This window comes from Carya illinoinensis, chromosome 7, assembly GCF_018687715.1.
Source record: "Carya illinoinensis cultivar Pawnee chromosome 7, C.illinoinensisPawnee_v1, whole genome shotgun sequence".
Classification (NCBI taxonomy): domain Eukaryota; kingdom Viridiplantae; phylum Streptophyta; class Magnoliopsida; order Fagales; family Juglandaceae; genus Carya; species Carya illinoinensis.
This window is the reverse complement of record NC_056758.1, coordinates 8,154,032-8,226,120: the sequence shown is the minus strand read 5'-3', so window position 1 is coordinate 8,226,120 and position 72,089 is coordinate 8,154,032. Positions and strand designations below refer to the sequence as shown.

At 35.2% G+C, this 72,089-nt stretch overlaps 4 protein-coding genes across 7 annotated transcripts; 1 reads left to right on the top strand and 3 right to left on the bottom strand.

The window, feature by feature from the left end:
- Positions 1–17,536: 17,536 nt before the first annotated feature.
- LOC122317284 (ankyrin repeat-containing protein At5g02620-like) lies at positions 17,537–19,575 on the bottom strand. Its single transcript, XM_043134277.1, has 3 exons — positions 19,444–19,575; positions 18,598–19,130; positions 17,537–18,395 (listed from the first exon to the last, which is right to left on the bottom strand). Exons 1-3 carry the CDS (start codon positions 19,559–19,561, stop codon positions 17,781–17,783), a joined length of 1,266 nt encoding a protein of 421 aa, XP_042990211.1. The 5' UTR covers positions 19,562–19,575; the 3' UTR covers positions 17,537–17,780.
- Positions 19,576–34,076: 14,501 nt separating this feature from the next.
- Positions 34,077–40,964, bottom strand: LOC122317271 (3-epi-6-deoxocathasterone 23-monooxygenase CYP90C1). Its single transcript, XM_043134260.1, has 9 exons — positions 40,367–40,964; positions 38,745–39,069; positions 38,507–38,656; positions 38,109–38,381; positions 35,803–35,892; positions 35,596–35,674; positions 35,393–35,499; positions 35,169–35,296; positions 34,077–34,771 (listed from the first exon to the last, which is right to left on the bottom strand). Exons 1-9 carry the CDS (start codon positions 40,564–40,566, stop codon positions 34,681–34,683), a joined length of 1,443 nt encoding a protein of 480 aa, XP_042990194.1. The 5' UTR covers positions 40,567–40,964; the 3' UTR covers positions 34,077–34,680.
- A 5,583-nt stretch (positions 40,965–46,547) lies between these two features.
- Positions 46,548–51,230, bottom strand: LOC122317123 (CDK5RAP1-like protein). Its single transcript, XM_043134053.1, has 3 exons — positions 50,839–51,230; positions 48,383–49,440; positions 46,548–47,447 (listed from the first exon to the last, which is right to left on the bottom strand). The coding sequence occupies exons 1-3, from the start codon at positions 51,135–51,137 to the stop codon at positions 46,936–46,938; spliced, it is 1,869 nt and encodes a 622-aa protein (XP_042989987.1). The 5' UTR covers positions 51,138–51,230; the 3' UTR covers positions 46,548–46,935.
- Positions 51,231–52,685: 1,455 nt separating this feature from the next.
- On the top strand, positions 52,686–60,340 carry LOC122316626 (D-2-hydroxyglutarate dehydrogenase, mitochondrial). Of its 4 annotated transcripts, XM_043133302.1 has the most exons (16): positions 52,686–52,864; positions 52,960–53,276; positions 53,682–53,783; positions 54,241–54,288; positions 54,689–54,759; positions 55,002–55,120; positions 55,338–55,433; positions 55,537–55,646; positions 56,529–56,609; positions 57,376–57,476; positions 58,352–58,460; positions 58,615–58,720; positions 59,087–59,172; positions 59,250–59,375; positions 59,484–59,577; positions 60,009–60,340. In XM_043133302.1, the coding sequence occupies exons 1-15, from the start codon at positions 52,750–52,752 to the stop codon at positions 59,574–59,576; spliced, it is 1,680 nt and encodes a 559-aa protein (XP_042989236.1). In that variant the 5' UTR covers positions 52,686–52,749; the 3' UTR covers position 59,577; positions 60,009–60,340. The 4 variants fall into 4 exon arrangements, with proteins under 4 accessions (XP_042989236.1, XP_042989237.1, XP_042989238.1 ...); XM_043133304.1 differs by lacking the exon at positions 52,686–52,864 and having other exon boundaries at positions 53,033–53,241; XM_043133303.1 differs by lacking the exons at positions 59,484–59,577; positions 60,009–60,340 and having other exon boundaries at positions 59,236–59,331.
- The last annotated feature ends 11,749 nt before the right edge of the window (positions 60,341–72,089 follow it).

Sequence of the window (72,089 nt, the reverse complement as noted above, 5' to 3'; positions counted from 1 at the left end):
GGTGGAAAGCAAATAGTCTTAAGTTTCAAACTTTGTCTAAATTGACTTGAGATATATTGGCTACACCAATTACCACAGTTAGCTCAGAATCAACATTTAATATAGGAGGCTGAGTCATTAATCCTCATCAAGTTTCATTGTCAACTAAAACTGTCCAGATGTCGTTATGTGAGTCTGATTGGGTTAGAGCATTATATACATCAACTCATTCTGTAAGTGTTACATTTATTTGAATTTTAAATTGCTATTTTACTATTTCATAGACCAATTATTTACATAAATACTAACTAATCTTTTTTCTTGGCAATGAAGGATGTTCCATCAGAAACTTAGATTCTCTTTACATAGTCATAGGCCCATAGAGACTAAAATTCAAGTGAAACTAATATTTCCATAGTTTGTATTGTTTAATCTATCTAATATTTGGATAGTTTAATTGTTTTATCTGGTTTGTATTGTTCAATCTATCTGATTTCCTATCTAATATTTGGATAGTTTAGTTGTTCTATCTGATTTTATTTGGGATGATATGAGTCATGACACTTTAGGTAGTCTAAGTTTTAACTCCTCACCATCTAGATTTCCTAAATTTTGTAGATGACAAATTAAATTTTGCATTGCTACCTAACATGTAACGCCCCAATCCTATAGGGGTCGAAGAGTTACTTTCGGTAACTTAAAACTCACATTTCATCAAAATATTTACAGACTCCAAAATTTAAAATCATCAGAATACTGAAAAATCTCTTAATAAAATCTACCAATTCTCAGAAATCTTCTATGAGTAATCCATTATACTTAAACAATCATTTCACCCATACTCCATAATCCTGATCCTTAGCTGAACTATTCCAGAATTATCTGAAAAATATTATGGAGATATGGGGTGAGTTATCAACAACTCAGTAAGCAGAAAAAATATACTAGTGTGCAAACATGAGTATTTACAGAGTTCAGAATGCAGAACAAAATATTTTTTACTTTTAATTTTCAGAGTGCAGAAGCAAAAACATGTTATCAAAAAAATGTCAGAGCGAAAGTTGAAAAATATTCTTATTCAAAATTCTTTTGGCATAGCATAACTGACCACCATCATTCCAGAACATCATATCACATCAGAGGCCATATTTAACCCCCGTGGTAGGGTTGTGCAAACCTAGTAGCTAACTGAGCAGAAACAAAATGTGAATTTCCTCTTATTATTCTCGGAGCCCTAAGTGTGTGCACAGGAAAGACCACTAGAAAAACCATTTTGTGTTCCAAAGTGAGTGCACAAGAAACAGAACAATTGGTACCAACCTAAACAGAAGCCACTATTAACACCTGTGGTAGGTCAAATAGATCACTATCCACAAACTACATCCTAGTTTAGAATGTCATGCCAAAAGTTTTCAGAAATCACATCATATCATATTAGAGTACAGAACATCTTCGAAACATAACAGAACAGATCACAGAAATATAATTTATGCACAAAATTTCATATTCGCTCTCTTTTGCACAATTTAAAAATTAAATGCTAGAAAAATAAGCTCACGTCTACATCAATTATGACAAAAATGCTTCCTCTTCCATCAGAGTTCATGAATGATGTCGAACAAATAATTAAGGTTTTTTTTCATAATTCTTTTCATAACATATAATGCATATTTTCATAAATCAACCTCAGTTCATTTTATTTTTACGCAAAATCTAGTATATGAACCCTGCTTATCTAAACTTCTTAGTTTTTCAAATATTCCTCACAATAGCGCTCAACGAATAATGAATCATCACCTATAGAAAATCATATAACTTAAATAAATCTTCAATTGAATACGTAACTTGTAATCGCACTTGAAATACTCAAATTGCCTATTTTAATTCCTCAAAACTTAAATTTCTCTTAACCAAAAAATATTATCATTTCCCAAATTCCTCAATATCCAACTTAATCTCTAACTAAAGTATTAATGTCTAACTCATTTATTATTGAGGTCTAAAAATAAGATATCAAAATCATTATAAGTAGAGAATTATAAAATCATAATTTTGGTTAAATCAAAACTATTCTTTTACAAGGATTCAAAATAAAATTTTGTTCTTTATGTTCACTTCAAAAAAATTCATATTTAATAATATTATTCAACTATATATTTATTTGCTTTTTAAGCTATATATTTAAAAAAATAAAAGTTTAAAACTCTTATAAATTGAGCCTTGGACTTATAAAAATAAAACTCACCTAAAGGGATGTTTTAGGAAATAAATTGGAAAGTTAAACTCATCTGAAATAGAAAAGAACCCATTACCTACATAAAACTAAGCTCATCGAGAGAGAGCTGGATCAACTGCGACAAGTGCTTGGAGCTGGACGTTGACGGAGATGAATAGCTGAGATGAAATCGCCGACGAGCTAGGAGGCAGAGCACTGAGAGGGAGACAGCGAGATGAGAAATGGGGAGAGTGTTGTATAATGGGTGGCAGAGGTTACCAAGGAAGGTGGGGTCTAGGTGGCGAGGGGTATTCGGTAGCTCATCTGCGCGGATGGTGATGACGGCATTAAGCCGTGCTCGACGTGAGGAGCTGCTGGGACACAGTTGCTCTATTTTGAGTGACTAAAACAGGGGAGTAAAATATAGGGTCTTTCGAGAGGTTGAGATGTCTGAGCAGAGGTTTAAACTGCTGCGTGATGGAGGCTTCGTGGTTGTCGTGGCCTTGGATACGGGAAGGTTGAGTTGCAGTTATGTGGTTCTCCATGGGAGTGGGTGGATTTGCAGTGGCTCATGTGAAGAAACTCTGTGGTTGCTGGGCATTTCCTGGACATGGAGACATGAGGGGGTGATGTGCAGATCACTAAGGTGGTGGGTTGGCTTCTGTGTGCTGGGGTGTTGCTGCGTACGGGAGGGAGTCAAGGTGATAGGGAGGTGAATACGATAGGGAGCGGCAACCCTAATATTTGAGGAAGATGAACCTACGTGAGTGATCTATGCATATATATATATATATATAGGCGTTTGAAAACCAAAAAACCCTAGAGAGGAGGGAGAGGAGAGACATACGTGCATGGGAGTGGGAAGAGATTCGTGTGTGGTTGATTTCTAAATTTATAAAAAGCAATCCGTACGAGGGGTTTTATTATGAAAAAAAAGATAGGATGCTAAAAGAGTTTGAAGTCTTAACACTCACGGGCTTCGGCTTTTTCTCTGAAATTTTAAATCTCGACTCAATCTAAAAAATACTTTAATTTATAAAAAAAAAAAAAAAATTATCTCAACCCATAAAAGATTTTTAACTTTTCTGAAATAACAAAACCGAAGGAAATCTTAGTTCACCAAAAGATAGACTTTAAGCCCGCAGTCTATTTAAAATAAATATATACTTAAAAACTCAAATGAGCTTTTCACACTTAAATCTTAAAAAAAATTTTAAAAATAGTTTGGCACTAGACCCGGGTGTTATATAACATCCCTTGATAATATTACTAAGTTAAAATAACTTGAGTAATGATGCAAGGAATTAAAAATACTAACTAATATTTTTTAGTCTATTAGTGTATGCAGGTTGTGTCAACTTGTCATGGTGATTTTGTGAAGAGTTTGGGAACTTGCTGACTTTTGTTGTGGTGATTTCAGATTTTGTATAAATTTAGTAACTTTTTGTCATTGTGATTTTGTTGAAGTTTGATACCTTTTGTGAACTTGTCTACATTTATTTTGTTTTGATTTGATAACTTACTAAGTTGCTAGTGTCAGCCTGTCATGGTGATTTTGGCCAAGATTGATAACTTCTTGTGTCATGGTGATTTTTGAAGAGTATGGAAACTTGCCGATTTTGTTTTCATTTTAGCCAAAATTGGTAACTTGTGTCATGCTAATTTCTGTAAGAGAATCTAGTTTAGTAACTTGTCTATGTTTATTATCTTATCTGGCTGACATTGATTCTTCAGGCAAATTAAGTTTTGCATTCCGGTAAAACATCTATTGACAGTTTACTAAATTAAAAGTACTTGAGTAATTATGCAATGGATTAAAAATAAGCTTAATTTTTGACTCCATTCATGAAGATTGAGAACTTTACTAAGTTTACTCCACATTTTTTGTTTTTTTTTTTTTTTTTTTTTTGTTTTGAAGTTTAATGTACTTAGTTTCATAATTTTTTGTTGTAATTTGTAAAGTATTTGTTGATTCACTTGTTCCATTAGGATGTCAATATCATTTAATATACCACAGCCATAATAGACTATTGAAGGATTCATGAAGTAAATTTATATTTATTTTGTTATTATACTGGTGAACATATTTTAATCTTTTATTATTTATATTGGAAAAAAAATTGAAATCTCAAGTTGAGCTGAACTCGAGCTTAGCTAGTTAACAAACTGAGATTTGAGCTTAGCTCGAGTTTGCTTTGCACGTAAACAAGCTGTGTTTGAGCTTTCGCATTAACCTGACTTATAAATGATCTGAACCCAAGCTCGCTCGTCTAGTGAACCAGCCGAGTTCGCACATCCCATACTCGTCGAGCTCGGCTCGTTTACAGTTTGCTTACCCATGTGGACACGTATTCTATCGCAGTTCTGTGTTTTGCGTTCGTGCCCAGTGAAAACGACTTCTTAGCTAAAGGTCAAACACTTTATACGCTGCATCTTGACGTGGATATCTTGGGACCCTTCCATGTACGAAATCAGAGATGATCCCCACCGTTGATATAAAATCCAAGTCAAAAGAAAACAATCAAAGTATCTTCGTTCGTACCATTAGCTTTTCTAGAGCGACGGGGCAATCACTGAGAAATTTGACAGCTAGTGTCATAGCCGTCGGCATAGTTTCCTTTCCACGGACCATCAATTCTATAATTATAATATTCCCAGCGATGAAGTCAGGTGGTAGGCGTTGGATCTCGCTTGATTCTTCGATATCCCGCAGTAACACGTCCACAAAATCAATTATTGCATAGAAGAAGAGAGAGCTTTGGCCATACGTGTGTCATGTGTTTATGTGTGTACTTGAATTCACTTCAGACATTATATTATTGTCCAGTCTGGCTCCAGGAAATCAGTCATTTACGGAATTATAAGTTTATTTGATTGGTAATCAGCCACCTCTTAAAAATATTGGATGCATGTAACAGGTAACTAGAAATGTAGAATGATCATATCCTTATTATATATATCTACGATAAATAACATATTTTTTTATAAAAATATTATGCATGTATGCCATTTATTGGAAACCTTTTTTTATATATCAAGTCATGATAAAATTATGAAAATGATTTTATATAAAGAATTATTTATCAAAATATTTATAAAAAGTTGTGATTTTATGTAAAGAGTAGTGCATCAAAAGATTTATGAAAAATTATAATTTTATGTGAAGAAACATGTATCACAATATTTTATAAAATATGCAATTTCCTTTGAAATCTATGATACGATAAGACATGATTTCATTGATATGACAAATATGATTATGATGAAGTATAAATAATAAGATACGTACATAACAACATATGTTATGATATGAAGACAGTACTAAATGTTATGGGTATATTGCATTGCTAGGTTGTACATGTTAGTAGTGCACCCATTATTTCTTCCTTATGTATAGATTCCACAACACATGACCACGGGTAGAAACGGAATCTAGTTAGATTCGCTAACCTTAACTCACGGGGGTTAACAGTGGGTATTGGCCTATGACAAGTGAAAGACAAATTCATATTCATGTTATTTACATATGTATTTATGAGTATGCATATTTTTCAAGAAATTCTATGTTTATTATGTTTATTGTTGATGTGTTGTTTATTGAGTATTCAATTAATTTTTTTATGTTTTTATGTCTTAACCATCCCAGGTGATATTATTTATAAGAATGGGGCTGCAAGACAGGACTTAGTCAGGGAGGTGAGGCAGAGGCCTAGATTGTATATGTTATGCTCGGTTTTATGATTCTAGTTTAATAAGTTGTTTTGATAAGCATATAAGACTTTATTGATTTTAAATAAGTGCTTTTGTAGACTATCTTTTGGATTTTAAGTAATTAATAAAGATTGAATTTATTTATTTATGGAATCTTTCTATTTAGCGCTTCATTAGAATAAAAGTTTTTAAATTCAAGTTTAGTAGCACACTGGTTCCCGAAAGCTCAAAAAAAGACTTTATTAAGAAGCGGGGCATTACAAGTACCAAGGTTAATTATGTTGCATAGAGATGCTCTATTCACATCTCAATTCTAGCAAAGTTTGCAAAACCTAATGGGCATGAAGCTAACGTTTAATAGTACTTATCATCCTCACACGGGCAGACAAATAGAACGAACAATACTGATGCTCAAGGACTTGGTTAGAGCCTATGTCTTAGAGAATAAAGGTGATTGGTTGGGATAGATACCTTTGATAGAGTTTGCTTATTGTAAGGGGATTTTTCCCCTCGGGCCAAGACCCAGAAGATAGGCCCAAATACGAGGAGCCCAGGCCTGCTGGATGGCCCCTCGGCCTGTTAAGGGCCCCTGGCCACAAAGCTGAAGTCGACCTATGGCCCTAATTGCATGGGAAGTCCCAAATTGTAAGGAAGGGAAGGGATACGTCACTCTGACATCCCCCTACAACACCTAGTCTCAGAGAAGCTGTGCAGGTGGGAAACGCAGGGGGCCCTTAATCTTCTAATAGCAAGTGAGGAGAAGTCTGATGGAGTGCACCTGCAGGGTAAAAGGGACAGGAACTCACGTCGCATTTATTACACCACCTCAAGAAACCACACCACATTAAAGGATTCTGATCAAGAGAATAATTGAGGGGACATGTGCCCTTGACATGGGGTATGGGCAGTTGACCTCCAAAAACTTAGTATAAAGGTCAATCCCTAGGTACGAAGAACTCTCTCTTATCCCTCTACTCTCTCGCACAAACTACTAAAGTGATACTGACTTAAGTATTGGAGACTCCCCTACCTCCACCTAGGTCCTTGACTCTCCATCTTTTCTTGAAGTGTGCAGATCTAAGATCGAAGACTCGAGTCGCTAGAGCTTAACCCAAAGGCGTACGAAATACAACGTTAATAGTAGTGTCGTCTATGGGATAAGTATAAAATTCCCGTGTCCATCGTATACCTACGAAAACCTGTTCTTAGAGGCAAGACTCGTGGCGATGGAATAACTGGTAAGAAAGGAGAACAAGGAGCTCGGAGGGCCCACCAATGAGCCAAAAAATGATGTAGAGCCAAACAATAGCGAATGCGAAGGCTCCAGGAATGTTGGAAGGGGAGGTGACACCAAGGAAGAAAGGAAGAACATGCAGAACATCCTCCGACCTCCATCACAGAGCATCTTGGTAGATAGCGAGATTTGGGGCAAGCAAGCACTTAGGAAGGTAGAGCCAAACGAGCTGCTAGAGTTGGTCCTTTTGAACCCAAGCTACCCGGAAGCCACCTTCAGGATTGGCACCGGAATGACTCTTGAAATGAGGGGCACTATGCAACAGTTCCTCATGGAGCACCGAGATGTTTTTGCCTAGGGCCACGAGGACATGCCTGAAATCAACCCGGAGGTCATGCAGCACCACCTAAGTGTGGACCCCAAGGCTATAGTGTAAGGCAGAAACACCAAAACTTCAACGCTGAGAAGAACACCGCCATCGCCACAGAAGTCGACCAGTTACTCCCAGAGGATTCATACAAGAGGCCCATTACCCAGACTGGCTGTCTAACATGGTGTTGGTGTAAAAGCAAAATGGCAAATGAAGGATGTGTGTAGACTTCACCGACCTAAAAAAGGCTTGCCCGAAGAATAGCTTCCCACTTACCCACATCAACTTGATCGTTGACTTCACGGTGGGTTATCGTATGTTAAGGTTCATGGATGCCTACTATGACTACGACCAAATCCACATAAACCCATATGACAAGGAAAATATGTCGTTCATCACCAATCGAGGGCTATATTGCTACTCAACCATGCCATTTGGGTTGAAGGACGCAAAGGCCACCTACCAGCAACTGGTTAACTACATGTTCAAAAATCAGACCGAGAGAAACATAGAGGCCTATGTAGATGATCCACTGGTCAAGAGTGAAGCTCTTGGGCAACACCTAGACGACCTCTGTGAAGCCTTTGTTGTGTAGAGGCAGTACCAGATGAAGTTGAACTTAGCGAAGTGTGCTTTTGGTGTAGGCTCCAGGAAATTCTTAGGCTTCATGGTGTCAAAACGAGGGATTGAAGCCAACCCGAAGAAAGAGGAAGCTATACTCGACATGCCCTCCGCTCGGAGTATAAACAAAGTATAAAAACTAGCAAGTCAAGTAGTAGCCCTTAACCATTTCGTATCGAGATCCACCGACAAGTGCCTTCCATTCTTCAAAGTGCTGTGAAACGCTCAAACATGGGATGGCGAGTGCGACCAAGCATTCGATGCTCTCAAGAAGTACCTCACCAGCCCTCCGTGGAGGGCTACTCAGCCAGACTAGATGTATAGAAGTTCTGGTCTTGTATCTATTAGTCTCCCCACAGGCAGCCTCCTCAGCCTTGGTACGAGACAAAAGTAGGGTCTAAAGACCTTTGTACTACACCAGTCGAGCTTATCAGGGAGCGGAGGCCAAATACTCGTGCATAGAGTAGCTCCCATTCGCCTTGGTGGTAACCATTCGGAAGCTATACCTGTACTTTCAAGCTCACCCAGTAAAGGTCCTCAACGAGACCCCCATGAAAACGATCCTACAAAGACCAGAAGCCTCAAGCTGCCTCACGAATTGGGTCATGGAGTTGAGCAAATTCGACATTGAGCATGAACCACGAACTTCAGTGAAAGGGCAAGTGTTAGTTGATTTTGTAGCAAAATTCACTGGCTTCCCAGAGAAGGTGAACATGCACCTCCCAGCTTCCTGGCAAGTCTTTGTTGACAACTTGTTTTGCTAGGATGGAGCGGGAGTGGGGTGTACATTATTACAGATAAGTGTAAAGAACATAATTACGCCATTAAGCTGGTGTTCAAAACTATGAAAAATGAGGTAGAGTACGAGGCTTTGTTCTTTGACCTAACGATCGCCAAGTCTTTGGGTACGAGCCAACTACTAGCTAGTGAGTACGGGGGGAATTCGTGGCAAAACGTAAAAATTTGAGAAATTATTTAACATTGATAGAGGCCGAGTGCACCCACTTCAGATACTTCTAGATTTAGCAAGTCCCAAAGGCTGAGAATCAAAAGGAAAACAAGTTAGTGAAAGCAGTGTCTGGGCAAGAAAATTCTCCCCTCCCTAATCGAAAGATGATCAGGATCATCGAGATACCTACCATAGGAATTGAGGTAATGGTAGTCAAACCGGGAGCCTCGGAGTGGGCACTGGATATTATCAAACACATAGATGCCAATGAGGTACTCGACGACAGGTGGGAATCCAGGAAGATCAGGAACAGAGTAGCGCATTCACTATAGTCGATTGCGTCTTGTATCCAAGGGGTTCTCCACACCCCTCATGAGGAGCATCTCATTCGAAGAAGCCCTATACGTGCTAGAAGAGGTGTAAGAGGGAATCTGTGACAACCATTCAGGAGGTAAGGTGTTGGCAGGCAAAGTGATTAGGGTAGGGTATTACTGGCTGCACGCCCTTCAAGATGCCGAGGAGTACGTGTGGAAGTGCAAGAAATGCCAAGAGTATTCCAGAGTGCCTAATCGCCCGCGGGAAGAACTGACATCGATCACTTCGCTCTTGCCCTCCACCCAGTGGGGAGTTGACTTGGTCCTCAACTTCCCAACAACTTACCTTCCTTGTAGGCGTCAACATGTGGGAGCGGGTTTAGTCCCAAACTGTTCAAACAACCTACCTCCAGCGATGGATCAACAGGCTGGTCTAGCCCCTGCAGCTGCCTAACCTCCCCCACGAAGGAGAGTGGATCTAACCTCATAGCTGCCCGAACAACTTGCTCCGACCTTCGCCACGACAAAGAGGGGGATCAACATTAGCCTGACCCTCACTTACCTTTCCTGTAATGTCAACAACCTACCTCCTCACGAAGCAGGTCCAGCCCTTATGGCGGCCCGACCTCCTCCATGAAGGAGAGCAGGTCTAGCCTCTCGACTGCCCGAACAACTTACTCCGCCCCCATCACGACAAAGTGTGGATCGGTTGCTCAGCTGTCCAACATTTACCTTTCTCCCGAGGCACCAAAGGGATAAGTGTAATGCCTAAGATTACGTTATCCCTCTTATGGCGAAGTGCAGGCCAGTTCTCGACTACCCAACAACTTACCTTCCTTGTGAGTGTCAATAGGTGGGAGCGAGTCTAGTCCTAAACTGCTCAAACAACTTACTTCCTCGTGAGGATCAATAGGTAGGACCAGTCCCGTGGTGACCTAATCTCCCCATGGAGTAGAGTAGGTCCAAACTCTTGGCCACTCTAACAACTTACCCCGATCTTTGCCACAATGAAATGTGGGATCAATGCCACCCTGACCCTCACTTAACTTCCTTGTGATGTTAACAGGAGGTAGCAGGTCCAGTCCCAAATAGCCCGAACAACCTACCTCCCCCAAGGAGGAGAGTGGGTCCAGCCTCTCCGCTACCTGAACAACTTATCACGTAGTCATCACGGTGAAATGTGGACTGGTTTCTCAACTGTCCAACAGATTACCTCCTCGAGGAGACCAAAGCAGAGGGCTTAGCCTAAGGCATCCCTAACCCTTCCCCAGCAGAGTAAGGGTTTAGTCCTTCGACTGCCCGACACTGCTTTAGAACGCCATCTCTTGCAATGGAACGCCAAAGACCTTCGCTGCACTTTAGCAAGAAAAATCAAGTTTGCGAATTTCAGAGATTGTTTATACTAACTGGTTTGACTTTTGCTGTATGAGAAAATATCTCCTACTTACCTTCCCATTGAGGACCAATGAGTCGGTTCAGCCTAAAGATGGCTTGACCTGCCTCATAGTGAAGTACAAGTTCAGTCTCTCGACTGCCCAATGTTGCTCGAGGCGAGTCCAGTCTTAACGTGCTGCTTAGCCCCCTTGCCATGCGCAAGGGTCAACAAGGCGAGTCCAGCCTAAACGCGCTACTCAACCTCCTCTGAAGACCTAGGGCTAGCCCAGTCTTATGAATTGCTTGACCTCCGTCACTCTAAAGAAGTAGGAAAGGTAAAGGATTTCCTGATCTCCCAAGCAAGAAAGGTCAAGGACCGCCCGACCTCCTAGACTACCCGACTACTCAGCTTGTCGCTAGTCCCGTAACAAGTTAACAGGTGGGAAAGTCAAGGACCGTTTGACCTCCCATGTGCCCGAATGGGCAGGCAAATGTTGCATGCCAGCCCAACCACATTCGTACACATGCTCTATGTGGTTGAGACCACCTCCTGCGTAACTCTAACCATGTGTTAAACTTCCCAACTACGTGACAACTTTCCCTTTGGGGAGACTAAAGAGGATGGGTTAGCCCAAGGCTTCCCAGCCTCCCTCCCCATGGAATGGGGGCCTGGTCTTTCCACGACAAGGCTCAAATCCCTAAGAGTTCCACCAGATCGAGGTAACTCGACTACGTAAAGAGGGCAAATTCTGTTTATGAATTGCTTGTAGTACAGATGACACCAGCCCTCACCCAATATGCTCCCCCAAAGCACTCAAAATGTATAAACAAACTATGAACAAATGGAAGCGAAGGAGATGAACTCAAAAGGGGCCGACGAGAAGATCGGGGAGTCAAGTATCGTGTCTCCACGGACTTGCCTCAACCCTTATCTCGATGGACTAGTCCAACTAGGAGATTGAGACCCCATTAGACTCATTAGGCCGACCAGTGAAAAAGCAAAGGAAGAAACAAGTTAATGAGCACAACAAGACAATGAAGAAGAATGCACGTTTATTTACGATTGAAATCTTTACAGAAAGAAAAGGAAATTTATTACATTGTTACAAAGAACTTTGCAATGAAGGAAAGCAAATTTATACATCAGAAAAAGGAAAATGTTCAGCTGGCAAGTTTGGAGTTGGCAGGGTTGTTTGAGACTATGCACGGGATTAGCTCATTCCCTATCGAAGCACCTCGCTTTAGGGTAGTCAGATCAGGAAGGAGATCTCATAGTTCAATGACCTCAGATTACTTCGGGGGTCCAAGAGCATGTGATCCCTAATCCTCTCCAAGCCCTCCAGATAGTCGTAATTCTAGGCGTAGTCACGAATCAAACAGACATGAGACAACTCTTGGCGTAGTTAGGGAAAGGTGGCTTTGGCACTGTTGAGGCGAGAATGCAGGTCCCGAATGGTCACCTTATGAGAAACTATCGCCCGACCACCTCGGTCTTCTTGAAATCCAAAGCCTTCACTCTCTTGGACCGCTCCTTGAGAGAGTCTTGATTCTCTTGGAGAGATTCCATGGCACCCTCGAACTTCCACTCGATCCACTTATAGGATCAAGCATTGGAGTCGTGCTGCTCGTTTCCTGCACCACCTCAACTTGAAGCTTTTTCAGCTCCTCTTGCTAGTGATCGAAGAACTTCTGAAGGTTGTCCCTCTCCTTTTCGAGAGGACATCTTCCGGGTGGGCCTTCACCGAAGCCCAAAAAAGTTCGATAAGGTTGACTTCTTTGGGAGTCGTTGTGGGCCTAGTACTTTTGTTGTCCTTCATGACCCCCCAGATGGCTTGAACAGAGTATCCGTGCCGGTTGGCCTGCCTGACGTGGAACTACCACCCCTTGCCGGACACGAAGAAGAAGCACTGGCTCCATCCCTTCACCCTATTGTATTGCAACTCTAGATGAGCCAGTGTGTGGATAGAGTGGAAACTGCAGGTGCACCAAATCCTATCGCCACAACAAATAATATTTCTTGTAGTGCATATAACCAGAGAAAAATTATCTTATAGATAACAAATCCGATTAATGCTAGTTGGTGTTGTCAACTGGCTGCTATGGTCATCCTGTGATAGCAAAAAGAGATGAAAGTTGGCAAATGTTTAGAATGTAAAAGCCAGAACAGAGTTACCTTGGTTGTGCATGGGGGAGTTAAATGAGATTATTGCTCAAGTTAAGAAGGTTGGAGCAGCTAAAACACCATATAGTCAGATGGAAATATTTAGAGAGGCAATTGAAGACAGTGGACTAAGTGAATTGGGTTACAAAGGATCCAAATTCACAACGTGTAACAACAGGGAAGGAAAGGAGTTCACTAAAGAAAGATTGGACACAACATTGGGGAATAATGAATGGCACTCCTTATTTTTAAGTATTGCGGTGAATACTCTGGGTGCAGAAAATTCTAACCGTAGTCCGCTCTTTATAATCTGTAACAATCAAGAAAGAGAAACCAAGCCTCAAAAGAAGGTTTTCATATATGAGGTTTCTGGGAAAAAGGGGATGACTGTCAAGATGTGATTAAGAATGCATAGGGTACCTCATTCCATCAAAACGGTAAAAGGGAGATTGTAAAGGTAGGATTGATTAGATGCAAAAGAAGCTGGGTTAATTGGAGCAAATCTGTCAATGAAAATTAAAGAAGATCAATGCGTCAGAAGAGAGAGGATTAAAGAATTGCAAAACTCTAATTCAGGAGACTCAAATAGGATTATCAAATACCTTCAAAATGAAGTAGAAGCTTTGCTTGAGGAAGGGGATATTAAATGGTGCCAAAGAGCTAAACAAAGGTGGCAGAAAGATCGAGATCGAAAAACTAAATACTTTTATATGTGTGCAAGTCAAAGAAAGCAAGCAAATGCTATTAGTAAGATTACAAATGATGAAGGTCAAGTTGTAACAAGACAAGAGATTAATGGGCAGTTTCAAAGTTTCTTTAAAGATCTTTTCACCACATCTTAGCCCACTGGAATTACATAAACATAAGTGCTTTCTTCCCTTTATAATGTTATTGTGACTAATGAAATGAATTAAACATTGATGATAAACTTTTCAGTAAAGGAGGTTGAAAATGTTATATTTGAGATGAATCCATTGAGTTCACCAGGTCCAAATAGGTTTCCAGTAGCTTTCTTTTAGAAGCATTGGAGTGTAGTGGGGAAAGACATCACCGCAGGAATTCTAGAAATTCTTAACTAAAGAAGAGGATTAGAAAGACTAAACGAGACATTTATTGTTCTGATTCCTAAGAGAAAAGACCCAAGAGTATATGATTATTTGCCCATGAGTTTATGCAATGTCCTTTACAAAATAATTACCAAAGTGTTGGCCAACAGATTGAAGCTTATCCTTCTAGAATTTATCTCTCTCACTCAAAGTGCATTTGTGCAAGGAAGATTAATATCTGATAATGTTATAGTTAACTATGAAGCCATGTACACAATGAAGCATTGAATGAGAAGTAGGAACAAGTTACATGGCCCTTAAACTGGACATGAGTAAAGCCTATAATAGAGTTGAATGGCCTTTCTTGGAAGTTTTCATGATTAAAATGGGATTCAATAGTAGATGGACAGACCTGATTATGAATTGTGTGATAACTGTCTCTTACTCTATTTTCATCAATGGAGTCCCACAAAGAGGTTCAAACCTCTCGAGTTATAAGATAGGGATCCACCATCCCCCTACCTATTCATCCTATGTTCGGAAGTCCTTGGCTTCTAAATCATGCAGAGGAAAAAGGCTATATCACAAGAATTCCCCTAGCTCAAGATTCTTTATTATTAATATCTCTTTTTTGCAGATGATAACCTTCTCTTTTGTAAGGCCAATTCATTGGAGTGGAGCAAACTTTATAGCCTCATTGACTTATATGAGAAAGCATCAGGTTAAAGGATAAACCTGGACAAAACCTCCATCTTTTTTAGTAGCAACACCAAAGAAAAAGTTAAAGAAATCATGCTGGCCATAACAGGGATTAAATCCTCTGTCTCAGAGGAAAAATATCTAGGTCTTCCAACCTTTGTAGGTAGACCTTTATCTAAGGCATTCGACTCTATTTTAGACAAGATTAGAAGCAGAATGAGTAACTGGAAGGTGAAGTTATTATCCCAAGCAGGAAAGGAAGTTCTATTAAAGCCCGTTATTCAAGCTATTCCTACATACAACATGGGGCTATTCAAAATACTAATAACTCTTTTGAAGGAAATAAACATGATCATGCAATAATTTTGGTGGGGGCACAAGGAAAACAGATCCAAGATTCACTTGATCAATTGGCAGCAACTGGGAAAAGCAAAACATGAAGTTGGAAAGGGCTTTAGAGAATTTGAAAATTTTAACTTAGCTCTACTTGCTAAGCAAGTTTGGAGACTCATTCAAAACCCAAGCTCCTTGGCAGTAAAGGTTCTAAAGGCAAAATATTTCCCCCAGGCATATTTATTTAACTGAAGTTTGCAACAAAGCGTCCTATATATGGAGAAGTATTTTGGAAGCTAGAGAACTCCTGGAAGAATGATTGATGTGGAAAATGGGCAATGGGAACTGAGTGAAGATTTGGAAAGACAAATGGCTCTCAAGACCAATTATTTTTATATTTCCAAACTCTACAATAGGGTTATAAGATGAAACAAAGGTTAAAGATTTGATTGATATTGGCACAAACCAATGGAACATCTCTTTGCTAAATGAAATGTTCTCTGAATATGAGATTGAAGACATTAGAAGAATCCTTATCAGCCCATGCAATTGTTCAGATAAACTAGCTTGGAGGTATACTGGAGATGGTAAGTTATCTGTAGAGAGTGCTTACCACTTACAATGTGCTATAGTGGAGAGACAAAAGGGGCAGACATCGAGCAATATTAATCACTCTGTGATTTGGAAAAATGTTTGGAAGCTTAGAGTGGCCAATGTTGTTAAAGTCTTTCTTTGGAGAGCTTGTCATGAGGACCTCTTAAAGTCTTTCTTAATGCATGTGCCACATCTGCCCAGATAACATAAAGACAGTGGCACATGCTATTTGGAGTTGCAGATCAACACAGGATGTATGGGGGCAATGTTCCAAAAGAATAAAAAAAATGTGCCATTGTTGATACGCCTTTCAAGGAAGTTCTTTCCTTTTTCTCCTTAAACTTGAATGTTGATGAAATTGAAGAATTTGCTATCACTACTCATCAGATTTGGAAGAGAAGAAATAGATTTGTATTTGAAGAAAAATTTTATCCCCTAGCTCTTTGGTGAACCACTAAAAATAGGCCTTAAGTGATTGCGGGAGCATGGAGCAGAAAGCTACAAAAGATACAGCAACTACCTCCACAACAGATCAGCAATGGATTGCAGCTCCTTGCAACACCTATAAGATTAATTGGGATGCTGCAGATGATAAAATTCATTATAAAATAGGGAATGGAGTGATAGTGAGGAGTTGGGATGGAAGAGTTATAGCAACAGTACTAAGATCAACTCGAGATCTTTACCCTGATGCACTTTTGGCTGAATCCATTGCAGCATTATTAAAAGCTTCCATCTTGTGCACTGACTTGGAGCTGAGACATGTTATATTTGAAGGGGATGCTTTGACAGTGGTAAATGCTATAGAAAGCTTTGAGGAGCAGTGTTGAAATGATTGTTAAAGACATCAAGATTAAGGGAGACAGAGAGGCAAGAGAACTTATATACTGCCTTAATTAGAAGGGTAGCCGCTTATGAGAGAAACCAGATTTTCTCTTCTCTTCCTAATGCTAGTACTCGGCTCCCTGCCTCCCAAATTCTACCACCAACCAAGAAAGATTACAATGTACCAGGTAATTTCATCAGCGTGTTGTAGGGTATTGTTTTTTATTAATTTCTTGATAAAAGGACAGTGTTTGAGAGTGTTGGTGGCACATTGTTGTTACACAAAGGACAAATTAATTTAAATCGAACTATCTACACTATTAAATAAAAGGGCTATTCATTGTCTATCACATTTTTTCTCTTCTGTAAATCAAGATCCATAGTTATTCTTCGTGTTAATTTGTTCTTTTAATTATCTCCAATATAGAAAGGCTGTCGTATTGTTTTTATACCATATTAATTATCATTACACATAAAAGAAAAAATCTATACAACCTCCTACAATTCACACAATCTCTACACACTACACTTTTTTTAATTTTTATTATTTTTTTCTTTTATCAAATATTTAATATATAAATAATGAATAGAAGAATTGAATTAATTTAAGAAGAATAAATTCAAAAAATATTAAAAATTTGAAAAAAAAAAAAAGTATGGAGGTTGGAAAGTTGTACAGCATTTCTCTTCATAAAATAAGGCATTTAATATACAAGATAAAAGAAAATATATATTAGTTGTCATGTCATGAGTCTTATCTCTCGGTGTTTCTAACTATTTTATATTTTAGTCCTTTGATAGCATAAAAAACACAATGTGATCAGTTTGATGTAATTCCGTTGACACCCCTTTGTTTTCTACGATGCCTGTGTGATCAGTTAATTGGCGACTTACTTGCATATGATGAGAGAAAATTAGAAACAAAAGTGGTAAGATGTATTGAATTCCATTAATGAGTCCCCTAAGATCTGTAGCCACGACTAATGTACTTTATATAGTTGTTAACCAATAATTAGTACCTAATAAACGTAATTTCAATACATAAAATAATATCACAGGATAAAAAATATATATATGAATAACTTTTGACCATAAATAATATCAAGATTGCATAAATAAGACATAAATATTCCAACAGTTCCCAACCCTTATATGTCAAGGAAGGAAGATGACGTTACATACCATTTCGAAAACATAAAAATAGTTATTGGTACATCGATCCATAGTGGCAGTCTCACAGGATGAACAAGTGGTATCCCATTGTATGACAAGATACCATGCCATTAAACATTTATTAGAATTTATGTAACTATTTTTAATAGCATGAAATTTTGTAATAAAATATGCGTGCCATATCATTTCGATGCCCACCATACAAGTCTAATGAAGGCGAAGAGAGGGCCAATAAAAAAGATTAAACCAAATCCGAAGGCCAAAGAAGCAATTTTCGGAGAGTAATGAGCCAAGACTCCATAGGAGCCTGTAGAATAAGCTACCACCAATGCATAAACAGCCGATGGAACGAGTTGCCCGGAGTAAGTTAGGAATCCTGAGAATGCATCGGGGGCTTCGCCTTTCCTTCCAAAAGCCAAGAAATGGAGAAACATTGAGGCAGCTGACAAAACAAATGAGATGGAATTCGCTATTGCAAATGCGCCGAAAGCCAAATTCTGACCAGAAGTTGCACCATCCTGTTTGTAAGGCATGGTGAAAATAGCTGCAAAGGTGACAGTGGCAACGAAGGTTGCAACAAGTAAGTTGACATTAGCCTTCTCCTTAATAAAAGAACCATCTGCCCCTTGTTCTGTTTTTCCATTAATAGATGAGTCATTTTCTTCTTGCTTTGATGTTTTTCTACTCTCGATTTGTGGTTCGCTGGTCCCAGTAGTTTGTACTTTGATAGTTCTTCCGGGAAATGCAGCTTGCAAACTTGGTAGAAAGCCAAGGCCCTCTAATGAAAAGATGACGTCCTGTAAGTTTTTGAAACAGGCATTGATTAGTAATAGTCTGTTTTCTAAAGACAAAAAATTCTCATCTTACTATCCAAACCTATCCAAGTTGCTATTCATTTAAGTACGGAATATTAATGGAAATTACTGATCACACGTTAATTATTTATAAACACTACACGGCTTTGTTAAATGAATTTATAGTAGGATATATGGGTCATACCTCACTAGACGGTACCGTCATAATTCTTGGTTTAAGAATTTCCAAGCAACTTAGTCCTTCCTTGTTAATAGCCCCTCTGTCCACTCTTCTATCCGATGCCAGTCCAGCTAGTGTCCAGAATCGTGCATTGACAGCAGCCAGATGCAACAGCGTGTTGCCCCTGTTATCTCGCTTGTTTATGAGATCATCAGGCGCATTCGAAAATAGATACAAGAGCATCGGTAAGCTTTTCCCACTTTCCGCAGCCACATGGAGGGGCGTACGGCCTCTATTGTCCAATAGTTCGTACGTACTAGGAAACTTTGAAACCACCTTCTTCACTATCTTGAGGTGGCCTCGCTCGGCTGCAATGTGAAGAGCAGACATTCCTTCCTTGTCCTTTTTGTGAAATTCCGAAGAACCTGCATATTGTAATAACAGTTCCATGACTTGCTCTCTGCCGTAGTATGCAGCATAGTGCAGAGGAGTCCACCCAAAAGCATCGGCTTCCGAGGCTAAATTTGGTTTTTTTTGTATCACCTCCAACAGAAAATCTACAAGAGAACAAAAGGAAATGTTAACAAATGAAGAGAGATAATAAGGCCTCCTTCTCAAGAAAATTCTTCACAGCCTCCGCCTGATATTCTTCATTGGCAAATCTCAACTGAATGTGTCCTCAAAAAATCAGATCAGATTTTCAAGTGCTATTCTCATACAATGAGTAGCCTATTACTTAAAAGATCAAATAGTTGGATTTTACTGAATTTATGTCCTTTATGGAACAACATCGTGCCACCAGCTCTCAAACCCAGGACCGGAAACTTGAGAAATAAGAAACAATAACCTACTACAATCTGATGAAATTACCTGCTACATTGTAATCTTTCATGGTTATTGGTAGAATTCGGGAGGCAGGGGGCGAACTGCTAGCATCAGGAAGAGAGAATGAAATCCAGTTTCTAAGCCAGGCCGCCAACCTTCTCATAAAGGCAGTACGTAAGTTCTCTTTCCTCTCTGGGATAGCGAGGGGATCGAGAAAAAAACAACAGAAACATGAATTTAGCAATAATAATACTTTATACTACAGACAAGAGACAGATTAAGATGATGGATTTGTAACATATCAAAATATTTTCTCACCGTACTTAATAAGATAGGATCTCTTGTTTTCTTTCTATCTGAATACAACCAACTATTATGAACGTTCAAAATAAATCCGCCATTCTGGAGTGCTTTGATTTCCTTGAGCAATTTATTAATGCTTATGGGATGCTCATTCCATAACTAAAAGAAGTAATAATGTTACGTTAGATTAACCATTAAGCTTTGAGATTGAGATGCGATAATGTGTAAGGATAGAGTTTCCTAACATAGTTTCGCTGTCTAAGTTTATTATATGATGCCTCGTAAATCTGCTAAAATTTAAGCTTGGTAAATAAATATATTCAATCTTCCCATATTATTGTAAGTCATGACTGAAGATTTGAATTCGTGCCATGTAAATGATCATGTGCTCGGTCACAGAAGATCAGGGATCAAATGGGAGTGTATTTAATCTGAAGGCTTGGTGGTAGATTGTCAGAGAATTGGTAATTGACATGTTCCCCTTGAAGTTATATATGATCCTTTAGCTTGGTAAACCGATAAGTTCTACAAATGAACTAAATTTTTCTACATTGTTATATACGGTATACTCTAGCTAGGAAATCCAGTTGTTAAATATTGTGATTATTTTTTCTTCCTCTAACTTCCTTTCACAAAGCACAACTAGTACTTAAAAAGTATGAAATGAATCATGAGTCCCAAACGAGGCCTTATTATTTATTTATTTATTTATTTTGCTTATGTTGCTAAGTTATGGTGACACTCTAGTTGAGTTACTGGCTTGGTTTTGCTTTCTCTCCCAGGGTATAAGGGGAGGAAATTTATGGTTGAGTCTATGTACGTGGTATTCTAATCATGAACCTTAGGTATAAATTTCTTCGAGCAGGTCAAGTTTGTGTCTACCACGTTTTCACAGTGACTAATATGTTTAGTAATAACTGCTTATGCTTCCTCCAATTCCAGATATACAAGTTCTAATTAGAAGATGCAAGTACTGCATGTGGTAAAACCTCAAATTGCTTCTGCATGCAGCTCATGATAATCAGATACTTTGGTTTGTTTCTCAATTGGCTAATAATTAGGTTCCTAATTGGATCCTGTATCACTACAACAGAAATGGTTTTTTGTGGCCAATTTCTTTTGTGTCAACATAATGTTGGATGCAAAAGGCTGATTTTGTACATTTTCGTCATTTCATGAGATCAACTCTAATTAATTTCAATGTTCCTTCTCATTTTCCTCCTTTCTTTTTTTTTTTTTTTTCATCGGGCAAAAGTAGATTGGTTTAAGCAGTTAAACATGCATTGCAATCATCAACAAATTCATATGAACATATAATTGAAATAAAGAACATTGGTTTCTGCACTTACTCCCAAGAAGATTGGGGCATCAGAGGTTAATGATTACTAGCTTATTATCCTTGTGAATGGGGTCTATAAGATCATTTCCAAAATACTTGCAAATCAATTAGGAGGAGTTTTGGGTCACATCCTTACGAAACCCCAAAATGCATTTGTACGCAGAAGACAGATTCTGAATTCAATTCTTATTTCCAATGAATGCATTAATAGTAGATTGAAATCAGGAATTGTGAGCTTCTTGTGCAAGTTGGATATGGAGAAGGCTTATGATCATGTCAACTTTGATTTTTTATTGTATTTGCTGGGAAGATGTGGTTTTAGGGAGAGGTGGCGCATATGGATTAGGGGGTGCAAACCGACGGCGAGTTTTCAGTTTTGGTGAATGTCTATCTAGTTTGTGGAATAATGGAACCGAACCATCTAGTCTAGTTTGGCTCGGGCAGGTTTTCCAGTTTAAACTTTATCCCTAGTGTTTGGGTTGACAGTGAACTTATCCAAATCAGAATTGGTTCCAGTTGGCAACGTTCATAATATCCAGTTATTGGCTAACACCCTTGGCTTTAGGATCTCTTCTTTCTCTATGAATTACCTTGGGCTTCCTTTGGGGGCCAACTCCAGAGCTACAACTATTTGGGATGCAGTAATTGAGAAGCACTATTTTCAATCTACCTACCTTTTTTTCTTTTTTTTCTTTTTTTCCAATTCCCACGAGTGTGGCGGCACATACTGAGAAACTGAATCGTGACTTCTTTTGGTTAAGTGGGAAAAGATATGCTCCCTAATCTATTCTGGTGGCTTGGGAGTTAGAAACTTGAGGGTGTTCAACCACGCTTTACTTGGAAAATGGTTACGGCACTATAATATGGAACCCAAAACTTTATGGAAGTTGGTGATCGATTATAGATATGGTGGCTTATGGGAGGATGATGCTCTAAGGAGGTAAGCAAGGTTTATGGCGTGGGTCTATGGAAGTGTATTAGACAAGTGTGGGGAGTCTTTGCTTGTCATACTAGAATTGTGATGGGGGATGGCACAATAACAAAATTCTAACATGACATATGGTGTGGAGATAGAGCTCTTAAGGACTTATTCCCTACAGTGTTCATACTTGCATGTGAGAAAGAAGTTTTAGTGGCAGAGCTCATGGAGAGGGATAGTGATTTACTTTAGTGGAACATGAGCTTCACTAGGGCAATCTAAAATTAGTAAGTCATCAACTTTGAACATTTCTTCCAGGTCATATACTCCATAAGATTCCGCATTCAAAGAGTTGATACTTTGTGGTAAACAATTACTATAAATGTACATTTTCAGGTCGCTCTTTCTATAATGCCCTCAGATAACCATAGAAAATCACTTTCCATGGAAAAAGAATTTGGAGAAAGAAGGCCCCTCCCAAGATGGCATTTTTTGCCTAGACAATGTCTTTGGGGAAGATTTTGACAATGGATAACTTACGGAAATGGGAGGTGGTAGTGGTAGTGGTAGAATGGTGTTGCATGTGTAAACAAAGTGGAGAGATTGTGGATCGACCATCTTCTACTACATTGTGAGATTAGTAAAGCATTATGGGTAGAGCTAACATGGGTTATGCATGCTATAGTGGTCGAGCTTTTGGCATGTTGGGTGAACCTTGTTGACATCCCACAAATTTTAGCCGTGTGAAAGATGATTCTCATATGTCTTCTATGGTGCATTTGGAAGGAATGAAATGATAGGACATTCGAAGACAGGGAATGTTCATTGGAGGAGATTATTAGTTGTTAGAATCCTTTTTCTTTGGGCCAAAGATGTAGATTCAATGACCTCAATTTTCATGATTTTCTTATTTCTATATCTTTCTTCTAAATAGGTGTTTTCTCTTGTTTCCCTTATGTATTTGGACTATGCCTATTCATATTAATACAATTTAACCAATTACTTTATTAAAAAAAAAGTAGTTTTGACCAAGATAGGGAGAGGATCAGTGAACTTACTTGCCCCCATTCGAATGATGGCTACGTGCAACACATTCATGTGGTTCCTTCCTCCACAGTTTATTGATTCTGGAACAACATCTAAGATGTACTTAGCAGTATGGTAATTGTTTCTTTCTACAGCAAGAAAGAGTGCGGATTCTCCAACCTCATTCACCATCTTAGCTAGTCCTTGGTTGTGCTGAATTAGTAACTCCACAACCGAGTGTTGATCATTTCTCACAGCAACATGCAATGCCGTATCCTTGTCTATGTTCACTGTCTCCAAAATACTTGAACTTGAACGATCTATTAGGATTTTTGTGATGCCCCAACACCCTATACTTGCTGCAACATGTAGTGGAGTGTCACCTTTCTTATTTTTCTTATTAATAAGAAATTCGTTCAAGTTTATGAGTATTTTAGCAAAGTCTTCCCGTTTGAATTTTGTTGCAACATGTAGAATGGAGTCCTCGTTGTCTGTTATTGGCTTGAGAATATCCTCAGGACTTTGTAGGTTGGACATGATCTGGTTAAAGAATGTGGTGTCATTTTTAGCTGTAGCTTTATAGATCATTGTTGGATCCATCTCCTTGAGTTGCAAAACTATATCAAATAAACTAATATTGCTGATGATGAAGCTAATTCAGCGGGCTTTCTCAGATCCTACGTAAAAGCCTTCCTTACAAATAAGCAATATAAGAATTAGATTTAGGAAGTACACTTAGGCATATACCAATAGTAAATGAATTCTATAGTCATATGGTGTACAAACTCTAAGCATCTTTTGTAACACACGTCCTTGTGGTAGGACTTTAAGAAGCAGTTTCAGAACATGACACTAGAATTACTAAACTTTTTAAGACTTTTCATTTTCTCCCCAAAATATAAAAGACTATAATTAAAAATTGAAACTTGCTTTGTAAATTTAAAAGAGAGTTTACAATGGAATTCACTAAATTAAATTAGAAAATTCATTATACAAAATATGATTTCATAAGTTACGTATAACATGCATAGGTTTCCTTTTCTTTTACATAAGAACATTAAACACAAAACTTGCATAAAACTACCATTGACTTAAACTTCCTTCACTTAGACCAATTCAATTATCTAATTAACCTTCTTCAACTATTTACTTGCATGTTTCCTCATAATATTCTTAATTGTGCAAATTTAAACCTCTAAGTATTCATAACTTCCATTTCATTTCAATTGTTCAAACCATCATTTAATCTTTGAAACATAGCCATTTGCATAAATCTTAAACCTAAGCTATGGACCTAAAGATCCAACTTCATTTCTAACTAATGATCTCACCATCTTTGAGTCCTAACTCCACCTCACCTTAGTTTCATTTTCTTAAATTCCAAGACCATGACTTAGAACCCATTAAGGTCATACCTCTCCAATACTTAGCATTCAACTTCATGGCTTATCACAGCATTTGCATTCATTCAAATCGACTACAAAATGCCCAATACCCTTCCTCCATAAATACAACATACCAAATCTATCCAATGCATACAACCAACCCAAAGAACTCATACTCAATTCATCTATCTTTCAAGTTTATGTCCATCACACAACCATATAGTCCCACAAACTTCACACATACACACAGCAAGCCATAGCCTAGGACCAACTTGAGGTCACCTTTCAACTTCTTTCATCGACCTTCATGGCCTTATAGTTTAAAGTGAATCCCTATGCTTCACTTCAAAGTCCCAAGGCACCAATCCTATCATTTCCATCAATCTCTTTCAAACCACTATTCAATCCTTTAAGCATAGACAATTTCATTTAATCTTAAGCCTATCTATGAGCCTAAAAGCCCAACTTCATTTCTAACTCATTCCATACTTCACTTTTAACATTGAAAGCATCACTCAACAAGCCTTACAAATTAATCCCACTTCACCATGAGATATAAACTACAATTACAATAGCCTTCCTTCATACATACATAAACCAATCCAATACCAACTCAAGTTCTCATTTACTTCCTCACATATAAACATATAACACAATCCAAACCACATATACATACACAACTAACCAAAAACACACATTGACATGGTTTCCCAAGTTTTGTCCATACACAATATATTCACTATACATAAAATCGTTCCACCATAAAAGTTCAACTAATTACACCCTATCTTAGTCCATATGCCAAATCATCTGAAACTAACTAAATTAAGCAAGGATAGAAGGACTCACTAATGAAAGTTGCTATTCAACATTTAGAAAACCAATACAGCCATCATACTTTTCAAACTTTACTACAATTCCATCATTTAAAATCTCAACACTTCAAGACAATCCATCTCAATTCAAACTTCATCCATTTATATCCTGTTGAACCCAAGGTTTCAAGTTTCATGTGATTATAAATCTACACATGGATTTTGATGATAACAAATGAATTCAAAGAATAAAGGAGTTTCAAGCTCAAGTTATCTACACAATGGAGTCAAGCACATCAAAGAACCAAGCATGAGCAAGAAGGAAACAAGTTCACATTAAAGTCATAGAGTAATGTTGTAAATCTCTTAAAATTCGAAATTAGGATTAATGCTCAAAATTAATATTTTATCATAAAGCATTAAAATATATTTTTCACATGTGCATGAATATTTTTGAAAATTAAATTTGAAAATTGTGAAAGATGATTGATTGTCATCTTTTACATGTGCATGCCTTGATTAAAGGGTTGAATTTTGAAAATATTAAAGATGATTGATTGTCATCTTTTACATGTGCATGCCTTGATTAAAGGGTTGAACTTTGAAAATATTAAAGATGATTGATTGTCATCTTTCACATGTGCATGTTTTATTTGAATATTTTCAAAAGTGATTGATACTTTTTTAGACTTATACAAAAGGTAGATGGTTTTATTTGAAAATTTTGAAAAGTAAAGTGTGCTCCTTTTGTCATATAAAAAAAGTAAAAGATTAGGTTTGAATTTTTTGAAAAGGAAAGTGTGCTCTTTTTGTCATATGCAAAAAGTAAAATATTAGGTTTGAATTTTTTGAAAAGGAAAGTATACTCCTTTTGTCATATGCCAAAAGTAAAATATTAGGTTTGATTTTTTTGAAAAAGTGAATGATGTTATCTTTGACAATTGAAAAAAAAAACCTTCTATTTGATTTTTTTGAAAAAGTGAATGATGTTGTTTTTAACATGTGAATTTTTTTTAATTTGAATATGAAGTCTCATATGCCTATAAATAGATTATTTGAGAGCTTCACATTTATAACACCAAGAGCATACAACATTCATTCAAAACTTTTATTCTCTCTTCTCTAAGCATTGGGCCTTAATCCTTATTCATTTTGAGGGATATAGTTTGCGCTGTATTGTTCTTATTTCACTCATTGATGAGTGTTTTCTGATAACCTACCCACTATCAGCTCTTGTATCAGAAAAATGGTGTGTATAACCCTTGTACGTGTAGAAAGTATTCTACACAGGGAATAGTTGAATCACCACGTGTAAGGTGATTGCAAGTGTAGAGGGTGTTCTACACGGATCCTTTGTAGCGGTGTTGTTCAAAGGTGTAATAGGTTTCTATCTCCACCTGAAGGAGGTTGAATAGTAAATTTGGGAATCCTCAAGGGGTAGCTTGAGGAGAGGACGTAGGCAGTGGGGACGAACCTCGTTAACATACTGAGTTTGCTTCTCTCTTACCCTTACTCTTTATATTTATTGTTATTTCATATTTTGTTTATATTTTGTATTATATATTTGATTTATAATTGTTATTTTTTTTAATACAACTCAATTCACCTCCCCTCTTATGTTAGTCATCTGGGCAACATATCCATCTCAATATAATTCAATTATGTAGCATAGTCCAAAATCAAGCGTAATCATGCAATTACAAACCATTTCCATGCTCAAACATCCAATAAGGGAAGCCAAAGATTAAATATTAATTTGTCCAATACATGAGCCAAGCAAAATTACACTTGTACTCTACCCATTTATCACTAAAGATTAACATACAATCCATTCAAAGCACTCACTCTGATTAGAAACTTCATCCATGCACAATATACACTATACATACAATTCTGTACAAATTTATACAACCAACACCAAGATACACATACTCCATCCATCAATCACTTGAGTCCAACGCAAATACATCACACAACCATTGTTCATGCATGACACACCCAACATGTTCAAATCACACAACATATTCAAATCTATCCAATCAACCCTTACGAACACTTTACACAAATCCATAAGCCTCTTGACAATACATACAAACATACATCTGCAATCCATAGTCCACTTAACTCTACAAAGAACAGACCAATGCAATCCCATACTTCACAATCCTTAAGCTTCACTTACAACTCCATTTCAATCCCAAGCACAAATCAATTCTTTTGAGTTTATCACAATCAGCACATTCAATATATTATAATATGTCCATATATTCAAACACAACACCATTTAATCACATAAATAGAATATTCCTTTAGATAAATAGAGGGGTTTATACCAAAGTTTAGGGCCTAAGAAGGTTTCGAATGGTTTCTAGTGGTGAAACCCATTAGGCCACAACTTCCTCTCCAACTGGCTATGGCACCACTTAGTCTCATCAAGTTGTGCAAATAGGAGCTCAAAGCTTCATAGCAACAAAAGCATCTCTCATTCTTTTATCTATTTCCTTTTCAAACACTACTAAGATGAGATATGTGTGGAAGCACACAATTCACCAATGCCCTTCATTTTAAAATCATGATATTTGGTGTAGACTTAATCAAAGGATGGTTAGTTATGACAATTTTGTTCAATTCCTTGGCTTGGACAACAAGAGCCACGACTTGGTCACCTCTCTACTTTGATTTAGCTATGCTATCCAAGCATTCAAGATTTCTTTTTTATCTTTCCATTTTTGCTTTTGACCTTTGTCAATGAGCATGCTTTCGATTTTATTTGAATTTCTTCAAAAAAGTAAATTTAGAAAATTGGAATCTCTAATCTAATTTAGAAAATTTATTACCTGAATAAATTTAATCAAAGTTGACGACAATAACAATCATTGGTTACAAAAACTCATGTAACGCCATGGTCCCACATGGGTCGAAAAATTACTTTTTATCACTTAATATCATATTTCAACCATACAGTCATAGACTTCAAATTCTCAATGACGCATACAACTCTTTATTTCAAATCAGTTACTGCAATATAATTATTATTAACACCATAAAATCTCAAAATAAATATCAACCTTTCAAAATACCAAGTCGACAAACTAAAACAAAATTATGGAATAAAATTATTTAATAACCAAAGTACCATTTTTGTACTTAATCCACTAAGCTCACGTAGCTTTATACATGATTTCGATTTTTTATTCTCAACTAAAACATTCAAACATCTGAAAATATTGTAGAGATAAAGGTTGAGTTATCAACAATTTAGTACGCAAAGAACATATAATAGCATGTATACATGAGCCTTTTCAGAGAGTTCAGTATGTAAGAATAAAACATTTCATTTTCAAAATGGATATCCCAAAAACATGTTATCAAAACATCATAACAACATTTTAAACTGTTCATATTCAAAGACCCTTTGGCATACTATGACTGAACATCTTCATTTCATCATATCATTCTATATCATATCGCATCATATCATATCATATACCATATTTAATCCCTATTGTAGGGTTGTGCTATCCTCGATGGCCAAAATAGACAGTATCAGAATATAAAATTTTTCCTTATTTTTTCTAAGAGACCGAGTATGTACACAAAAAAGAACACATTGAAAAATCACTATGTTTCCAAAGTGGGTGCACTCATATCAGAGACATTGGTACTAACCATATAACAGAATCAGATCTATCTTATCAAAACTAGAAACAAAATCAAAAAGTCATGCTAAAAGTTTTTCAAATGCTATATCATATCAAATAGAGAACTGAGCATTTTCATACCATTTTCACATACTCAAAACAGATTCATTGCATCTTTATATAACATGTAAAATTCAGAAATTTTATATTCGCTCTTTTATACATTTTAGAAACATGTCAAAATATTGCTCATGTCTATCAGTTAAGTCAGAAAATACTTTCTCTTTTATAAAGATTTCATAAGTAATGCAAATCATATAATTGAAGTTATTTTTATATTTTTTTTCAAAACATATCATGCACATTTTTAATAAAAATCAACCTCAGTTCATTTTTTTTTTTATGAAAAGTCTAGCATTGGAGCCCTCTTACTTGGACTTTTTAGCTTTTCTGAATTTTCTCACAACAGTACCAAGCAAATATCAATCATCAATATAAATATGCACATAAGTTGCATCAACTTCCAATCATGCTTGACTTTCTAATTAAGCACATACTTTACAATTAAAAACCTAAAATGCTTAAATAACCAATAAATCCTAAACCTAAAATTCTCTTTTTAGCCTAGCTCACTACAAAATTTTATAGTGGTGCTCTGCCATAATGAAAAACCAGTCCAACTTAAAATTCTAACTCTCAAAGAGATCGACACACTTAAAATGTTGTATTTAAATATATTAAATAACAGTGAAAAACTCATTTCATAAAATAGGCTTATTCGTATTTAAAGTGTTAAGAATAAATTTTTCTTTTATTATTAACTACCAATGGCAAAGCCTCATTGTACTTGGCGGGGCGGGGGGGCTATGGCTCCCCCCAAAACTTTTTGAAATCATATAATAACCCCTAGATTTTATGCATAATTCTATAAATATAAAAAATGGCCTCCAAAAAAAAAATTATAATCTCCATCTGCTCTCTAAATCTTTTTTAAAATTTCAATATACTTAGAAATGTCTGTTTCCAATTTTATTTTATTTTTTTTACAATCCCAAAATTTTGTTTAATTTCTATATATTATCTATTTTCAAGGATGTGGTTTTTCTAAAATTAAAATAAAAATTAAATTTAGGAGAAATAATAAACATCTTATTAATATGAATTCCAAAGTTTTTTTTATACAATATTGGGTTTTCTATTATGGAATCTAAAGTGAACATACAAGAAAAATTATTTAAATTCAATGATCTATATGAAAAATAGTTTGCAGTTATGTTTTTATAATTTTTCAATCTCTTTTTAATTTATATAAAAGAATTGATGTTTGCAGTCCTAAGACTATTTACAAGTTCTTCCCACTCCCTTTAAAAAAAAGTAGATAAATCTAAGATCTACAAGAAAAAAATTATTTTTTTAATAGTGGACTCTATTTTTTTTTTCTCAAATAGAATGCGTAGAGCTTGCACACCTTGTATTTAGCATTATTTTTTACATAAATATGTCATACAATAGAAAAGTTGGCCCCCCTCAATATAATTGCTGGTTCCGCCACTTTTACTACTATAACTTTAGTTTTTAAAGCTAATACATAATAATATAATTTAAACCCTTAAACATTTTATGTATAAATTCAAAGAAGCCACCTTTTGAACCGGACCGGTGTAAAGTCATGTTTTACACAAGCTAATAAAGCAGTGACTTGTTATTTTTATATACTTTTCAAATAGAAAATACTGACAGGATTCTTTTCCGGTCTTGAAAATAAATCTCCCAACGCTTCATACTGAAATACCATATGTGTTGAGTTGTATCACCTAGCCCATGAGACCAATCCTGTTTAAACAAACTTCTGTTTAAGCCATTAGGCCCGAGGTGGTAGGGGAAAATGTGCTAAACCATCGTATAGCCCTTAGAGTTTTGTCACCCCCACTCAAACTTCCCTTGCACCTAGGGGAGAGTATCGGCCGGTCCGGATAGGCAAAACCGACCGGACCGGCCATTTCGGACTGAACCGAGAGTAGGTCCGGTCAATCTTAGTCCAAATTTTGGTGGACCGAGTATTTTCGGTCCGGTCCTGGTCTAGGGGTTTTTTATCCAGGACTGGACCGAATAAATAATATATATTTATATAAAATATATTTTATTATTTATATAATATTTATAATTGTATATAATTAATTATAATTTTTATCTAACCTAATAGGTTAATATTTATAATACTAATACTTATAATTTTATATTAATACTAATATTTATACTAAGACTAAATTACTAATAGTCTAAATTAATACTAATATACTAGTATTAGTAATAAGATTATAAGAGACTAAGAGTATTAGTATTAGTTAACTTAATATCTAATTAATATGCTAGTATTACTATATTAGTAATAAGATTATAAGAGTATTAGTATTAGTTAATTTAATATCTAATATGCTAGTATTAGTAATAAGATTATAAGAGACTAAGAGTATTGGTATTAGTTAACTTAATATCTAATATGCTAGTATTAGTAATAAGATTATAAGACTATAAGAGTATTACTCTTATTAATAAATGAATATAGTATTACATAAAGTATTAGTAAATGTGTTGGGTTTGAAGACAATGAAGAGATATAGTAAATTAGTAATAATAGTTATTAGTTATTATCTATTAGTACTAGTGTTATTACATATTATTAGTTATTAGTTATAATATTAGTACTAGTGTATTATTAATTATAATAAATAAGTTAATAATTATTACTAATTTACTATATACTAATAAACTAATAGTATTAGTATTAGTGTATTACTAATATATATAATATATATATAGATATAATAGTATACCATATGTATATATATTAAATATATCATAATATAATTACATAAGTATTAAACAAAATGTCATTGGATTAAAAAGAAAAAAAAAAGGATTGACCGATCGGACTAGACCGTCTCAGTCTTTATGAAATTCAATCCAGTCCAAAGTGAAAAAATCCTAAACCGAATAGGTCCGGTCCGGTCCACAAAATCTCCCCAGACCAGACCGCCCCCCCCTCTCTACTTGCACCAATGCGTGTCTTCACCCTTCCCCTTGGTCTCGCACATTCCCTTATTTTCCCTCACTCTGTGTGCCTCATATCTCTCAACGGTTTGCTCTCCCTCCATAACCACTCCCTCCCTTTCACCGAGCCTCACTTCTCCCTAGTTACCTCACTGTCGTAAACGGTGAAGTTTAGCAACAGTTCCAGCCGCAACCCTCTGTTCTTAGCCAAAACTCGCACACCTCGTCGAAACAGCCGCTTAAAACCTCTTGTTGGCCAGTTACTACACTGGATGTCACCCCTAAGCCACCACTACCACCCTACGTTGGAAGCAGAACCGTAAGCCACCACCATCTTCAGCCAACGACAAGTGCACGTCCAAACCAGTTCATGCGAACCACTTCGAGCCCCTCTGTCCAGCTGTCGCTCACGTCCAACACAAGTCCAGTTGCACCGCTGTTCTCCTCCATCAACCACCACGGAACAAGCCTCCACGTCCCTGGCCTATTTTCCCTTGCCAAAAACGGAGTAGTTTTTCCCATCGGGGTCCTTAAGCCACCACGCTCTGTACTCCACCACGAGCTGAAGCAACCTCCACTTGCAGTGCCACCGATCCCCACCCAGATCCACCCAGTCTCGGACCTTACTTGTCGCACGTTTCTTCCACAAGTGAGGCTGCCGTGTAGTCTTGTGTAAGGATAATACTCATTTACTTTATTACACTTGGTCTGTAGGGCAGCAGCAATTTTGATCATACTTCTTTTTTTTTTTTTTTTATTTGCAATTTTGATCATCCTTGCATGTGCAACTTATTTAAGTTGGGCTTCATTTTTAACGTGGCTTACTAGTAGTGGGTATGATTTTTTAAATCTTTAAATTGGGAAAAGCTCCTAACCCGGTCGGGTGTCAATTTAATTTTAACACCAACCAATACAAACAAATGGGATGTGTACTAAATTAAAATTTACACCTACATGTACATGATTTCATTTTATTTTTCCATATCTTCCCCTCTCCCGACACCTGCAACCCCCTCTCTCTCAAGGATGTATATACACTGATAATTTATTGCTATGAAACATTTAGATTTGAGATTGTCTTGCATTTTTACAGCTTCACAAGAAAAATAACCAATTCAAACAGCTTTCTAATTGTAATTAGAAAGAACAAGAGAACCAAATATGCCAATGCAAACAAATCACCTGGGCTGAGGAAAAGGCTGAAGGAAAACAATGCAAGACGCCAAAAAGTAGTACAGCCTTCCCTCCAAACTGGTGTGGAACAATGAAAGAGAAGCTTAAGATATATATTGGACTAAGAGAGAAGCACCGATAGGTTTTATTTCAAATAAGAGCCAGAAAATCATAGATATATATAAAACCCAAAGAATCATAGATTTCTTGGGTCGTAGAGAGATGAATAGAGAGAAGAAAGAATATAAGAAAACTTAAGAAATGAAGCATTGGGAGAGATGAAAAGAAAGAAGAAAGAATATAATAAAACTTAAGATTAATCTCAATGGATTAGCCAAAGGTTAAAAAAAAAAAATGCCTATTGGGAGCTATTAGGACAAGATACCGTGTGCATTGGATTGGGCAAAGTGCAGGAACAGTTAACTTATGCTACAGTAAATGCAAAATAAAAGTCATACATGTTCTTTATTGTAGATAAACCAAATCTTAAAATAAGATTACTTTTGTTCTACCTTCCGCATTGCATTTCTTTTTCTAGTAGAATATTATTAACCATGTATTTAATCAAAATATGATTACTAATTAATATATATAAATGATAGAATGGTAAAATATGATAAAAATAAATAAATTAAAAATTAAAAAAATATTAATTTAATATTATTTTATTATATAATAAATAAATATATAATCTAATATGGGGATTAGATATAAATGAAATAGAATGTAAAATCATGTCATCTTCGTTAAAACTTGAGTTTGGTTTTAACTATTCCAATGAGAGTGCTTAAAAAATAAGATATTGGGTAGATGGAAGCTTCAAGTAAGAGAAGCCCTGCCCTTGTTGACTTAAATCTGGGATCCTTAGGCCCAGACCCCCACAATGATGATGATACCATTTCAGTAAGGCAATTTCCTGTATGTCGTGGCAAGCGTATTTTAGAGAGAGAAAGAATGTATTTTAGAGAGAGAGAAGTGGACGAGATGGAAAAATAAAATGAAATCTAGTTTGGTACACATCCTAAGTGGTGAATTTGTATTGGCTGGTGTTAAAATTAAATTGACGCCGAGGAACTTTTTCCAAAATGTAAATAGAGAGCTGAGAGTAACATTGCTTCAAACACAAACAAAACAAGGTGAGTGGGGGAGTACGGGCGTTGTACTAGGGCTCCACCAACAGAACGTAGTTCAAAGTACAGCACATGCAAGCAGTGGAAACCATGACCCCATTTAGAGTTCATAACAGCCACAAATGTTTTATCGAAGCAACCAGAAAATTTTTGTACATTTAAAGCTAGATTTCAATAATAAATCTTCCCAACTCGAGGGGTTCAGCTTTAAGGACTGGGGACTGGAGATTGGCCCCAAAAGAGTGTACCCCCTCCTGCTCCTGCAATAAAAATAGACAGTGACTCCGGAGCTAACACAATTATAGAGTTCCATTTGATGGAGAGGCCTCCGAGTGGGTCTGTCCACTTATATATGTATATTTATCCTCCTTTGAGGTTGAGATCGATGCATTTTCTGGGCAGATTCCTTCCTTTGATCGATATGTTGATTATAATCTTCATTAATCTTGTGGCAATCAATAGCTGTAACTAAATATTACTATAGTTAGTTGATCAACAGATCAAGTGCTTATGGGGGTAACTCTGATGGGGAGCTTTCTCTTCATCTTGACCGTTGGAAAGTAGACAATTTCATCTTGTTGTGCTACCCATCTGCACAGTTAAAAGAAAAAGGAAAACGTAAAGCTCAATCGATTGACTGCTTTTCATAAATAGAAGTTTTAGATCTGCACAGAAATCTTACAAAAGCAAACGTAGACAATAATCAATGCATTAGATTTACTTCATGATAAAAAAAAAATACTTTACAATTTGAAATACCATTTCAAGACATGTTAGTTTGTAAGTTTACTTTTGTAAAAATTTCTGTGTAGGTCAAGTATTTCTCATCACAAAAATGTAACTCTATTGAGTTTTATTATAAAGGATATAATATAGAGTGTCATTAAACAATGGCATCTAAAAATAGTGTGTCCATGCAATTATATGTATGTTGTAGGCCATGTATTTTGTCTTTTGTTTGCATGATTTAGTGGGACAGGTAATTTACCTGTAACTAGTGACAAGATGGTGAAGAAATATCGAGAGCTCAAGCCTGGAAAGTTCTAATCCAGGGCATAGCCTCTGTCCACCCCCGAATGGTGTAAAGCAATTGTTATTAACAGCAGCTCCCATTTTCTGCAGACAAAGAATCCCTATATTGTTTAGGATCTCTGTTGATTACACTGATAAACATGATTTTCAAGTGAAAGTACCAAATTAAATAATGCATACCTCCCATCTCCATGGATCGAATCGATATGAGTTTTCATAGTTATTTTCATTCATGTGAACAGAACTAAACGAGGCCAAGACGCACCATCCTTGTGGTATAGAATAACCTGTTGAATATCTCACCCACCATTAGAGTCCTATATAAACACTGAAGAACAATGAAGTCCAAGGAAAAATTGCCAATTCTCTAGAAACTGACTGACCTTTGATTTCTACATCCTTGAGTGCTTTTCTCCAAACCGCATTGATGATATTTGCCAGTCTGAGAGTTTCACTGATGACCTTGCGAAGAATAAGAATAGCAGGTTCTGATATATTAGTATATATTTTTGGTTTCTAGAAGTAGCAAAAATCCCATAATACTTCCAAACATATCTCCTTTTATTCCACTTTTAACATCTGAGACTCACATTTTGAGTAAATTGCATGGACATGTAGTCAGTCCAAGCATAACCTTCAGAGGAATCCGTCTTCTGTTTCTTCAGTTCCATGTTTTCCTCCTGCATACCAACGTTAATTAAAGCAGTGAAGCCAAAGATAGTACCTTAACTTTTTTGTATAAATGCAGTAAGGTCTATTTCAGTACAATGTGGAAATAGGCATCTAATGCACATGATGAGTTTCATCCTAATAAAGAGAGACAGGTTTAGTACTCCATATTTTCCTGAACATATTGATCTTGGACATGTCCTTAATTTCCCAGTCTTCCAAGAAATGAACACTCAAGATCTTTGAGAGATGAAAATACTTTTGCATTTTTAATCCAATGTACTAAAATTGATATAACGAATTAATCATGAACTACAAAATATATAGTTGTAACGTTCACAACTCGTTAAGATCCGAGGTCAAAGTTGCGACACATTACCTATTTTTCATCCATATTAACTGTCAAAATCAGAAAGGGTGTTATTTCTTGTTTTTTTTAGCAGGTAATTTTGAATGTGAATTGGAGAATTCTTAGGTTTGAGATTGCAAAGCGTGTTTTTTATTACTTACCATGAGTACCAAATGCATGTCAATCCAAGTAGCAAGATCAACTTCTTAGCATTCTACCATCAATCATTTTACTAGCTTGGAGTTCCTAACAAATCGTTTTTGCTCATTTTGATGTTTATCATGATTGCATGAGCTTGTATGCATTTGTTCTTTGTAAAAAGTTGAACTCGAGGATCCAATCTTTTAGTTTTTATAAAAATTCTTGAGTTTCTAAATTTTTTCTTTTTTTGATGTCGGAGAACCTCTCCAAGGCAGAGCCCTTTAAACCCACCCCTACAGAGTAAACCCCGATATCGTGCACTGCACTCTCCAAGGCAATTTCTAAATCTTTTATTTTTTTAATGTCAGGGAACCTCTCCAAGGCAAAGCCGTTCATACCCACCCCTACAAAGTAAACTCCGGTATCGTGCACCGCACTCTCCAAAGCAGTTTCTAAATCTTAATCCTGATTCTTGAAACTTTTCAGATTTTACCATTTCAATATTTACAATTCTGAAAAATCACCACCACTTTCCAAAATTTCTTCCATCTCATGATCAAGATCATGTACCGAGTTGAACAAACTTTAAAGAAGAGAATTCCACCATTTACTAACTGAAAACTCCCTAAAATCGATAAATGATACTTTACCTTGAATGTAAGCATGTCAAAACAAATAAATTACTTTTAATGCTCATATTTGGCAAGAATGATCTACTCTCTGGTTAAAGGGTGAAATAAACGATTATATGAAGAAAAAATATACAAAGATTGATAAATGAGTGAATATTCAACAAATAACTTTTCATCTTTAACCATTTTTTAGTAATGATTTGAATAAGCAAGCACGTATAACAGTTTCGTGTAAATCTTTTATAAAAAGGTAAATTCTTACAACAGAAAATATGATTTTAAACTTAAAAAATAATTAAAGCTACTTGGTTTTTAAAAAAATAAGAATAATGCTACATACAGTTACTTTTATATACTTTCTATGCACTCTATTGATGTGATTGATTGTATCAATTTTTTTAATACACGATCAATTATATTAATAAATTACATTAAAAAATACGTAAAACTAATGCATATAAAATTTTTGAAAAATCAAATTATGAGACATTACAAGCATTCGTACATCATGATTTGATATAAGAACATAACAAAATGCACAAATGTCGTGCATTACTTTAAAAATTAAGTAAATATAAAATTTAAGATTAATATAAAAATTTTTACCATTCTTTTATTATTTTATGATATAATATTAAATAATTAAAAATTATTTATTACATTTTATTTATTAACTTATCATTTAATATTATATAGTAAAAATGATAATGATGAGAGGAAGATAATAAAGATGTTGAATGGATTAAAATGAGAAAATAAAATAAATAAAAACACTGGCAAATTGACAGCTATTGGTCGCTACGAACACAGACACGAAGTTAATAGGTGGTCCTAATCTGACAACCGTTCAATCCAAATCATACGGCTGCTAAACGTCCACTCCATTCTTTTTAGCCCACGCGGACACGTACTCTTTCTGTCTCAGTTCTGTGTTTTGTGTTCGTGCTTAGTGAAAACGACTTCTTAACAAAAGGTCAAACACTTTATACGCTATATCTTTGACGTGGACGTCTTGGGACCCATCCATCTTCGAAATCAGAGATAATCCCTACCGTTGATATAAAACCCAAGTCAAAATAAAACAATCAAGTATTTTCGTACGTACCATTAGCTTTTCTAGAGCGACGGGGCAATCACTGAGAAATTTGACAGCTAGTGTCATAGCCGTCGGCATAGTTTCCTCTCCAGGGACCATCAATTCTATGATATTCCCAGTGATGAAATCAGACGGTAGGCGTTGCATCTCGCTCGATTCTTCGATATCCCGCAGTAACACGTCCACAAAATCAATTATTGGAGGCTTCTCGTTTGTATTTCTTAGGGCTGTTTTTCTTTCTTCCACGATCCTCCTCACCACCTTCAACATCCTTTCCTTAGCCTACATGCACCAGGCCACCATTTTTATCAGGACCACCCACTACTGAGCCCTGAAAATTAATGCAAAGAAGAAGAGAGAGCTTTGGCCGTACGTGTGTCATATGTTTGTGTGTGTACTTGAATTACCTTCAGAGATTTGTACAGTCTGGTTCCAGGAAACTTAATAGGTATACAAATCAACCCTTTGAGGAATTCTTCAAATTCTCTTTTCAGAAACTTCATATCCTCACCTGGACCAATGCTCATCAATGCTTCAACCAGTACTTCAAACGTAATCTGAAACATTCGGAAGCCAAAAACTTCATTAGAGAGAGAGATCACAGAGAGGACCGACTAATGGAAACTCGGGTGGTTGGGAGGAAACCTTTTTGGTTTCATCTTGGACGTATATTTCGTGCATGTCCTTCCAAGTAGACAGGGTGAATTTGACAGAGTGTTCAATCTCTTTGGTAATTCGGGCTTTGAGTTGTGGGGATCTCAGGAAACCTCCGATCAGTGCATGCACTCTCTTCTGAAGAGTTCCATTGATTTGGAGTATGGAATTCTTTCCAAATAACTCTGTGATTGATTTGGGATATGCTGGGATAAAAGTGCTCCCATGGTTCTGTAAGATAACCTTGTTGACTTCCGGATCTGTAGAAACTATTATGGGCGTTCCCAAGATGTTTGTTCTGAACACCTTCCCGTACCTGTTAAGAGAGAGACAGAAGAAGGGTTCCTGTTTCATTCCTGCTTTTGTTACTTTCTCATTGATTGAAGGAAGATAAAAAGGGCTTGATACATGAAAAGGAAATGGTCAATTCATTGGGAGGCTGGAATCTGTGAGTATGGTGAAGGAGAATAGGCTGTGGTTACTGACTGCACAAGCAAATAAGAGCTCCAGTGCCTAAAGGTCTAGTTACTGCAGAGCAGGCTTTTCACCCTTTTAACTTCTTGGGGGAGCAGTTGCTCCTTTCAAATTACGTCGTTTTGCAATAGTCACCATCAGTCATGAATGAAAGAAAAAAATCCTCTTCTGCTTTCATCCCAGACAACTCATTGTATCCAATGTTTGGTTTATATAGACCATATATATTTCTGAATGGTTTTTTCTTGATCCTTTTAGTGACAACTTACTTCGATTGATTGAGTCTTACCATATATATGGAAACTAACTTTGCAAGTCTTATTTGTCTCTTTCTTCCATATTTAGGAGATAATTTATCAAAAATTGTTAACTGCTATTTCAGATCATTCATTTAAACATCCAAATCAGCCACACTTGAGGGTTACTAATTCAAAGTATGCCCTTTTACAGTAATCAATCATCAATATTAATTGGTTATGATATTGTAAATAATGTAAAATGAAAAATTTTACAATTCAATATATGATTAATTGATAATTTGAACGAGTTACAAATAAAGCCTTTCATTTGGTGATGAACGCATGGTGATTGTTGGATATCTATATAAATATTACGTCTGAATCTCTGATAGACGAATGACCACGAAGGCTTCCATAGACGGAACATTTTAATGTAATATATATATATATATATATATATAGACACGAGCATGTATAAGCATGAAAGATGGGATGTGACAATGCTATAATTGAGACTGCGAGCCTTTTGTAACATGTGAATTGATTTTTCGAAGACAACAAGAACAAGACAAATAATTTCTAGACAAATGCCTAATTTAATATTATTGTATTTTCATCAATTTTTACTACTCTGTTTACTATATATAGAGAGAGAAGAATTTCAAGGTGATTTGCCAATCTAGGGCGTCCAACATGAAAGAAACTCTAGCATAGCTAGCTAGAAAAGACATATCTGCATTTTGACCATGGGTTCTGAGGAGAAAGAAAACAGAATTCAGCCCCTTTGAACTTAGAAATGAAAATTAAGAGGAAAAGTATCAAAAAAGGGGTAGAATAGAAGAAGAAGAAGAAGAAGAAGAAGAAGTGATGATGATCAGGAGAGATGAGAGAAAAGCTTACAGAGATCTGCGTTTCTCCATGAAGCTGACGGGTCGAGAGGTGTAGCCAGAAGCAATGAACTCGAGAGTTTCTCCTATGAAAGGCCAACCTAAGTTCCCTTTAGGAAGCCCATGCTTGGTTTCTATTTTCTTCTTCTCCTTAATCCAGTACCATCCTACAAGTATACCTATGAAAACCCAACACCCAATAAGCCATTCCATTCTTTAACTGAAAAACTTCGGAAACCCTAGCTAGTTTCTACGCCCTGTAATTCTTTTTCGAGACACACGGGTTAACTTCTCTCAGCAGCAGAACCCATGCAACAGCTTTTTTTAATTCACCGCTCTATGTGTGCGTTTTTTGTCTGCCCTGGGAGTAAGAGAAAGAGGAAGAGGGAGGGATTGACAGGGAAGAAACTCCTTTGTCCTTTTGAAGAGCCAGATAATTTGAATGAGATGGCGATATACATACCACACATACATGGAGAGGGGGAGAGAGAGAGAGATTCTGAGGATCTAGGGCTTAGCTTTTCCAACAATCAATAAATGAGGTGGCCATACTTTTTTTGGTTTTGGGGGGGATTGTATTGCGCCAAGCTTGTGCATTTTTTTGTCTTGACTTCAATTATATAGATAGGAATTCCTTTCCCCGGATCGTTGTCTACTCTAATGAATAATGAATATCTATATAGATCCTAACAAGACCCGACCCACCAAAGTTGTCCATCCTCGATCTTATTCGGATGTATATACGTTGTCTATGTTACGTGCTGGTCCTGCAATCACTGTTCCTGGAAGACCGGTTTCCCTGTCAATTGACGCGAATGATGTGGCACAAACTGTGCATGGTTGAATGAGTCTCATACGAAATATCAATCAGACTTCATCTATATATATTTGTATATATATATATACAGGAATGTTCTACGTTAATTAATAGGTTTCTTGAGTTGTTTAGTTGTTGCTAACTTTTAGGAAGAAATTAACGACGACTGGACTTTTTCCAGCTCTCTTTATGCATAATGCAATTATCTATCTGGTACCGTTTCGGGGTTTCTGGTCGGCAGAGCCAAACTCATCCATCCCAGACTCACTTCTTTCGCATGATTATTATGGTTACAGAAGAAAATAAAGCTAAAATATCGATCTTTTTTAATAAAAAGACTCACCCATTAATGTGTTGATCAGTTATTTATAGTGTTTTTTTTCTTAAATTTGACTTCATTAATGCAATTCCTCACATCCTGATATGCAACTTTGATATGCACAGCTCCCATTTTCTAATTCCTTGTAAAAATAGGTATCAAAAGAGTCCCTTTCACATTACATGGCACATGGCACAAAACGCCTCCTCCCTGTTCACCCGGCCTCATGCACGTTTGTTTTAGCTTGGTATTACAGCCAGGCAGTTCGTTTTCCACTGACTCAATATGGAATGAACATATATATATATATTGAACGTACGTATTTGAAAAAATGAAGTTTAAATCGAGACACATAATATTATAATTAATATTTTCTGATAATATATGTTTACATACACACACACATATATATATCATGTATATGTGTGTCTCTGTGTGTAATTTTTTGTTAATAGAATATGGTCTCCAAAAAATAATAGAGTTATTGTTGTACAGATTCCTTATTGTAGTTTAGTGACAAAGTATACTAATATTTTTTAATGGAATCAATTTTTATTTAATTTTTAATTTTTGTTTGAATTAAGAATGCATTTTATAACTAGTTTTCCATTTAAAAAACTCAAAAAGTAAAAATAAAAAGTAGAAATTGATTTAGTTACAACTCGGTTGCCTTGTACGTTAGTCCAAGTAGCAGTGTCCTTTGTCTCTTAATTCCAATGTTTGTTTCCAAAAATCAACTCATCCTTTCTTCCCTTCCACAAAATTTTGTTGTCTCATTTTATTTCATCTCATCTTATTTTATTATTATAAATTTTTTAAATTTTGATATAAAATAAAATAAAAAATTCAGTCTTTTCAAGTTTTAAAACAAAAATAATATTAAAAATATATATTCTAATAATATTTTATTTAATTTTTATCTCAAATTATCTCATCTCATCTCATTTACAAAAATAAACGATGCCAAAATTTGATATTCCAAAAATTCCTCTTGTAATTTTTTTAATTTATCATATATAATAACCCAAAATATGGTAGGTGGGGATTGGGAATCCTGTATTCCCATCCTTAGCCATTAGGAGACATAGAAAATGATACTTAGGCGCTCTATATTTTTGTTTCCTAAAAGTTATTGGATATTTTAATCTTTTTTATAATGGTAAAGGAATCAAATATTAGTAAAGTTTTGATTTTATTTATTTTATGTTAATGATTAAGGATGCCTAAAAAATATTTTAAAGAAAATGAAAATAAAAAATGTAATTTGCAGTAGTAATAACTTTGAGGAGGCAAATACATGAGGCTAAGTAGCAGCACCCTTTAGACAAAGAGTAAATCCGAGACTCAAATGAAAAAGTTTTTTTTTTTTTTTTAAATGACCTTTAGTTTTAAAAAAAAAAAATAGTTCGCTAAACCTGCAGGTTTCAAAATTGTATATAGCATTACTGATATACAAAATGTAAAAAATATGATGAGGGAAAATTGGAACTGACATAGTGTTCAAGTCTCATGTTCTCTTAACCCAATAGATTGTTACATGGTCAAGTGTGGCAATCATGAACATAGTTTTTGTTGGGAGTCTTTGAAGAGGTCCACCCAAGGTTTCTATTGCAGTCACGGATGTTGCAGTAGGTGGGGAGTGCACTAGTTCTGAATAAGTTTTTGTAATTGAGGAAGATTTTTACTCTACAATCTTGAATATATAGTACAACCAGTAGACTGTAGAAGTGCCTAGTTGTATTCCGCATTAATGTGGGATCACGAAACTTCTTCACTCAATCACTCCTCTTAAGAAGATATATGCAGCTGATCATCTTTGCCCTAATGGCTAAATTGAAAATAAAATTAGGGTTGGTGGTTTTGTCAAGTAGAAATCTCCAAATGGTCTCGAGGGAGATGATGGTAAATGGGTGGCAATGGTTTAATCATATAACTTGTCTTCACATATAAGAAAAGTATATTGACTTTTAGGAAAGTATATGGACTTTTGATTTTTTAAGATAATGGGCATGCAAGAGAAGCGGGGATGGTGGGTCAACTCAATCACCCATTAAAGATAGGCGGGAATGGTGGGTTAGCTCAATCACAATCTCGCAAGCATTCAAGAAGCACATGAGAATTGTATTGACGCATGGGCTCTAGCGTATTGACTGAGAGGGGCTATAAATGGTTAGATCTTGAATATCTTAGATACGAGAATCTATAAATCGACCTCTTTCTCTTTGTTGATCAAAGGTCTAAGAAATTGGTAACGTGGCACGTATCAAATATTTTTGTCCTAATAGAGAAAAGAACACGAAAAAACTCTACATGACTAGGTTTTAGGCCTTGTCGTCTTAATTTTAACTCAACCACTGTTTAAACTTTCTCTAAATGGTCCTAAGGTAAAAAGAAAAAAGGAAGGAAGATGGAGAGGCGCCAAAACTCTTTTTCTCCACTCACATCGGAAGGTTATATGCATGGGAATAACGTGGGTATGACCAATGTTTTTAATACTGTTTTGGTTGAGGTATTAAAATGATATTTTTTTGATATCGATATTATTTTGAATATCGTTTCAAATAATTAATATATAAAAAAATTATATATATATATATATAAATTATATTTCAAAATAATAGTTCAAATAAATTATATATAAATACATATATATATAAATTATAAATAATCTAGCCTGAATTTATAGTAAAAAATGAGCTTACGATTTGAAGAAATGAAAAAAAAATAATAGTAAAGATCAAAATATCAGACGGTACAAACAAAAATATAAACTTGTATAGGCCAAAATATTAGCTAGTACAATCAAAATTCTTACCGATACGAAACTATATCCTTCTCTATAATCATAAATATGAAATATTTCAATAACAGTTGATACCGTACAGAATTCAAAAATATGGTATAGACACCCAACAAAAGCCATGGGATGCCAAGAAATTATAACTCCTAGAAGTTAAGAATATTTGACAAATAGTTGTAAAATTTTATTATGCATAATTAAAGTTACGTATTAATCTGCGTATCAATATTAATTTTTTTATATTTAAAATTTAAATTAATACTATTTTTAATAAAATTTACTTTTTAATTAATTATATTAGATTGATATATATATTAATATTAATTTATTTTTGTAATTAAATTTTTTCCTAATTTTATGACTCTTTGTGTTCATTTTTAGTGATGATTAAAGAGTTATAATACGAGTCTGTCTTGACGATAATATTTAGATTTTCTCGGCTTTTAAGGTGATCGAATAAGACCTAATTAAGTTCTTGGAACGGTGGGAGGTCATTAAAATGAGTGTGCAGGGAGGATGCAAGAAGAGTCCATTGGGCTTGAGAGAGAGAGAGAGGGCGCCGAAATTGTCAGCTTCTTTTGCTTCTCCGCTTTGTGTTCTTGGGACTAACCAAACCATCGACGTCTTGTCTTCATCACTCTACAGTAATCCCATTCCCCACCACCAGTTCTTTTCTCTTGCAGCCTTCCTTTCTTTTAAAGAAATAATAATTCTTTATTATTATAATCGGTTGCACTTTTTATGTTTCTTTTTTCAATTAACTTAAAATTTTTTATTTTACTTAAGAATAATATATATATATATTACAATTTTTGCACAATTTAAAAAAAAACCATTATTAATTTTGAATTCAAACTCATTAAATCAGAAAATTAAAGAAATAATAAGATTTTTCAAAAAAAATTGTTAAAACTAGTTTTATTTATACATTTATGGTTGTTTAAAACATTAAGATTAAAATAAAGTTAGGATCCCGTTGGAAGCTCCAGCTCTTTTTTTTGTTTTTTGTTTTTTTTCCTTAGTTATTATGAAAATATTGTTTAATATTATTATGAATTCTTAATGTTTTTAAAAAATATTTAAAAGTATTAAAAAATAATGTGAAAAAAAAAATTAGCCTAGCAAGAACCCCAAACAGTGGCTTTAGAAGCACATTAAGATTAAGAAATTTAAAGTGTTTAAATGAATGGGTCTGTCATGATTGATTCATGTATAAGATCTAAACTCGACTCGAAAATTAGGAGGTTAGAATAGAGAGATTCTACACATTTAGTTAAATGGATCATATTATAATCAATTCTTACTTAACTTCACTTGACTGTAATCCTAATATGACCCACTACAGTGGAAACTTAATACCTCAACACCAACGATAAAAAATCTTGAATTTAAGAATTGTGAGTGCGTGCTGGTGAGAGTTAAAGAAAGGACAATGAGATGGATAAGATGTAATTTAGATAGTAAAATGAGATGAGATAAGATAATTTTAGATGAAAGTTAAAATTTAAAAAAATTAAATTAAGATTTAAAAATTATTTTATGTATAAAATTATAATGATAAGATAATATGAGAGAAAATATTTTTCTAATCCAAACAAGACCTAAATGATCGAATGGTGGATGGGTCAGGCCGGCGGCCTAGCTTTTGACAAAAATGTTTTCACCCAAACAACTTATCATTTTAAGTAATTTTCCTCTGGCAAATATATGATTTTAAGTCAAGTGGTTGGCAGCCATTAATGTTTTAGAACCAAACAACTTTATCCATTAAAGTGATTTTACTAGGCATTTTATCAAGTGGGTGGCTGCCATTTCCTTCGCCATAAGTACACCAAGAAAGTGGTCCGCTTCTTTGCATGTGAAGAATGTGGTGGGTGAGCGGGGCAGGACCCGCTCTGCTCACTGACCACTTTATACGTGCTGAAAATGCTTATGTTTGACGCAATATGGGCCTGGATGCTGATCACGATAACGCATTACTAGGCCAAACTCGAGTCAGTGACACGTTTGCGTCGATGCCAATGATATTCCAATTATCATCTCTGTTGGGTCAAAAAAAAGAAGGAACTGGGATAAAGCAATTAGCTCAGAGAAGACGTGGGGATGTGCATCCATCCTTGTCGTTTACCACCCAGAAAAGAAATGAAAAGAAGAAAAACTCAGATGTAAATCATCGTTTGCACTTTTTATTTCCTTTGGTTTCTGTAGCTGATGTTTTTTGTAACACACCAAAGTTCCCTTCCTCGTGATGCAAAAAGTTCACACTGGACAGCTTAACAATTGTATTAGTTTTGAAACCTCATTACAAATAGAATCCCCACAATTAGCAATTGCATTGGAAACATATAAACTACAGAATCCACGTGTAGTTAGTAAATGATAGACTAGGATCAAAAAATGGTTTGTGCAATGTACATTGCCTTTTCCATCTGCACATACCAGTTGAAAAATTGCTGAAGCTCTACACTATATGGAAGTTGCAGGTCATTAGCGACAGTTTGAAGCTCAATTGGTCATCATTGCAACCAAATGAGATCTTGATCATCGAGTATGAAGCTTCTCAACCAATGTTAAACAAGATTTATCTTATACATTGCTTTCATGGGTAAGGGGAGATAGAATTACCAATTTAGAACCGGCCAATTTTCAACTTCTGCTTTCACAAGCAACAGCTTCTTCAACCATATTGTTGTAGAATGAACTTAACTTAGTTATAGCGAGTGCCTCTCCAAAGAGCGTTGCTCGCGTAGATTTCAATATATGAACTTCCACATAGTCACCAACTACAGGGTTTCGTTTCCCGTTAGTATTATCATCACAATATGGTACTGGAAGATTAATAAATGAAACTCTATGACCTCTATCACTCTTGCCAATAAGCTCCGTATCAGGAGCTCTCTTATTGGGTCCTTCAACCAGCACTAGTTGTACAGTCCCAATCTGAGAGTCATAACATTGACCTGTACTCTCACGGAAAGCATCGATCAGTTCAGTCAGTCGCCTCTGCTTGATTTCCTCAGGAACATCATCAATGTAGTTTCTATGGGCATGGGTTTTCTCCCTCATACTATACGCAAACATATATGCCATATCGTAACCAACAATCTTAATAAGGCTTAGTGTGTCTGCATGTTCCTCCTCTGTTTCACCACAGAATCCTGCAGAAAAGGAGTAATTTAAGAGGGAATTAAGAAAGCGTCTAAGCTTTCGCAGAGTGAAAGATAGCGATGAATTGTGAATTGTAATTTCAAAGCTGAGGCATGCGAACAGACCATCTATTACCAGAATAACGTTTTACAAGGTTATTTACTTATAAAAAGAAAAACATTTTACAAGGTTCTTTATATCATGGCTATTTCTCAAGCACAGAAAACAGCAAAATTACAGAATAGTAGTAATAGTGAGTAAAAAATTAGGATGTCGTGAAAATTTCTCTCATAGCTCATAAAGCATTACAACAATACAAATGAGGTATGGTTTAAAAAATAAAAGCAATGTCATTATAAAATAATTATAAATACTTAATAATAATGTATTTACAGGATAAAAGAATGTGACTTTGCAAATTTCTAATTTACCTATAAAAAAAAAAGGATAAAGGAATGTGACTGGGACGAGATTGCCTCATGTCACCCTGAGAGATCAAATAATACATCAATAATGAAAGAGTGCAAAATGCACAATGATGGCATAGTATTTGAAATGTAAAATAAGAATTAACATGGAATTTGCAAGCACGTAGGCTGATGATCAATAGATTGGTGTCATTAGCTTAAAGAGAATCAAAATTATCACATGATTGGTCATCTGATCTCCAACATTCTTTTGCAGTAAGAAAAAGACATCCACATAGAGAAGCTTCACTTCCAAGATGGCTGAGATCACTTAATCTTTTATATTTTTATCCTAAAGAAATTTATTGGACACAATAAAAGGGAGGTCTAAAAGTATTCTAAAAGTAAAATTCTAAAACATCATTCACATTTACAACAGGTCCAATCAAACAGTATACTAGCTGATGTTCTTTGAACACTAGACTGCAACAAAACAAGTTTCATAAGTAAGGAAAATACAAGAATCTGATAAGACTTACCACATATGAAATCACTGGTTATTCCTGCATCTGGAATAATTCTCCGTATCTTTTGCACAAGATCTAAGTATGCCTCTCGGGTATATCCCCGGCGCATCCTTTCAAGTACTTTGCTATTCCCAGTTTGTGCAGGTAAATGGATACATTTGCAAATATTATGTCTGTCTCGCATTAGATAGAGTAACTCATCAGGGAAATCTTTAGGATGTGGGGATGTGTATCTGAACCGCATCTCAGGGAATTCTGAGGACAGTCGATTCAAAAGATCAGAAAAACGTAAACCCATTTTTTTGACCTTGCACATACTGGAAAAGCCTTCACTATGTCTCCAATTAATCCCGGGTTCAACTTCTTTTTCATCCACACATGCATCATTATAGCTGTTTACATTCTGGCCAAGAAGCGTTACCTCTTTCACACCTTCTTTCCAAAGCTCCTCCACCTCCTTCACTATAGACTCTACAGGACGTGACCGCTCCCTGCCTCTTGTAAAAGGAACAATGCAAAAGGAGCACATATTATTGCAACCTCTCATCACAGAAACAAAAGCAGTAACTGAATTTTTTGAGATTCGAACTGGATTAATATCAGCATAGGTCTCTTCAAGTGAAAGAAGAGTGTTTATCCCCTTTTGACCGTAGTCTACCTCTTCCAATAAGCGTGGTAAGTCTCGGTAGGCATCAGGTCCACAGACCACATCAACCATTTTGTCTGCATCAAGTATCTTGTCCTTTAACCTCTCAGCCATGCATCCCAAGACCACAACTTTTGGAGGGTGCAGGGAATTTGACCTTCCGATTTTGACATTGCTTTTCCATTCCCTCTTGAGAAACCAAAAGTAATTGAGCCTCTGCCACACCCTTTGTTCTGCATTGTCCCTGATAGCACAAGTGTTGATAAAAATGAGCTCTGCACTCTCAGGATCATCCACCACTTCACTATATCCAGCATTCTTCATGATAGATAGGACAATCTCCATATCATTGATATTCATTTGACATCCGTAAGTCTCATGATAGATACGCCCACTCAAAGTGACTTTAGAAGCTGGTAATTGGCTAGACACATAAATCAAGATAAAAACATAGAGGTATGAGATACAAGTCGTATAATTTGCAATTGGGAGAGAATTTATTTATTTATTTTGATAAGTACATGAAAATTCATTTTACAGTAGAAAAAAATTCTAGTTGCCCCATTATTCTCCCAAAGAAGGAAAGAACTGAGGGAGAGATTCTGAAAAAATGCAGCAACACAATAAAATTAGAGAGAGAAAAATGGAAGCTTTGCACGCTAAATTTGCTAAGAAGTCCATATTGGTGATGCATCAAAGTTGAGTTGGACAAAGCTCAAAAAATTGATATTGGACTCAGAATTGGGGTAGGACTGATTCAATGAATCGGACGATTCAATTTGCTGCATTGGGTGATTAATGAAAATTTTAAATCAGGTATTTAAATGTTAGTAAAAATATTAAAAAAAATTATATAATGCATTTTATGAATTCAAAACTATGTATAAAAGAGTTTAAAATTTGAATTCATTGACTAGCCTTAATGAAAATATCATATGAATCTAAATAGTTTCAATAAGCCTGCAATTCATGGATTCGACCTCAAGTATCCTATTTTTTTGCCTCAAATATTATTGTATACGATGAATATAAATACTCTTAATTTTAACGTCGCAGCAATGGTAGTATTTTGTGGACAGTCAGATTTAATAAAAAATACCCATCCAATCCTAGTTTTTTCTATGTAACTAAATAAAGTAAAGAACTCTATGTTTTATCTTTTTAAGTTTTCTACTCTTCTTACTGAACACTAGAATAAAAATGTAAACTCTGTTTAGTTGTATTTTCACACGAGAATTAAAAAGAAAATTAATTTATCAAGCACAATCTAAAAAAGAAACACAATTTTGAATCGGCTAAAGTAGGTTGTGAAATCTGCTAGAATCGGTCTGAATCAACCAATTGAACCGGTACTATGAGTGATTCAAAGAGTGCACTAAAAGCACGTCTGTTTTTTGAATTGGCTGAGTTTATCTAAATCAAACCGTTTTTTGAGTTGTGTCAAACCACTCTAAAGCTGTGCACAATAAGCCAGGCACACAGCAAAGGAGGAAGAAGTGGCCCAGCCATTGCGTTGCTCTCTTAGTTATTAAGTTATTCATTCTGGTATTAGTTCATACAGAATTTTAATTTTTTTTTTTGTAATTCAAATTCAGATAGACTCTGCACCTTAGGGTTGGGATTTTATTTGTTAATGATTTGAGAGCAAGACAGCAGCCACTAAAGAAATGCTTTGGCAAAACATAATTCATGTGACTATGTAACAATACAATCAATTCCCATTGTAAATCACTAGAATTCTAGAATCAATAGCTTTAACAACGCTCAATAATTGAAGAATATGTCAAAGACTTGATTATAATATGTGAGTGGGAAGACTTACTCGGGCTGGGCTTCGGAGGAGGCAGTGAGAGCAGCTTGAGCAATGAAGTGTTGCAGGAATGGGCCTTCAGGAAGACAGATACTTTTTTGGGAGAAGCTTCTGGAAGAGGGTCCGAAAGGAAATGTCGTTTTGAGTGGCAGTGGCACGCGGTGGTGGAAGCAGCTCCCGACGGAAGCCTGAGGCTTCAGTGGGGAAAGAAAACCGAGGCTTAATCGGCATCTACTGTGGAGCTTCTTGAGGCGGAGCCCGCAGTGAGGTTGGCCGAGAACCGAGGATAACGAGCTGAGCGTCGAAGCCATTGAAGAGAGACACACTCACTGTGTTCCTGTGCAAGGCAGAAGGAGAACCTTGGTATTGGATAGGAAATCAACCAGATCGTGGGCCAGGCCTGCCTGGTATTTGTATTGGAGCCCCCGAACAAGAATTAGGCCGGAGGCCGTCTTAATAAGCCCGAAGTGCAAAGACATACCTTTCTACATTTAAAATTTGAGCTGAGAAAAAAATAAATTGGAAATATTTATAATTGAGAAGATAAATTTTATTCATCATTCTCTTAATTATTATCTTCTTATAAGAAAATAAATAATTAGATGATATATAATAAATGATAGACATTTTTTTAAATTATTTAATATCATATTAAAGGATAATGAGAGAATAATGACATAACGAATAATAAATAGCAATTGAGGAGTGTTAAGATTTTTAAAAAGATTTTATAAATAACATTGCTCATTTTTTTTGAGACATCATATCTACAGTATATTAAAATAATTTTATAATCTGATATATCACATCAATTAATAAGTTTACATTTTATAAATCAATAACTTTTTAAAATTTTGCTAGTCATTATCCCCACACATCACATACCTCACAATATATTTTTTTTAATTTTTAATTTTTTAATTTTATTATTCATTAACTAATTGAATTTTTCTACTCATTATTAATATACCATACATTTGATAAAAAAAAATTATGTATGATTTGTGATATGTGAGAAAGGTGGGTATATTTTTTTCATTTTTTTTATAGTTTTAGGCTCAATGACCATTTCCGTCCACAAAATGATGGTGAAAGTGAAAGAGAAAGAGAAAGAGGTCTCTTATACAATGTGCGGAGGATATTCCCTCTAAATGCATCACAACCTTATTAGGTGGTACAAAATCCATGAATCGGAGGGTCTCTTTTCCGATCATCCGAGAAAATGATATTTTAAAATTTTGATCAAATAAATTTTCATCAAACATTTCTGAAAAAGAGAAAAAAAAAAAAAAATTGGTGTATAGCATTTTCATTTCTAAAATTGATTTCTTTTAAAATGAGGAAAACAACCCCAAGAACTTGGTTCAATTGGTGGTGTATTGGGCTTGAGGATATGCTCCCCTTACGTTTAATGTTCAAATATTTTTTTGTGTAAATAATTTTAATCTTTTTTAGTTTAAATAAGTTTTAAACACAATCGAATGAAAAACTTTTATCTTAAATTATCCGAAATATACTTATAAAAAACTTGTTATTGAGGATCTGTGCACCTTTAAATTTAGTCTGGAGTTGATCCTTAACACCCGATATCAATTGAAAAAAGGAAAATATTTTAATCACAAATAAATTATATAAAAATAAGTTCATAAACTGATATAGTTTGATATAATATGTCAGATTGTAAAATTACTTTTATTATAAAATAGATCTAACGGATTCTATAAAATCATATCGGTTTGTAGATTTATTTTGTATAATCTCTTTATATTTATAACAGTTTTTTATAAAAAAATAAAAAATGTCGAAAACTCTCGACGACTTGTAGTTAAAGAATGGCACGTCCGAGTAAAAGTGTGTTATCGTCCGCGTCATACAATAACCTGAAATTGCTGCGACCTCACCTGGAAGCCAAACGAATTGGCAATGGAGAGGTTGAAAGCTGCGCGTCGTCTCATTCATTACTCATCATCGAAGTTCCTCCTTGGTCCTCGATCGAATCCAACTTCCGCCGAGCATCCGCTACGTCTCTCTTCCTCGGGTAACGTTCTTTCTCACAATTCTCCCTTCGTTTATCCAATTATGTGACGCCATTTTTGTTTCGTGTGCTATATCTTTGTCCGGGTTTTAAAACAGGCGTTTGTTATTGGTGCCCATATATTGCGGATAAAAAGGGGAGATTCGGAGGAACTCTTTGGGATCCTACTGCGGGGACCGGCCTTGGAAAGACTATCAGAATCCAGAATAGACTCTTTGGTTCATTGGCGGCAACGATTCAGAGGAACCCATCATTTTCGACTTTGAATTCCGATGATATAAGCTATTTTAAGGGCGTATTAGGCGAAAAAAATGTCATTCAGGATGAGGACTGGCTTCTTTCTGCAAACACGGACTGGATGCGGAAGTACAACGGGTCCAGTAAGCTTCTACTACAACCGAGGAGAACTGAAGAGGTTCTTCTTTCTTTGTCTTTGCAACGCTTATTAATTTTTTGTTCAATGCTTTTGAAAAATGACTTTTAAGTGAAAAAAAAAAAAAGAAAAAAAAAAAAAGCAATTTAAGTTTAATGAGTCACAAAAAACTCCTTTTTGGCCAAAACTATTGGCTCAAACAATACATTTTAATTTCAAGGTGACGGGGACCTGAACACAGAGGTTTTACCATCTTAATCCACTAAGCATTTGAGTTTGATGCAGATGTATCAATCACTCGCATTTGTTATGACTGATTATTACTATGCATACTTAACCAGCCTCGCTCGTTTACTCCAATATGAGATAAATTTATTGGAGAATAAGTTATCAAAATAAGAGGTTCTTCCATTTCGTTTGTTATATTATTTCATTTTCCTGTTGCAGGTCTCTCGGGTTCTTAAATACTGTAATTCCAGAAGCTTGGCTGTTGTACCCCAGGGTGGAAATACTGGCCTTGTAGGAGGAAGTGTTCCTGTTTTTGATGAAGTAATGTATTCGGTTTCAATTATTGGTTTCTTGGGCAGGTTTGGACACTTGGAGTATCATAATTTTGTGAATAGGAGTGAAATAGTTAGAGTGAAGATGGTTTATTGGGTATTGGGAATGGGGAGAGAAAAAGTTGAATAAAATTTTTATAAAGTTAAAAAATAGTTTGAATATAATTTTTGTTTTGAAGTTTGTAAAAGTTGAATTGATTTTCTTGTTTGAATAATGATTAGATGAAAAAATTGAAAATTTGAAATTGAAAAGTGTTTTATGTTTGAATGATGTTTGGGAATGAAATTACGAGAAGTTTTGAGAATTCTCAGTGTCCAAACATGCCTGTAATTTCACTGCCGGTAGAGATTGAGGTTATGCCTATTACCTTTATTATCTCCATGAATAACGTCTTCTTTCCCATTCATTATCTGACTGAATAGCTTTTTCTGCGACACTTGTACAGGTGATTATTAATATGGCTTCAATGAAAAACGTCGTATCTTTTGACAAGGTAGATATTTCAGAACATTACAGTGTTCTTGTTTTGAGGGATTTCTCCTACTTATATGTTCATTGAGTTGTGTTATTAAATTGATTTTGGCCCTCTCTATTCTTCAGTTCTTAAGAGATAGCAGTAGGCACAATAATTGCTCGCCTTTCTCTCCAACAGCTGGACCTTGTCTTACTGTTATAGCTTATTCTCCTTGAATGAAATTTGGAAATCCTAAAGCTAGGGATTTAAAAGCTGACTGATTTAACCATCCAGTTCTTAATGACCCAGTAATTATTTTAGTTTTAGATGCATTTTTGGGTCATTTAGAATTTTTTTGGTGGGGGGTGGGAGAAAGCCCTCTTTCTCACTCAATTTGTGTGAGTGATTAATGATAGATTGTCCTTTGCACCTTTTTCAGGTCAGTGGCATATTGGTATGTGAAGCAGGGTGCATCTTGGAAAACCTGATTTCTTTTCTGGACAACCAGGGGTAATTTTCTGTTAAACCATCAGTTACCTTTCCTCATGAGATATGTAATTTGTTTTGGTTACAAAAATAAAAGGTTCAAATTTCATAGAACCATAGTTTTAAGGGCAGTACTGCATGTATAATTGTGTCACATTGTTGAATTGTTGGTTTGTGTCATGGCTCTTTGCCAATTTACTTTATACAAAATGGGAATTTGGCATGTTTGCTCTTTTCGTATTTAAGTAGTTCATGCTTCCATTCAGATTTGTTATGCCACTGGACTTGGGTGCAAAAGGAAGCTGCCAGATTGGTGGAAATGTTTCAACTAATGCTGGTGGTTTGCGTCTTGTCCGTTATGGATCTCTTCATGGAAATGTACTTGGTGAGGCTAATTGCCTGTTAAACTTTTACACAAAGCGTAATATTGTATGCTTCAAAGTCCATATATGTATATATTTTTCATTAAATATGCAAGTGGCTGGTTATCAATTAATTCATCCTATATTTTTTCATTTAATATGCATGTGGCTAGTTATCAATTATAACATAGGATGAATTTATTAAATCTTTCTTAATCATATTTTACACATTTGTTACAGGTATTGAAGTAGTTTTAGCAAATGGTGATGTGCTTGACATGCTTGGGACTCTAAGGAAAGATAATACAGGGTATGATTTGAAGCATTTATTTATAGGTATGTATTAAACACTTTAAACTGCATTGATACCTTTAATATAAAGAACTATAGCTTTGATTGTATGATGCAAGTGCTTGGATGTTTGCTATTATCATTGTAGGAAGTGAAGGATCCTTGGGAATTATAACCAAGGTTTCCATTCTTACTCCTCCAAAACTATCTTCAGTGAATCTCGCTTTTCTTGCATGTAAAGACTATTCCAGCTGCCAGGTATGACTATTTCAGCACAATACTTGAAACATAAGTTTGATGCTGTAAACGGTATTTTGGAAAATTATGTGCCAAAATGCATCACACACAATAATACAATTTTATTCTGTGTGTGTGTGTGTGTGTGTGTGTGTGTGCAGTAGAACATACTGAAACTAGTGTGGTGACCTTATAATCTGGAGAAGAAAAGAATCCTGAGATTAAGAAAAGTAACCTTCTATTCATGCAGGGCAAGAAGATTATTAGATAAGGTTAAATCAAATAGATCCTGGTTATATAAATCTGAAACTATGAACTTCTCCTTAGCGTTACCTCCATCAGAAAGAGAAAGAAAATGAATTCATTCTCACATAATGTTGAATTTGAAAAGTAGTAATTTATGACACAGCATACCTGAACTTCTACTGGTATGCTCAAGTTGCTCCCAAAAGAATAGAAAAAAAAAAAAAATGGTGTTCAATGTTCACTTAAATTTTGCTTATAACAATTCTGGGGCCTAGAGCTTTGCATGTAATGCCTCAATGGAAGGCCCAAGTAACATGGCTTATACTCCAAAAGAACTAGTCAATGATACAATTCGAGCCCCATTGGAACATTAGAAAGAGCAAGAATTTGTTCCTCCCTAGCAAATGTGGGATCCCCTACACCACCTACCCTTATCACTTATCAGAATGGGGTATCACATTACACTAATGGATTTCCTGTAGATTAGTAGTTATATTGATCTCTCTCATTTATGTTTTCTTGAATGATCAAGGTTTAGTTAGGAAAATCTAGATTTTGACCTTTTTCTGCACTTCCATTCACCCTCCATGTACCTCTTATCTTAAGGTTTAGTTAGGAAAATCTAGATTTTGACCTTTTGCCTTAACCGTTTGTCAGAAACTTCTACTGGAAGCAAAGAGGAGACTTGGGGAGGTTTTATCTGCATTTGAATTTTTGGATAATCAGTCACTGGATCTGGTAATCATTCTGGAATTGGTGTAATTGATGAGATTGTTTTTCGCTTATCTATAGTTTCTACGTATGCGTAATTAGGTGTCTCTTTTGTATACTACCTGTGTACATGGGCTTTTCCTTGTTGCATTTGTTCAATAAAGTTTATTACTTATCAAAAAAAGGTTTCTACGAATGTAATTTTAATGGTCAAATTCAGTGTATACTTTTATGAATGTTTGTTGTATATGTGACCGTTTATAATTAGATTTTTCAAATTTTGTGGGTTTATTTGTGTTCTTATTTATTCTACTTGTAGTTGATGAAATCATTCTTCATTTTGGTAGGCAAGGTTAGAACTTGATTCATACGTGCAGTATTGTAATATGTGAAATTCGGAGGTAACAGCTTTATAATTATCAACTGTAAATTGACAAATTCTTTTAATAAATTCTTTATTAATTCGCGAGTGGTCAATGAACAAGCTTAGAATGTTTTTCTTTAATGCTTTATTTCATTGGTGGATTGTAATAGACTTCAAAGGCATGAATATTCATGACTTATTTGTATCCCTAGCCTACTAGGTAGGTGTTGCTCTTGTATTCACCCCATGTACTTGGCTATGCCTATTTTCTATCATCAATAAAATTATTATTTACCGATAAAAAAAATTATTTCCACATCAAGAAAATGGTCCTGAGGAATTTCTTGTATATTTGAAGAAAAAATGGGTGGCATTTTCTGTTTTATCATTGCATACTTTGAGGCGTACTCATTGTAGTTTATGTAACAGGTTCTGAATCATTTGGAAGGTGTTAGGAATCCATTACCTCCCTCAATGCACAACTTCTATGCTCTGATTGAGACAACTGGCAGTGATGAATCTTATGACAAGTATGGTCCTTGCCTGTTTCTGATTGTTAATTGCTTTTATTCGTACAAAAAATAATCTCTCTCTCTTAATGAGGGCAAGAGAAAAGAAAGTTGTCTTGAACTTTAGTTCTTATTGGCCCCTATTGATTTGCTAATACAATTGCTGGTCATTTAGCATTTCTCCTTCCAAACTTCCAGCACTGGGCAGGTATCTGACTCTGTGCATTGTGTAACCACTTAGCAGGGTCCGGTATTTTTAATAAACAGTTGCTACCCTCCTGTATCAATATATAAAGCTAGTGCACAGGAAAAGAACAAGAAATGGATCAATTTATTTTATTACAGAAGCAATTGAACGATATTGTGGAATTCTAGAAAGGTTCACAAACTGAATCACATCTAGACCCTGTGTAATCTCTGTTCCAACTCTGGTTGTGACTCCTCATTTTTTACATAAAACTTACTGAAAGCTTGTGTGAAATGTGGTTTATAACTGCAGACCTTAGGAGAAAGTGGAAGTGATTCTGTTTTTCATAATTTTCATGAAAAATTACCTCAGATGAAGTTGCAGGGATTCCAACGTGGAATTCTCCAACACAAACCTCATCATATGCTTAAATCAAGTTACAGATTCTCAACCTAACAAGTTCCTCATTACTTTTGTTTTAACAGTTGTTTACACTTTTTACAATATGATCTGATTTTCAGTTAGTTGCTTTATGGATGCCAATAGCATCCTTAGGCTTGTGATATCTAATTTATGCGTGGTTATATTTTTAGAATGTAATTTGATTCTTAAATGTCTTCACAAAATTGTTCACATGTTCCCTTTTTTTGGGGGAAATGGTGGCATCTTCATCTTTCTAAGATCCTATACTTTTATTTAATTTATCCAGAGAAAAGCTTGAAGCTTTCCTACTTCGCTCCATGGAAGGTGGTTTGATTTCCGATGGTGTTCTTGCACAAGACATAAACCAAGCTTCATCATTTTGGCGTATACGTGAGGTGAACATTATTTTTTTATGTTCATTGACTTTCTTTATACATTACCTTATGTTCACACTGTCCTAGATATCTTTTGGAAGCACATCTAACGTAATTTTCTTCTTAAGATGTTATAATAATGTGCTCAGTGGGATTTTTTTCCTAATGATTGTAGGGTGTAGCAGAGGCACTCATGAAAGCAGGAGCTGTTTACAAATATGATTTGTCATTACCTGTAGAAAAGATGTACAATCTTGTCGAGGAAATGCGAATAAGGCTTGGTAAGACAACTTTTTAATGTCTGCCCGAGTTTTGAGATATTGTTTTCTTTCTTGTTTCGGTGGCAAGATGTGTATCCCCCCTTCAGTGATTGGGTAAGATAGGGTGTGGATGTGGACCTTCAGGGTTTCCTGTGCAAAATATTAATTTGAATAGTGGAAACATACATTGTACGTGCCCTTAACTTGTTTTAAGTGTGACCAGTTTCTAATTTGTCAACATATATTCCTGCAAAAGCTCTACTATTTCTTTAGAATAAAAAATTGTTTATGTCGGTGGTATCATGACCTTTCATGTCACAGAACTGGTATGTATTATTAGTCTAAAACTCCAGTTTCTTAATATATTTATTGTCATTTTACTTTTAGGTGATTCATCTAAAGTAATTGGATATGGTCACCTTGGAGATGGAAATTTGCATCTTAATATTTCAACTCCACAGTATGACGATATGGTAATTTCCTTCAGCATACTCCAAAAGGTTGCTTATGTAATACACGGTTTAATATTGATATAGTCAGCAAATTGCAGATCTTAGCTCAAATTGAGCCCTTTGTCTATGAATGGACATCTAAGCACCGTGGGAGTATTAGTGCAGAGCATGGCTTGGGACTGATGAAAGCTAATAAGATTTTCTACAGCAAATCACGCGAAAGTGTGAGCATTTTGTGAAAAGCTAAACATCTAAGATGATCGTCTTCTTTTAACACGTGTAATGTCCAGTCACTTTATAGAGATGTGTGAAAGAAGAATCTGTTTGGACAGGTGCAACTAATGGCTTCCATCAAGAAGTTGATGGACCCCAACGGGATACTGAACCCATATAAAGTTCTTCCACACTCCCTTTCTTACAGCTGAGGTGAGGGACTTGATCTATGATGCTTTTTTCCTCATCCTAGATTATCACACTTTATCATTCCGATTTTTAGCTCGTGAAGAACAATTTCAAAGTTACATATTAAAAAAAGGAGTAATTGCATGGCTTGCTTCTGAAATTTAGAAGGTAGTTGGGGAACGAACAATAGCCTTGTGAATTAAGCCAGTTTTACCTGAAATGAGGGACATGCTTTCCTGGGTAAAGAGGGATAACATTGTTTAATATTCCTTTAAGAAATCTCACGTCACAAATCAATCAAAATCAAGGTGCAGATGAGTTATTTTTTATATCCAGAGTCAAAAACTGCTCAAACCTAATATTTCTTGAAAGCTTTTCAAAATTTTATTCTTCAGAGGATTATTACTATTTATGTTATTTTTCAGCTGATGTGTGTTCATGTTTATCTAATACAGTCCAAAGCTCAATCGACCACACCCTGAGCCTGAGGTAGCAGCCAGCAACATGGTCTGGTCTCAAGTTGAAGAAAGTGGACAGACCGAGCTACAGGCTAGTAGGATGCAAGTCTAACTTCATGGGGTAAACTACAAAAGTTTGAGATGCTCTTTAGAGACAAGTATCTGACTGCAGAAGAAAGTTGTAATACAGACCACTACTGTGGCACTTGACAGATTGCAAACTCCATTCCATGACAATAAGCTGTGTGTTAGGGTAACTGAAAGTGAAAGGTACTGAATACTCAATGAATAAAAGCATGACCTATGAATCAGAGCCACTTTCATGTTTAGATCAAGGCTTCAATCATTTTAAAATTTTTCTTCCATTTGTTGATGCTCGTATGATATGACTTCTAAGAACATATAGACCTTGTTGGCTGTTGGTACAGTGGTTTTACATTAACACAACAGCAGAAGTCAATCTCTTCATGTTGCTGTTAAAATCAATGAAAGGGGTTTGGGCGTGGGCATGTTTTATTGTGGACCTCTGTTCTGCCTACTTTCACGTGTCCATGTTCAGTCATCTTTGACTCAAAAAAACGTTTTTGTTGAAACTTTCCTAGTCCGGACTCCGGATGCCTTTAGCAAAGATGCACTGCTCAAAGGCATCCGAATTTTGACTGGCAAAAGCAACACTCGGGGAATAACTTTTTTTTCACCAAAATCTTACTTCTATTTGTCTTCTTCACGCTGCCCGTGCCAGGCCCTTTCTTTTTCTTCTTTCTTCTCCCCTTTAATAGTCTTTCTTTTATAAAAAGAAAAGAAAAGAATGATAAAGCATCGAAGTCATCAAATTTTAATAGGGAAAAAGATTCCCTTAATTTCTTAAAATGAAATAAATTGATATGAAAGTTGAATAAATATTATTAGAATATTATTTTTTTAAAATTTGAAAAAGTTGATTTGTTTATTATGTTTTGTATAAGAATTTGAAAAAATTATAATAATTTGATGAGGTGAGATGAGTTAAAAGGTTTTTTTTAATCCAAATCTCTCCTAAAATCTCATAGTCGGAGAGAGATAGTCAAGTGAAGTTGGTCATGCAACATTTGTTGATGTTCAATAAAATACTATATGATCTTACTTTATGTGATTGTCTCATTCATATTTGAGACTCTTTAACAATAACTTGAGGATATCTTGATTCGCATTATTTTGAAACTTGTTTCAAATATTCTTAACTTTAAGATTTCCCAATGGACATGCTAGGTAACATCTCCACTAATCAAGGCTGGAATATGCTTATCTTAGTGTGGCATGGCCCTCGAATTACATGCCTTAAAAGATGCCGAAAAGATAAAGAAGATACTTAGAAAAACCCGGGTTCATTATTACGTGTTAGCTGAATAACAAAGAAATGGAACACAAAACAATCTTGCACAAAGCAAAAGGGTTCAAAAGAAAGTTTCCACCCACCTCTCAAATCTACAAGACTGATACCATACTGCTTTCCGACTTTGATTTGTCCTTTGCTTAATCACAACAGTCAAGTTCTTATAAAGTTTATAACTATTTGATCTTCAAAACGGTCGGGCAGAAAGTTATTTACTCTTATTTATTGATTGAGTTTGAATCTCTTCACTACATTGGTCTTTTAAGAGTAACAACTAGATAACTTGAAATTTTTCCCTATGTTAACATTTAGGGGTTATTTGGATAGTGAGGTGAGATGAGACAGTTTTAGATGAAAGTTGAATAAAATATTGTTAGAATATTATTTTTTAATATTATTATTGTTTTTGAATTTGAAAAAAGTTGAATTGAAATTTGAAAAAGTTGAATTATTTATTATATTTTGTGTAAAAATTTTAAAAAAATTGTAATAATGGGATGAAATGATTTTTCAATCCAAATAACTCCTAATTTATTGATTGTGTATAAAAATTATCCTTATAAAAATTAAATTAACATTATTTGATATCGGCTTAGGGCGCTATAAAAGTTCCTATATATGGATTGAAAGTGAATAATGTGTGTATATATATATATATATGTATGTATATATATATTTATATATTCTACAAAAATATATTGATAAATCATATTTCTATTGGAATAGATAATTTTTTAAAAAAATAAAATAAAAAGGGTTAAGACATCATTTTGATATTTTTGACAAATCTTAGGTGTTATACACACTATGTCCTTTAGGGATGGAAACGAGTTGAGTTCAAACGAGTAACCAGTGACCAAGCCTTGTTTGTTTAATTTTTATTTGAATACAAGTCAAGTTCAAATTTATCATCGAGTTAAAATTTATATGTCACGAACAACTTAATTTAATAGTTGACCGGGTTTCGATTTGTTCAACAGTTGCTATTAATTGTATTGTATTTTATTATTTTATCTAAACATATTGACAGACATTTGAACTTTTTGCTAATATTTTATAAAGCTTATGTATACGTATATAGATATAATTATTTTCATAAAATTTCAAGTAATATTTTTAGTATTAGGAGCATTATTTTTTCTATCCTCTTCAAATATTTAAAATATTTACATTATATAAAATAATAAGTTCGAAGTCATTCAAATTTATATGAGCTAATACGGGTCGATCCAAGTTTTATACGAATTGTTTCATAATTTTTATTTTACAGACCATTCATTTAATAAAGGAGTCGAGCCAAACTCGAGTTTAGATGGTGCCTTGTCAGCACGAAGGAAACCTGCATTGGCAGGATAAAGGAATAAAATATAAGAAAAAACTTAAAACCGGATCTGGTGTGAAAGTGAATTTTACACCCTCAAATTGGTGGGGACACCTCCTATTTCTATTGTTCATATCATAGACTCACCTGCAACTGATAAAAGTTATTTTTATAATCTGTCTTTTTACCGGAGAGCCATGAGTCTCTGAAAAATCAAAATCTCATTTATACTACCTTCGTAAAAACAAGTGTAGTAAATTTATCTTATAATGTGGAAATTTCTAGTGATGCTAGAGATGGAACATAGATTGTTGACATGCTGGTTGTATTTGGATAGTGAGATAATTTAAAATATTTTATAAATAATAGTAAAATAATAATAATAAAATAGTAAATAGTATAAAATTGTAGATTGCTCAAATGCCGCACAATCGTTTTTCAAAATGGATAGTACTACTCCCATCGCTAGGTGCTGCTGCTAGTACAATTTGATTTTTTGTTTTTTTTTTTTTGCTTTTTCTTATATGTATTTTTTAACACTTTCTATTTTTTTTTAAATACAACATTATTAAAAAACATTTCCTTAATCACTAAGTAAAAAAAAAAAATTAAAAAATTAAAAATAGAGGGAAGCCTAACACTATTCTTTGAAAAGTGATGAAGTCTACTATTAAATATGTAAAAGACGCGTCCCACCACTGAACATAATCACTAATCTACAAACCAAAGGTTGACAGTGCTGGATGCCTGCAATCTCTCTGATGCCTAAGTCAGCAATGAATAGTGTATAATAACTCAAGTATATGATCAAATGTATTTTAGAGTTACCTGGTACCCATATATATAGGTGTGGAGAAATATTGGATCGGTGCTATGACTAGATTACTTTCACGTAATGCTTGTCTATATATTCATCCTACCCCTAGATAGTAGGAGTAATCTCTTGGCCATATTAGTGCTTATCCGCTTTATTAGCCAATAGAATATCAGGCTTTCATGGGCCTTTAGCCTCCAGTTTGGGCCATGCTCATTACTATAATTCATAGTTGGACCAAAGTACTAATGGATCCTCCAGTTGCCTTGTTAATTCTCTTCGCTCGTAGGCGTGAGGAATTCTTATTCTACTGAATCCATCTTTGCTACCATGCTGATTTATTCCCAAGATATAATTTCATTTTTCATACTGCAACTGACTCTGACCGAATTCTTGGGCTTTTCAACTACCCCACTAGCATGTTCATTAGAGTTAATGGGCCACCCCGCTAGTCTATTAAGTATTTTATCCACCATTTTCAACTTTCAAGAATCAAGAAAAGAGGGTTTGATTGCTCATGATGTGGCGGCGGTTATTGGGTAACATGCAACCGTTCCCATCCAGTTGCATTCTGTTGTCAGGTCATGATGCTAAAGTAGATGGCCCCTCGTATTCCCCACTCGGTTTGTACACTACTATCTTCTCCATCTTTCTTTTCAGTTACTTCCTCTTTCCTGGTGCTTCTCTCTCTCTCTCTTGCGGTTTCTTGCCTTCCCTTGCAATTTCTTCGTTTCTCATCCTACTCTCCTCCTAATTCTTGATGGCCAAACACAGTATTTATGCCCGTCTCATAGACATGCAATCTTCCCATGTTCTGGACGTTCCAACTTATGAAGGGTCTGGGTGGCATTCTACTCTTAGGCCCGGGACCTAAAAACTATGCGATAGGATTTTCACATCTTAGACACTACTTTCTTAGATATTCCTGCTCACGGGTGTGTAAACGAAAAGGGTTTCAGTGGCAAGGTTGCCCTCACTATTTGTGCCCTTGGCTGAGGCTTACATTTTGTCGCCCCCTATGTGACGCCCCCAAATTCCGTTTGGGATCGGACGGACATTTGAAGCGTCGAGACATGCAACACAAGGTTACCTGCCCCCGTTCATGACATATAAGATGCAATAATCCTAACATGCATCTAACATTATGCAATATTCGCAGCGGATAATTTTTTTCTTTAGCAATACTATGCACCAAACTGAAAATATCCCAATACTTGAAACATACTTCATACATAAAGATCCATTGAATAACTAAGATCACAGCACTATTCCAAAATAGTTATGATCCAATGGTACTGGAGATGCAACTCCATCGTACAAGTAGTAATTTAACTACTATATTAACATTAACGACGCACCGTCGTTCAGTCGACTGTGTCTAGTTGGTCAGCTCCTGATCCTCCTTCAGGTCCTGTAACAAGATCTACCATTCGGGGGGAATGGTAGTTGGGACTACCACAGTGAGATTTGATTACAAATCTCAGCAAGTTAACAAAAAACTTCCATACAGACTAATGATGCATGTATGACAGTAAAAGCATAAATGCATAATCAAATTCATAAGTAATTAAAGCATAACTTAGCGTACAACATAACATAATTGACATAGCTTAAATTGAATCATGAACTGAACTTGACTTAGCATGAACTTGCTCTGAAACTTGAATTAACATGAAAAATACATACTCCACAGTTGTTGTGGCCCCATGTATTCTACGTGTAAATACATACTCCACAGTTGTTGTGGCCCCATGTATTCCATACAAACTTGACTTAACATTAAAAATGCATACTCCACAGTTGTTGTGGCCCCATGTATTCTACACAAACTTGACTTAACATGAAAAATACATACTCCACAGTTGTTGTGGCCCCATGTATTTTACGCATCACAATTGTAGTTAAATACATACTCCACAGTTGTTGTGGCCCCATGTATTCTACACAAACTTGACTTAACATTAAAAATACATACTCCACAGTTGTTGTGGCCCCATGTATTCTACAAAAACTTGACTTAACATGAAAAATACATACTCCACAGTTGTTGTGGCCCCATGTATTTTACGCATCACAATTGTAGTTAAATACATACTCCACAGTTATTGTGGCCCCATGTATTCTACACAAACTTGACTTAACATTAAAAATACATACTCCACAGTTGTTGTGGCCCCATGTATTCTACAAAAACTTGACTTAACATGAAAAATACATACTCCACAGTTGTTGTGGCCCCATGTATTTTACGCATCACAATTGTAGTTAAATACATACTCCACAGTTGTTGTGGCCCCATGTATTCTACACAAACTTGACTTAACATTAAAAATACATACTCCACAGTTGTTGTGGCCCCATGTATTTTACACATCATAATGTACTCAAGATGAAATGTGACTGGAATACGAAAGGAATGAAGTCCTGACGTAACATAACGTGACTTGAACATAACTTAGAATACATGACCAACTTGAGATAGAAACATTTCGTAACATGGCATAACATATATTAGACAACATATTTAACATGACATACTTGCAACAGTGAATATTACATGACTTGACTCACATGTAATAGATGACATACTTAGCATGACGTACTTGTAATGTACAGTAATACATAACAGAATATATTATGTAACAGATAAAAATTGATGACAGAATAAATTCTGTATAATAGACAATTACATGATAACTTGACATGGCATGACACATATGATAACATACATACATACACTGTAGTTCTTTTACTTAGCACACATACACAGTAGACTGCTAGTAAGTTAAAAGTTAACTTACCTCGATCTCCGCGTTTCTTATAAAACTTCAAGTGCGATCACGAGGAACTGTAATTAGTGATTCTAAAAGTTAGAACTAAATCACTAATAATTTGAAATATGGAAAATACTAACTTAAAGAGTAAAATTTTCATTTTACTCTCTACATGTGGGAAAATGACCGTTTTACCCATAACTTAAGGATTTTGCATACTAACTCCAAAAGTTTCCAAAATTTACATTCCTCATGTAAATCTTGTCCTAAACTTAAATATCAACTCAGAAAAATTTAAAACAAAACACAACTATGAAGAACACACTATGGTCGAAACATCCATAGGCCATTTCCCTTTATTTTTGTTGCAATTCCTTCCAACTTCAAAACTCATGCTTAAACCAAAATTTTGTAACAAACATCTTCCAATCCTAAGTTCAAAACCATACTTAAAACATCCATTTAGAAAAAGTTAATAATTAACACCAAACTTTTTTTGTAAAAAGATCCAAGCACTTGAATCACAAGTTTTGACCTTAAATCAAAACATCTCCAAGAATTTCAAAAATCAAATCTTACTTCTAACATATTAATAATATCATCCTAACATCAACCATGCTTTAAATCATCGAACTAAAGTCACCAAAATCACAAAATAACATTTGGAGTTTTTGGTTTTACACTTAGTCCAAAAACATAAACTTTTTCCTCAACTAGTTTTGATAAATCTCTTGATCTATGACTTATAATTATATGATCTTCAAACCAAACCATCACATGGTTTAAAAAGATGTCCTAAAACATATATAAGCTTCTAATTCAAGATCACATGGTTAGAAATTAACCAAAACATAAATTTAGCCAAGAATATCCACACTTTGGCTTATTTGAATATCTCTTTGCATAAAATTTCATATCTTTGAAACTAACATCAAATATCTTCAAAATAATAATATAACATGTATATAAGATACTTAGTATCCTCCAATAAAATTATTAAAGTCATTAGAATAGGTTTAGACCACCAAAGAGTTAAACTTTCTCAAAACAGAAACTGTTTTTCCTCTTCCAGTTTCTAAGTTTCTAAATCTAAGAAAATCTTTCATCAAAACCTTTAATCATGCAAAAATCCTCAACCAATAGTCATATATACATGTTAACAATACTCCATAAAAATTTCGGACCAATATCTATCCATTAGCTTGGTCAAAAACTCCAAACTATAACATACTCTCCAGATTCACGCCCAGAATGACCTTTCCATGGTTAAAAATACTTTTGACCGACCAAATGACCATGGAATGATGCGAAAAATACATCTACGGAAACTAGACTCAAAGAGGAACAACTTATATGAAGGAGATGTTATGATAAAACACTTACAAAAGCTTCGAAATGGGTGTGCAAAAGAACTCCTAAAAGCTGTCCGAGAGAGAGTGTTTGATATTCTTTCAATGGAAAGCATAAATGAAGATAATTTCGTGGGGAGGGGTGGCTGGAGATACTTGTGGATAAGATATGGAAGAGATGAGGCTGGAGTGAGAGTTAAGTGTAGTTTTCTCCTACCCAAAAAAAATCTATAAATGATTATCTTATAATATTCTATCCAATAATATCTAAAAAAAATCAACTTAAGATATTTTTATCTAATAATATCTATCAACTCAAAATATTTTTACCCAATAATATTCACGAAAATTACCTCAAGATATTTCTTTTTATCTAATAATATCTACAGTTTTGAACAGATGTTTTGTCCGAAAATATGAAAAAATATTATTGCGCCATAAGACTTTAAATAACCCTCCGAGTCTAATGACACAAACCATAATACATTTTGACACTTCTAACTATCTCAAATAATTAAAATCGCATTTCTGGCACCATAGTGAGTGATAACACTAACTATGTTGACAGGCTAAAACCTATGCGATTAGTCGATTTGTGTAAACTTACGGAATTTTCACGAGGTTCTTAAGGTCAAAAGAAATTCCACAATTGAATTTCTAGCGGGCTGTTACAATCTCCCCTCCTAAAAAAAAGATTTCGTCCTCGAAATCGAAGTAAGTAAGAAATAGCAATTTAATGAGGAGGTGTTGCTTACCAACTTACTGTCTATCCCGTATATATTTGCCTTTGAGATTATGTCATTCATTAACTCTCTTACTTTAATCAACAATTAGATTATACTTCTTTGCACAAGGTTGGCCAAGTTGTAACGACATACTCTCCAAACTTAAAACTTTAAGTAAATAATCTTCTGAAACTCTTCTTTAGAAAAGCATAGGTGATATACTTTAAATGTTCTTGTAAATACCATAGTTAGTAGAGAATTCATCAAAATTAAACCGTTAACCTCTCTCTCTCTCTCTCTCTCTCTCTCTCTCTCTCTCTTTTTAACAAAATCGGTGGCACTCTGTTTTAGACCAGACAACTCTGATCCGCGTGATTTTTATAGGTCTTCTGTAGTTGTCAGGCGCCGCATAGCTATGACACTACTTTGTTCTTCTGAAATTGTCAGGCACCGCAGCTATGATACTACATTGCCCTTGTCTCTTGTAGAGAAATGATTCACGAGAGATGATTCGTCATAATTTTCTCTATAAAAGAATTATTCAGTTCATTTTCTTTCTCATCTCATCTTCTTCACTTTTCTGAAATTAGTCTGTATTTTTACTCTGCAATCTCTTTTTGCTTACTTACTTTGCAATGGCTCAGCAATCTTCTCATTGCCAAAACATGAGGTATTCTGCACCTCGTTCACCAGTTGTTTCTGCTTCTTCCGTAGGTGCTATTATGCAATCAAATAATGATCTGACTAATAAGTCAGAAAATGAACTTATCTACGAGCTTGTGAGTCTCGGTACTCGATACTCATCAGCCATTGTCGCATATTCTCAGCGACTGCAATCCAGGACTGGTGGGGTTGACAAACTCCACGAGAGTATTTCTCTGCTTCAGAGGCTTCTTATGGAATCCAACATGAAGATAGAAGCAGTAAAGCGAGAGAACAGAGATTTAAAATCTTTGCTTAACTCTTCTTTTCGAGTGGCTACTCCTTTAGATAGGAGAGGCATGCAGATTTTTGAAGAGCAAGAACGTTTAAAGATTGAGGCAAAGAGCCTCAAATTTCTGTAATTTTGCTTTATGAAAATAAAATAATACTTCACAAATATTCATATTTGTGTTTCTATCTTCTGGTATATGTTTTATGTACTCCATTTTATTTCTTTCAGGGATTTTCATATATATGACATGATCCAATGACTCATATAAATATGCATTTAATCATGCATATCCAAACTCTCAGTAATCTTCAAGTTAATAAAAACCTCAAGGAGTTCTACTGGTCTAGGACTAACTTACTTCTTTATAACCGCAACAATCAGTCATCTTCCTAGGTGGTACTTTGATAACTGACCAGTTAATAACTTAAACTTGAAACTTTCTCTCTTATGATTGTCATAACTCTTCTATCCATCATAAGTTATCAATTATTCTAACTCTAAATGATTTGTTCCTAATGTTCACATAAATCCTCAAGACCAATATTTTACTCTCCATATAATAGTCTTCAAAAGAAGATCGATCTATGTATCCATAAAGATAGTACTTTGCCAGAAATCATTTACTGGCGGCGTGGTAATACTATTATCATAAATAATTTCTACTAAGGCTAAAGTTTCTCCTAATCAAATTACTCTTCCAAACACAATTTCTATCGTATTCTCCGAATCAAAACAATTCTCCAAATATGTGGAATACCATTTATCAATCCTACATATCCTTTCTCATATTACTAAAAGGTATTCTATATCTACATTGGTATGAACAATAATACTTCTAATGAAAATTGTTACTCTTACCACTAGGGTAACAATTTAGCTTCCAAACTGAATTCTCAAGCACTACCACAATTAATAGAAACAATGACTCGTTTGAATCAAACAATGTACAATTTACCAACCCCAATGACTTGACTTACTCCAAAATAATAATAATGCAATACTACCATCAATTACAATCAGATCAACGTTAACTATGTTTACCTCAACTAATTCTTTATCCATCGGAAAATTCTGATCCTTTTGATTGTTATCTCCCTTAAGATTCCGAGGTATTCTATCACGAGTCATGTGTCCCTTCTTGAAACACACGAGTATATATATATATTAAAACCACATACTACCCTTCATACTTTAAGAAATTCAAGCCTACTGACGACTAAAATTTCAAGCCTAATGTTTGGTGCATTTCCTAAGGACATGTGGATTTACTGCCCAGAGACGTATTGCTCTGATACCACCCTGTGACGCCCCCAAATTCCGTTTGGGATCGGACGGACATTTGAAGCGTCGAGACATGCAACACAAGGTTACCTGCCCCCGTTCATGACATATAAGATGCAATAATCCTAACATGCATCTAACATTATGCAATATTCGCAGCGGATAATTTTTTTCTTTAGCAATACTATGCACCAAACTGAAAATATCCCAATACTTGAAACATACTTCATACATAAAGATCCATTGAATAACTAAGATCACAGCACTATTCCAAAATAGTTATGATCCAATGGTACTGGAGATGCAACTCCATCGTACAAGTAGTAATTTAACTACTATATTAACATTAACGACGCACCGTCGTTCAGTCGACTGTGTCTAGTTGGTCAGCTCCTGATCCTCCTTCAGGTCCTGTAACAAGATCTACCATTCGGGGGGAATGGTAGTTGGGACTACCACAGTGAGATTTGATTACAAATCTCAGCAAGTTAACAAAAAACTTCCATACAGACTAATGATGCATGTATGACAGTAAAAGCATAAATGCATAATCAAATTCATAAGTAATTAAAGCATAACTTAGCGTACAACATAACATAATTGACATAGCTTAAATTGAATCATGAACTGAACTTGACTTAGCATGAACTTGCTCTGAAACTTGAATTAACATGAAAAATACATACTCCACAGTTGTTGTGGCCCCATGTATTCTACGTGTAAATACATACTCCACAGTTGTTGTGGCCCCATGTATTCCATACAAACTTGACTTAACATTAAAAATGCATACTCCACAGTTGTTGTGGCCCCATGTATTCTACACAAACTTGACTTAACATGAAAAATACATACTCCACAGTTGTTGTGGCCCCATGTATTTTACGCATCACAATTGTAGTTAAATACATACTCCACAGTTGTTGTGGCCCCATGTATTCTACACAAACTTGACTTAACATTAAAAATACATACTCCACAGTTGTTGTGGCCCCATGTATTCTACAAAAACTTGACTTAACATGAAAAATACATACTCCACAGTTGTTGTGGCCCCATGTATTTTACGCATCACAATTGTAGTTAAATACATACTCCACAGTTGTTGTGGCCCCATGTATTCTACACAAACTTGACTTAACATTAAAAATACATACTCCACAGTTGTTGTGGCCCCATGTATTCTACAAAAACTTGACTTAACATGAAAAATACATACTCCACAGTTGTTGTGGCCCCATGTATTTTACGCATCACAATTGTAGTTAAATACATACTCCACAGTTGTTGTGGCCCCATGTATTCTACACAAACTTGACTTAACATTAAAAATACATACTCCACAGTTGTTGTGGCCCCATGTATTTTACACATCATAATGTACTCAAGATGAAATGTGACTGGAATACGAAAGGAATGAAGTCCTGACGTAACATAACGTGACTTGAACATAACTTAGAATACATGACCAACTTGAGATAGAAACATTTCGTAACATGGCATAACAT

Coding starts and splice junctions, on each gene's coding strand:
- LOC122317123 (XM_043134053.1), bottom strand. CDS start 51,137: ATGGCTTCGACGCTCAGCTCGTTATCCTCGGTTCTCGGCCAACCTCAC. Junction 49,441..50,838: donor TCCTCCGAAGCCCAGCCCGA/GTAAGTCTTCCC, acceptor TTATGTGTCTAG/CCAATTACCAGCTTCTAAAG. Junction 47,448..48,382: donor AACCAGTGATTTCATATGTG/GTAAGTCTTATC, acceptor CCTTTTCTGCAG/GATTCTGTGGTGAAACAGAG.
- LOC122317271 (XM_043134260.1), bottom strand. CDS start 40,566: ATGGAATGGCTTATTGGGTGTTGGGTTTTCATAGGTATACTTGTAGGA. Junction 39,070..40,366: donor ATGGAGAAACGCAGATCTCT/GTAAGCTTTTCT, acceptor CTCTCTTAACAG/GTACGGGAAGGTGTTCAGAA. Junction 34,772..35,168: donor CATCTTGTCACTAGTTACAG/GTAAATTACCTG, acceptor TTAACTGTGCAG/ATGGGTAGCACAACAAGATG.
- LOC122316626 (XM_043133302.1), top strand. CDS start 52,750: ATGGAGAGGTTGAAAGCTGCGCGTCGTCTCATTCATTACTCATCATCG. Junction 54,760..55,001: donor TCTTTTCTGGACAACCAGGG/GTAATTTTCTGT, acceptor GCTTCCATTCAG/ATTTGTTATGCCACTGGACT. Junction 56,610..57,375: donor ATAATCAGTCACTGGATCTG/GTAATCATTCTG, acceptor TTTATGTAACAG/GTTCTGAATCATTTGGAAGG.
- LOC122317284 (XM_043134277.1), bottom strand. CDS start 19,561: ATGAGAAGGTTGGCGGCCTGGCTTAGAAACTGGATTTCATTCTCTCTT. Junction 19,131..19,443: donor GAAAGATTACAATGTAGCAG/GTAATTTCATCA, acceptor GTTCTCTTGTAG/ATTTTCTGTTGGAGGTGATA. Junction 18,396..18,597: donor TGACGGTACCGTCTAGTGAG/GTATGACCCATA, acceptor AAAAACTTACAG/GACGTCATCTTTTCATTAGA.